The sequence below is a fragment of the Pristiophorus japonicus genome, chromosome 22, assembly GCF_044704955.1.
Source record: "Pristiophorus japonicus isolate sPriJap1 chromosome 22, sPriJap1.hap1, whole genome shotgun sequence".
Taxonomy (NCBI): domain Eukaryota; kingdom Metazoa; phylum Chordata; class Chondrichthyes; family Pristiophoridae; genus Pristiophorus; species Pristiophorus japonicus.
The window spans coordinates 64,225,401-64,294,896 of NC_091998.1; the positions used below are offsets into that span (position 1 = coordinate 64,225,401).

General features: G+C 46.8%; 2 protein-coding genes and 1 pseudogene across 15 annotated transcripts in view; 1 reads left to right on the forward strand and 2 right to left on the reverse strand.

Moving 5' to 3' along the window:
• Positions 1 to 17,538, reverse strand: part of LOC139235111 (synaptobrevin homolog YKT6) — a 54,534-nt gene extending 36,996 nt beyond the window's left edge. For 2 of the 5 annotated variants that reach the window (XR_011588420.1, XR_011588419.1), the window contains exons 1-8: positions 16,095 to 17,057; positions 12,430 to 12,564; positions 11,040 to 11,122; positions 8,041 to 8,141; positions 6,425 to 6,529; positions 5,565 to 5,630; positions 2,714 to 2,815; positions 1,208 to 1,289 (exon numbers count right to left, since the gene is read on the reverse strand). Coding sequence is in view for 3 of the 5 variants with exons in the window: in XM_070866281.1 (XP_070722382.1) it covers positions 1,254 to 1,289; positions 2,714 to 2,815; positions 5,565 to 5,630; positions 6,425 to 6,529; positions 8,041 to 8,141; positions 11,040 to 11,122; positions 12,430 to 12,564; positions 16,095 to 16,126 (660 nt within the window). In the remaining 2 variants the exon portion in view is untranslated. Of the gene's footprint in view, positions 1,290 to 2,713; positions 2,816 to 5,564; positions 5,631 to 6,424; positions 6,530 to 8,040; positions 8,142 to 11,039; positions 11,123 to 12,429; positions 12,565 to 14,450; positions 16,075 to 16,094; positions 17,058 to 17,397 lie in introns of those variants that run through there. The other 3 variants (XM_070866283.1, XM_070866281.1, XM_070866282.1) reach the window with 3 other exon arrangements.
• A 2,434-nt stretch (positions 17,539 to 19,972) lies between these two features.
• On the forward strand, positions 19,973 to 55,067 carry LOC139235112 (LIM domain-binding protein 1-like). Of its 10 annotated transcripts, none has more exons than XM_070866284.1 (11): positions 19,973 to 20,011; positions 23,023 to 23,114; positions 25,407 to 25,451; positions 26,016 to 26,091; positions 28,611 to 28,713; positions 29,095 to 29,267; positions 30,369 to 30,491; positions 32,134 to 32,217; positions 36,404 to 36,527; positions 41,557 to 41,708; positions 48,401 to 55,067. In XM_070866284.1, exons 2-11 carry the CDS (start codon positions 23,095 to 23,097, stop codon positions 48,620 to 48,622), a joined length of 1,122 nt encoding a protein of 373 aa, XP_070722385.1. In that variant the 5' UTR covers positions 19,973 to 20,011; positions 23,023 to 23,094; the 3' UTR covers positions 48,623 to 55,067. The 10 variants fall into 10 exon arrangements, with proteins under 10 accessions (XP_070722385.1, XP_070722390.1, XP_070722391.1 ...); XM_070866289.1 differs by having other exon boundaries at positions 52,022 to 55,067; XM_070866290.1 differs by having other exon boundaries at positions 53,643 to 55,067.
• Positions 55,068 to 57,324: 2,257 nt separating this feature from the next.
• LOC139235230 (U2 spliceosomal RNA) lies at positions 57,325 to 57,503 on the reverse strand (annotated as a pseudogene).
• Positions 57,504 to 69,496: the final 11,993 nt, after the last annotated feature.

Consider the following 69,496-nt stretch of genomic DNA (forward strand, 5'->3'; position numbering starts at 1 on the left):
TGGCCGCCCAAGCTCACTGGGGGAGGGCGGGGGAAGTGACCAACACGGAGAGACGATAGAGCTTGTGGGAAGGGACAGTAATGGGAAGAGTTCACTGCTGGAGATTGCTCCCTCTCCCCCCCCACCCCTCCCCAAAATAAATTCGGATCCAATCAGAGCTGAATCTAGTTATAACTGATGGCTGCCACACAATATCTGCGCTCCTCAGGTTAAGTGCCACATGCTTCTGCACAATGCAACGGTTGGCTCAATCAACGCTAGCTCCCATATACCAACACACTGCACAACCTAGATCAGTGCACGTCTAAACAAAAAGGGAATGCTAGAGACTTCAAGACCATTACTCCGTTCCATTATTTTGTCTGGTTGGCTTTACACACTATTATTGTTCAGTCTCTCTCCAAATCAGGACTTCCTGATGGCTTAGGAGGCAAGTTGCAGACCCTGACGCACACAGAAAAGGAAGGGTCATTGGCGAGGTCACCAATCGGAGCTAAGGCAGCAGTGGGTGGCCAAATGGTCGGAGCACACCTGGGTCAGAGGTGAGAAGTGGACCAAGGTTCCTGCCGCTGATCAACAGACAGCACACCCTGACCATAATACAATATTGGAAGGGTACAGTATTAAGCTGCAATGGATTCAATATCCAGGCTTCCACGTGAAGGCCATGGAGGACCACTGCCCATAGAGTGTACAACAAGCACAAATTGCCAGTTTATGGACGGGGGGTAAAGGGGGGAAAAGAAAGAAAAATCAGCTCAATCGCTGCTCTTCTAAAACGGTTGTTCGGTGGGTTCAACAGCAATGTTCAAGTTCCCCAGAGCTACACACAACTTTCTGGATCAGGTCACAATCATTCATTTTAACGAGAGACATCAACGCCGGCGGAGCCAGACGCTGTGCCATTCGTCAAAAATAAAACCATCAGTAACTACGGGAAACGCAACTCCTTCAGGGATTCAGGGCAAGCTGGCGATAGTTAGCTGCACTCTCGCCCACAGTCAAACAGAAAATGAAAAGGCTGCCTTTACCCCGAACCATTGAGATAGCCGCAAGCCATGGTAATCGTCAACTGGCCTCAAATCGGGGGGGGGGGGGGGGGGGGGGGGGGAAATGTTCCACAGTGCACGGCACAACCATCCAGGAAACACTGCTGAGAGAGTTGCTGTTTGCCCCACACGCTGAAAATTTTATTTATTTTACAAACCGAATGTTATTGAAGGCAGAGGATCGAGGGGGTCCCGGTCCACAAATCACATGATCTCGCAGCAGGAATTCTGTTTCCGAGCCTGGAGGAAGAAAAACAAACATCCTAAATTTGCCTTTAAACTAGTTTGAACTTGTGGCACCTTGTCCTATTCTCGTAATTATTCTCCCAATTGACCTTTCCCATACCATTTACTAGCTAATTTCTCCGCAGTAAATGACCTCCTTTCTCAGCTGTAAAGCCCACTTTTCTCCAGTCTTCCGTCGTCTTACAGATCAGAGTTGTGAGGGAGCAGCTTTCAGGCTCCTAGCACTGCCTCCAATGCTCGAAGCTCTGTCTCCCTGTATGGCCCGACCAGAGCATTAAACAGAGCTTGTTTGTACCCCTCAGTTTTTGCTGTGTGGTTCAACGTTCTGTTGGCTTTGTGGATTACTGCTCTACATTGGTCGGACATGTTGAGCAGAGTCGAAAAACAGTCCTGGATCCTTTTAACTTCATCCTTAGAATTTGAGCCCCATTGCGGTGATGTTACTGGACTATTTTTCCTTCCGATACAATGTACCTGATTTACACTTGTCTGTATTAGATTTATTTTGCCTTTAGAGTGAGATACAGGCTGGAATCTAAAAAAGAATGGGTTAGTTTAGATATAGAACCCCAAGACTGAGTTTTATATCACTTTATTACATCAATATTGAAAGTTATAATCGAAATTTCCTATGTAAACAGGTCCTGGTAACACTCGCTGCAAATTTGTAACTCAAACATACTCTGTACCAGCTGGCGCACTTTTTAAAACAAAATACATTCACAGGGCGTCACTGGCAAGAGCCAGCAATTATTGCCCATCCCTAATCTCCTTCGATTAGGTGGTGGCGTATAACTGAGCGGCTTGCCATTTCAGAATCAACATTGCTGTGGGTCTGCAGTCATAGTCCAGACTGGGTAAGGGCAGTAGTGTTCCTTCCCTAAAGACATTAGTGAACCAGATGGGTTTTTTACAACAATCAGTCACCATTACTGATACTAGCTTTTTAATTCCAGATTTATTTAATTAACTGAATTTAAATTCCCCAGCTGCCGTGGTGGGATTTGAACTCATGTCTCGGGATCATTAGTCCAGTAACATAACCGCTATGTTATCGTAGCCAGTGAGGAACAGCACGGGAACTCCGCCAGTATGTTGGAACTATGGAAGTCGGGCAGGAGTTAAAAGCTGGAATCTAAGTGAGACACATCGGATGGCTTACATCCACAACAGATACAGGGGCAAGGCATCAGCTCTGACCTGATTAAGTAGTGGAGAACATTATCCCAATAACTAGTCTGACATTTGGATGTTTAGGTAAATCATATCACAATAAAATGATTCTCATCAAATGCACAGCGGTAACATATTTTAGCACAGGGCACGAGCGGATTCCCTCAGCCTTGTGCCATCTGTGGATATAGGACATTTTGTTAATTATTTGCAGGTTCCATTGGATGGGCAACGCATGCACTTACAGTTTTGTAGAAAGCTTTAGATTGTGTGCCCAGAACTTCGGATTTTGACACCAGATCATCGAGCTTCTCCCCACGATCCAGCAGGGACTCCATCGTGTTATGCTGTAAAGACAAGCATCATAGCTGTAAGTCTCCTCAACTTATAGGTTGCAGGTCTATGATACTCAAACACACCAGCACATTAGAAATTATAGTTTGCAGCACAGAAGGGGACCATTCGGCCCATCGTGTGTCGGCTGAAAAAAGAGCTACCCAGCCTAATCCCACTTTCGAGCTCTTGGTCCGTAGCCCTGCAGGTTACGGCACTTCCATCATAGGCAGTCCCTCAAACGAGGAGGACTTGCTTTCATGCGAGTTCACGGATGTCTCGTCTCAATGGAGGACCCGATATTCTAGTCCTGAACTCCAAGTTGAGGGGGTGGAAGATGCCTGTGCGTGGATTTTTTTAACGTGGGGTGGCCGTTGCACACCAGCCACCACACGGGCTTGACAGAGCTAGGCCTTTATCCAGTTGCAAGGGTTAACCAAGACAACTGGAGACCAGCTCTGCTGCAAGTGTATATCCAAGTACTTTTTAAAATATAAGGGTTTCTGCCTCTACCATCCTTTGAGGCAGTGAGTTCCAGACCCCTCACCACCCTCTGGGTGAAATAAGTTCTCAACTTCCCTCTAATCAGTGTCTGGAAACATTTGAAGAATATAAAAAGTTATATAAAAGAACTCTGAATTTTGCACACTTCCTACATACAAAAGGTGTGTTTTAAATTCTGCAATCTAGTTTAAGAACCTAGATCCATAGTACAGGACACTACCCAGGTTTAATAAGAGGAGCGGAGAAGACAAAGTAGTGATTGGAGGACAGTAAGCTTACACAGGATATACGGCCCAGAAACAGGCCATTCGGCCCAACCAGTCCATGCCGGCTTTTGTGCCCCACTCGAGCCTCCTCCCGTCTTTCCTCATCTAACTCTATCAGCATAACCCTCTATTCCCTTCTCCCCCATATGCTTGTCCAGCCTCCCCTTAAATGCATCGATACTATTCGCCTCAACCCCTCCCTGTGGCAGCGAGTTCCACATTCTCACCGCTCTCTGGGTAAAGAAGTTTCTTCTGAATTCCCGATTGGATATCTCGGTGACTATCTTATATTGATGGCCTCTAGTTATGCTCCTCCCCACAAGTTGAAACATTCTCTCTGTATCCACTCTATCAAAACCTTTCATAATTTAAAGACCCCTATTAGGTCACCCCTCAGCCTTTCTCTCCCCCCCCCCCTCCTCCAAGAGACAAAAGCCTGTTCATCAATTCTATCTCTAGCAATAAACAGTGGTGCTTGGTTAGCTTTTTTTAAAAAATGGACTGGTTAACCTGTATCACTACTTTTAGTGATGTGTATTTGTACTCGGATCCCTTTGTTCCTCTACCCCACCCTCCAAGTAATAAGTGACCTCCCTATTTTTCTTACCAAAATGTAGCACCTCACATTTTTCTGTTTTGAAATTCATTTGCCAATGTGTCCATTCAGCAAATTTATTAATGTCCTTCTGTAAGTTGTTGCAGTCCTCCTCAGTATTGATATCCCACCCCACCCAATTTGGTGTCATCCACATATTTAGAAATTGTGTTCTTGATTCAAATGGTCGAAATCATTAGTATAAATTGTGAACAGCAGTGATCCCAGCACTGATCCTTGTGGAACACTACCCACCTTCTGCCAAGCTACCCGTTCCTCCTACACTCTACTTCCTGTCTTGAAGCCAGCTAGCTATCTATTCTGCTACCTGTCCCCCAATTATGCATTCTCTGACGTTGGGTTTTAAAAGACTAAGCAGGCTAGGAGGAACTTCGAGGTCCTGGGAACGAGCGAGGCAAGAGTAAACACTGCGGAGATTTGCAATTTCAACCCAGAGAGTGTGGAGAAGGAACACTGTGCAAGATGGTATATTTGGTGCTAGACAGTGATTTTGAGCAGTGCTATCCAATATATTTAGCCACAAGTATGGCTACAGCAACACCACTGCAGGCTGTGAGCACTGAAGGTGATACAATCTGGAAGAAGCTGATGAACCAGACTGGAATCAGAGTGAAACATGTTTCACTAAGTGGGAGAGGTCAATGATATGAAGAGGGAAGAGTGGAAGAGAGCACAGACTTGGGAACACCTTAGTTACTGGAAGCAAAAAAAAGGAGGAACCATTAATCGCAGTGCAGGTAGAGTAATTTGAGAGAAAATGAAAAAAAACATTATAGCACCTTTCACGACCACTGGATGTTCCAAAGCACTTTACAGCCAATGAAGTCCTTTTGAAGTGTGGGCAATGTTGTAATTAGGAAACGCAGCAGCCAATTTGCACACAGCAAGCTCCCACAAACAGCAATGTGATAATGACCAGATAATCTGCTTTTTGTTACGTTGATTGAGGGATAAATATTGGCCAGGACACTGGGGATAACTTCCCTGCTCTTCAAAATAGTGCCATGGGATCTTTTACGTCCACCTGCGAGCAGACGAGATCTCTTTTACATCTCATCCAAAAGACAGTGCAGCACTCCCTCAACACTGCACTGGAGTGTCAGTCTAGGTTTGTGTGTTCAGGACTTGAACCCACAACCTTCTGACTCAGAGGCAAGAGTGCTGCCCACTAAGCCACAGCTGACACAACTGGATAAAATGATCATAGGAGAGACACTATATAATGGTAACTAGTTTAGAAGTGTATGGTGCCAGACCTTGAAGATATACAAGATTACACCTGTCCTGTATAACTAGCACGTGTCAGTATCACTCAGTATTTGCTAGCGTGTATAGAGGATTATAACAATGTCAGCAATCATCCACTCTGACTCTTACCAGGATTACTTTGGTTTCATCCAGTTCTGCTTGTACTTTACACATAGGGTCAGCTTCTCGAGGATTCTGCAAAAAGACACAGACAAATTTAGAGAGTGTAACAGTGATGTTTTGAAATAATCATGTACAATATGTACAGAGGGCAGGGATTCAAGGTAATTGGCAAAAGAACCCAAAGCGAGGGGTGTTAATTTTTTGTTGGGCTCTGGAGCGGGCTGCCTGAAAGGGCGGTGGAAGCAGATTCAATAGTAACTTTCAAACCAGGAATTGGATAAATACTTGAAAAGGAAAACTTGCAGGGCTGTGGGAAAAGGGCAGGGGAGTGGGACTAATTGGATCGTTCTTTCAAAGAGCCTGCACAGGCACGATGGGCCGAGTGGCCTCCTCCTGTGCTATGATTATACAGGTCTCAGCCCTGCTGACACCTTCGCACCGTACAAAAGACGTTATTTCAAAAGAGATAGCCTTTAGCACAGCCACTGGGACCAGCTCAGGAGAAAGGGTGACCATGCTTTGACCACCAGTGATTCAAAGCCCACGGTGTACGGAGTTTCTCAGCCAGCCACTCTACAGTTCTCCAAAGGCGGCTCAATAGGAGACACACAATGCACCTCCAACCAACGCTCCTGTTAAGTTGTGCGGTGCGGAGCTCCCTCGCAGGCAGCTTCTCAATGGAAAAACCGTTCACGTACAGAAATTTGATTGGGCCACGCACCCAAAAAAAAAATTGAGGGAGCGTAGTGATTATGTTACTGGACTACTAATCCAGAGCCTCCAACCCTTGCTGCAATGGGGACTGACAAGCACTGTTTTCTGAAAATATCCACCAATTGTACAGTTCTGGAAGGGCAGCACAATACCTGGTAGCGGGCAAGTTGAGCGTCCAGTCCTGTGTAGTGGATTGAGGTCGGAGAACCCGAGGGCCAATCTATACAGTCCACATATTTGGAGAAATCATCTAATACCTAAACACAAAAAGAAAGTGCATCACACCACTCATCTGCACAGTATTCACATTTGCTCCATAGCTATTGGGGAATGGTAGCATAGTGGTTATGTTACTGGACTACTAATCCAGAGCCTGAGCTAATGATCCGGAGAGACAAGTTCAAATCCCACCACGGCAGCTGCGGCATTTTCATTAAATAAATCTGGGATTAAAAGCTGGTATCAGTCAGTAATGGTGACCATGAAACTGTCTGATTGCCCTAAAAACCTCTCTAGTTCACGAATGTCTCTTTAGGGAAGGAAATCTGCAGTCCTTACCCGGTCTGGGCCTATATGTGACTCCAGACCCACAGCAATGTGCCAGCTCTTAACTACCGTCTGAAATGGCCCGGTGAGACACAGTTGTCGAAGGCGGCTCACCACCACCCTCTCGAAGGTAACTAGGGATGGGCAATAAATGCTGGCCTAGCCCAAATCTCATGAACGAATAAAAATAAAAATCACTGTACTTCAAAAGAATTTATTTTTTTGAAGTGCTTTTGATGTTTGAAAGGCATGATGAGACACTATATATACACATTCCAGCCTTCTCATGAGCCATCCCCCAGATTTTAACATTCCTACTAGTTAAAGTTACAAAGTTAGAGATTTGCAGGGTGGGAACTGAAGTAAAAAATAAACAGAAAACAGCATCGAGTGTCACTGTGCATGGGGTGGGGCAGAACTTTGTACTCGAGGACCATTTCCCCCAAAGGTGAGCAATCTACTAGAGTTGGGAGGTTAGTAATGCAAAGTCAAGATCTGGGTAATGGAGGGATCCAGGAGGGACCCAAGTATATTTGAAGGATGACCAAAGAGGTCAGTAAGGAAAGGGTGAACACCATAGAATCAGAGACATTTACAGCACAGAAGGAGGCCATTCAGCCCATCGTGTCCACGCCAGCCGACAAAGAGCTACCCAGCCTAATCCCACTTTCCAGCTCTTAGTCCATAGCCCTGTGGGTTACGACACTTCAAGTGCATATCCAAGTACTTTTTTAAATGTGGTGAGGGTTTCTGCCTCTACCACCCTTTCAGGCAGTGAGTTCCAGACCCCCACCACCCTCTGGGTGAAGAAATTTCCTGTCAAATGCCCTCTAAACCTCCTATCAATTAATTTAAATCTGTGCATCCTGGTTGTTGACCCCTTTGCTAAGGGAAATAGGTCTTTCCTATCCATTATCTAGACCCCTCAATTTTATACACTTCAATAAGGTCTCCCCCTCAGCCTCCTCTGTTCCAAAGGAAACAAACCCAGCCTATCCAATCTTTCTTCATAGTTAAAATTCTCCAGTCCAGGCAACATCCTGGTAAATCTCCTCTGCAGCCTCTCCAGTGCAATCACATCTTTCCTGTAATGTGATGACCAGAACTGCACGCAGTACTCCAGCTGTGGCCTAACTAGTGTTTTATACAGTTCAAGCATAACCAGGATCCTCCAAGTCTCTGGGGAGTGTTCAGGCCACGTGACAGCAACATTGTGTCGTACCTTATCAAGCAACGTGAAGCAGACCCTCGATGGATATTCACTGTCTGCAATAACTACCCCTGCCAGGGAATCATTCCGGACGCAGAGATGACAAATGTAATCTGGGGAGAACAAAGAACGGGCTTTAGGTCAGTGACAACTGCAAGTTCAGTGTGACATTGCATAACCCAATTCATTGATGGGAGCACTTCAGAGCAATTACCAATGATTCCAATAATACATGTGAGTAACACCAAAAACAGTTCAGTGTCATTACAGTGAAGGATGTTAATGGTACTTAGCAAGAACAGAAAAAAATAAATCACTTAAAAAGTTCAGCTCTTTTTCTCAGGATAAACACGCTTAACTAACTTGATTTGAGTTTTTTTGATGAGGTAACAGAGAAGGTTGATGAGGGCTATGCAGTTGATGTGATGTACATGGATTTCCAAAAAGGCGTTTGATAAAGTGCCACATAATAGGCTTGTCAGCAAAGTTGAAGCCCATGGAATAAAAAGGGAGAGTGGCAGCATGGATAGGAATTTGCTTGAGTGGCAGGAGGCAGAGAGTAGCGGTGAACAGTTGTTTTTCAGGTGTACAGTTGGAGTTAGGACCTCTGGTTTTCTTGATATATATTAATGATGTGGACTTAGTTGTACAGAGCACTATTTCAAAAGATGACACAAAACTTGGAAGTATAGTGAGCAGCGAGGTGGATAGGGATAGACTTTAAAGGAGGATATAGACAGGCTGGTGGAATGGGCAGACAAGTAGCAGATGAAATTTGACACAGAAAAGTGCAAAATGATACATTTTGGTAGGAAGAACAAGGAGGTGCAATATACACTGAAGGGTACAATTCTAAAGGGGAAGCAAACAGAGACACGGGTGGTATATGGGCACAAATCGTTGAAGGTGGCAGGGCAGGTTGAGAAAGCGGTTAAAAAAGCTTACGGGATCCCGGGCTTCATAAATAGAGGCAGAGCACAAAAGCAAGCAAGTTATGAAGAATATTTATAAAACACTGGTTCAGCCACAACTGGATTCAGTGCCCAATTCTGGGCACTGCACTTTAGGAAGGATGTGAAGGCCTTGGAGAGGGTGCAGAAAAGATTTGCAAGAATGGTTACGTGGATAGACTGGAGAGGCTGGGGCTGTTCACTTCAGAGCAGAGGAGATTTGATAGAGGCGTTCAAAATCATGAGGGGTCCAGACAGAGGAGATAGAGAAACTGTTCCCATTGGTGGAAGGGTTGAGAACCAGAGGACACAGATTAAAGCTGATTGGCCAAAAGCGACATGAGGAAAAACTCTCTTTACGCAGCGAGTGGTTAGGATCTGGAATGCACGGCCTGAAAGGGTGGTGGAGGCAGATTCAATCGTGGCTTTCAAAAGGGAATTGGATAAGTACCTGAAGGAAAAAAAATTGCAGGTCTACAGGCAAAGGGCAGGGGAGTGGGACTAGCTGAAGTGCTCTTGCAGAGAGCCGGCACGGGTTCGAGAGGCTGAATGGCCTCCTATTGTACTGTAACGATCCTATGATTCGAACAATTATTTGCTCCCCATCATATCCCTTAATCCATTCTCAGAAACACATCCAACTGTCTCCTAAACCCATTCATAAAGGTCTGCTTCCCTTCTTATCCTAACCATCTCATTTTTAACTTGTGCCCCCCAGAATTTGATCAATATTGTTCAAATTATTCCATGTTAATCACCAAAGACTTCAAATGAGATCATCTCACGGTCTCAAGCCCAACTTCCTGTTTTTTTTTTACTCATTTCATCATCATCATCAACGGTGGTCCTTCAAAACGAGGATGATTTGCTTCCACGCCAAAAAGGGATGAATTCACAGGTGTTTCAATAAAGGACCTAATATTCCAGATCCCGAACTACATCTTGAACGATGGAAGATGCCTGAGCGTGGATTTTTTTAAAAAATGTGTGGTAGCTATTGCACACCAGCCGCCACACGGGCTTGACAGAGCTTGCAGGCCGAGACCACGCCGATTTCTGGGGCAGGCTGCCACATGCTGCTCCCGCCAATGGCCCCGGCCAGGCTGGGGCTTGGAAGGAGCAACATGCGGTGGACCGGCCTGGAAATCGGCACAGTCCCGGCCTGCAAGACTATCAGCAGGCCGGGGCCATTGGAGGGAGCAGCGTGCGGTGGTATACCACTGCAGGGAGCAGCGCGTGCTGCTGCAGGAGAGCGACGGCTACAAAGCCAGGTCGCTGATTGCAGTGTGGGGCAGGCACAGCAGGAGGGGGAGAAGGAGCAGCACGAGTCCGTAGAGGGAAGTGACCGGAGCCCAGGAGAGGCCTGAATCTGGGGCCCAGAAGAGGCGAGGGCCCAGGGGCTGCACAGGCCCAGCCCACACTGTGATATATATGTGCGCGCTCGGTCTGTGCAGCGGAGCAGGTTTCCAGTTAGTCTTGGGTAATCCTTGCCACTGGACCAAGACCTAGCTCTGTCAAGCCCGTGTGGTGGCTCATGTGCAACGGCCACCATACGTTAAAAAACCCAAGCACAGGCATCTTCCACCCTTCAGGATTTAGTTCAGGATCTGGAATATTAGGCCCTTCATTGAAACACCTGTGAACTCATCCCTTTTTGGCGTGGAAGCAAGTCATCCTCGCTTCGAGGGACCGCCTATGATGATGATGATGATGATGATGGACAGAGCTAGGTCTTGCTCCAGTAGCAAGGATTACCCAAGATGACTGGAGACCATTTCATTTCAGGCTTTCAATGTCAGCATCAAGACACTCCCGGATCAGATTAACTTTTTAATCAACATTATCACTGGAGACGGTGCTTGAATCCAACGTAAGCAGTTGGAGTCAGCTTTTGACGAGGGTAGTGGAGGTAGAAACCTCAAAAGTCTCTGATATGATGGAGAACTGTCGGTTATTCTGGATGGATAAGGTGGCAAAGGATGACAGGAATCTATTTGGAATTAGAAATGAAGCGATTATTTCGATTGCAGTTGTTAAAACCGCTCCCAGGCTCTTACTTACCTTGCTCTTTCACCGCAGCTCGGCTTCCGATCTGTGAGCGCTCCACAATCAGCTGACTCGTGAAAGTCATAAACTCCTGGACACTGCAGGTTAGAAGCAAGGGGTTTGAAATCAAACACACTTTTTGCACACAGGTCAGAACATAACAAAAATTAGGAGCAGGAGTCGGCCATTCGGTCCCTCGAGCCTGCTGTGTCGTTCAACGAGATCACGGCTGATTTATCGACCGCAATTCCTTTCCCGTGGAACATGGAATCACAGCACAGCATTCAGAAAGGAAGGTATCCCGTTCCCAAGACACTCACCAGGTGGAAGCTGCCAATAACCCATCGGCAAGGTCCCTGCAAGGGAGAGCTGTCAGCAATCGGTTACTGTGGCATAAGCACCCTCAGAGTCATTCCCTCTGTCCCCTCCATTAACCGAACAGGATGTCAGATAGCTTAGAGAATATGCCGTCACTCCCTTAATCCTTTTACAATCATTACAGAAGCGGGAATGGGCATCAGTGCAACCCCAGACTGACATTCGACAGTCCCAAACGTAGCTCATTGGCTCAGAGAGTTGGGGCTACACAATTGGGTGTAATGCAACGTCCCCTCTGTCGGTTCTGTGCAGCGAAACTGACTTTTCCAAGGTGAAATTTCACAAATGCGCAAAACTATAATGGCTCTCATGCATTGGTGAGGGAGGGGCGGGGTTCCTGACCAAAGCCAAGTTGCCTTAGGAAAGTGCGGAGCGGAGGATAGATTTCAGCCGCAGCTCTTTCTCAGCAGCGCGCACCCAAAATAAAATAACGGGGAACATCGGTATGATGTGCATTTCCTCTGTACCCATTTGACCAAAGGATTGTAAATAACCTTTTCTTTACGTCACAGTGGCACTAACCACACACATTCCAGATCAAAACGTTCACAGGAGTTAGGAGACATCTTTATTTAAAAGAAAAAAGGTTCAGGTGGCCACACGTAAATGCCACAGGGCAATGACACAAATCACTTGGTGAGATCTCCAACAATTCCCTTCCTCAGTCCAACCTGTAAACCATCAAGGTGCAAGAAAGCTGCCAAGAAGATCTATCCTCAGCTCCACACTTTCCTGGGGCAACCTGACTAAGATCAGGAACTCACCCTCCCTCACCGAGGCCCCTCTGCAGGAGCCGCCAGTAATCCTCAATTGTAATTTCCTCAGTCGTTTACTCATATGCAGTGTAAAATTTTCATGAATCACTTAGGATGTCAGAAGACAGGAGAATACGTGGCTGCTACTTTAACCCACTTGCAGTTTTAACATGGGAGGGGAAAGCCATCTTAACCCTCCCGCCTGCTCCTTTCAATCAGTGCTCAATTTCCCATCCCCCACATACAAGCTGTCGGCTGGAATTCTACTGTACCTGGATCTCTGGAAGAAACTGAAGGACGAAAGATCGTAAGCAGCTTTCAGAAGGTTAACGCTTGTAGCTCCTTTGTATAACACACTCAGGCTGTACAACTTCATATCTGCAACCTTGCACACCTTCCAACAACCTCTACAAGACAAACAAAGTCAAATGTGGTGCCAGGTTCACACAACTGAACAATTGCTATTACCAGTAATCAAGTCGGACTATTTTATTTAGGTACATATTGTTGTGTGTCAGCTGTGGCTTAGTGGGCAGCACTCTCGTCTCCGAGTCAGAAGGATGTGGGTTCAAGTTCCACTACAGACTTGAGCACAAAAATCTAGGCTAACACTCCAGTGCAGTGCTGAGAGAGTGTTCCACTGTAGGAGGGGCAGTCTTTTAGATGAAACATTAATCCAGGCCCCGTCTGCTCTTTCAGGTGGATGTAAAAGATCCCATGGCACTATTTCGAGGAAAAGCTTGGGAGTTATCCCCGGTGTCCTAGCAGGAGAGTTATCTCCCGTGTTATCCCTCAATCGACATCACTAAAACAGATTATCTGGTCGTTAATAAACATTGTGGGAGTTTGCTGTGTGCAAATTGGTTGCTACCTTTCCTACATTACAACAGTGATTACTTAATTGGTTGTAAAGTACTTTTGGACATTGAGGTCATGAAAGGCACCATATAAATGCAAGTCTTTCATTATATGCCCCGACAGTCACAAGAAACAGAGTGAAACGTGTCCACTACCACACCTTATTGATAAGTTCTGCTGCAAGTCATTTAAGAAACATTAGAAAGAACTTGCATGTAAATAGCATTTTCTTGCACCTCAGGACATCCCAAACCCCTTCACAGCCGGCCAATGAATGACTCGAGTGTCACCCCTGTTGGAATGTGGGGAAATGTGGGGAAATGTGGCAGCCAATTTGCGCACAGGAAGTTCCCAATGACCAATCAAACTCTTATTTTTAAAGTGGTGCTGGTTGAAGAGGTAAATGTCGGCCAGGGTACTGGGAGAACTCCCCTGGTCGTCTTCGAATATTGCCATGGGAGCTTTCACATCCACTTGAGCGTGCAGACAGGGCCTCAGTTTAATGTTTCATCTCACAGACAGCACCTCCAACAGTGCAGCACTTCCTCAGTACTACACAATGCATCAGCCAAGAATGTGCGCTCAAATCCTGGAGTGGGGTTTGAACCAACAACCTTCTGACTCAGGCGAGTGCTACCCACTGAGCCAAGGGTTTATACACACATTATCCGTCAGCTGTTTAGTCACAGGAACTGCTGCACTGTAAACTGACAGGACAAACCACCTCGAACAATATTCTTGCAGGGGTTCTCCTAAGGCATACCTCCTTTATAGTACAAAGGTTGGGAATCACACAAGAAACACGTACTGAATGTTCTGTTAATGATTGCGTCATGAAGAATTTAAATGGATCAGAGGTTGATTAATAACCATCTTGAGAAAAATTATTACTGCACATGGAAAAGTTGAAATGCACTGACTGGGACCTGGAATGGGAGAGAAAATTAACAGCCATTTCAGTAGATAATTAGATTAAATTCCCTCACTGACCTAGGAGAGAAAGGCAACAGCCAGGGCCCATGGCTCAGTGAGTAGCACTCTATCACCCGAGTCAGCAGGTTGTGGCTTCACACAAGAGACTTCAGCACAAAAATCCAGGCTGACACTCCAGTGCAGTGCTGAGGGAGTGCTGCACTGTCAGAGGTGTGCCTTTCGGATGAGGCGTTAATCTGAAGCCCTGTCTGCCCTCCAAGGTGGATTCTTTTAACGAGCAGGGGAGTTATCTCTGGTGTGAGGGCCAGTATTTATCCCTCAATCAACATCACTAAAACAGATTATCTGGTCATCATCACATTGCTGTTTGTGGGAGCTTGCTGTGTGAAAATTGGCTGCCGCGTTTTCCACATTACAACAGCGACTACACTCCAAAAGCACTTCATTGGCTGTAAATTGCTTTGGGACACTTTAATTTGGTGGATGCCGATTCCCTACTCACCTTCAAGAGGGAGCTGAACCGGGTCTTGGCTGGGGCAGAGATCGCATCGTACAATGATATGGCCACAGCGCAGGAGTCCATTCGGCCCATCGTGCCTGTGCCGGCTCTGATAGAGCAGGGGAGTGGGACTGATTGGATCGCTCTTTATCGCCTTGTAAACATTTTCCTTTGCAAGTATTTATCCAAATTTCCTTTTGAAAGTTACTATTGAATCTGCTTCCACCGCCCTTTCAGGCAGCGCGTTCCCGATCACAACAACTCGCTGCATAACGATTTCCCCCTCATGTCGCCGCTGGTTATTGTTACCTTAAATCTGTGTCCTCTGATTATTGATCCTTCTGCCACTAGAAACAGTCTCTCTCTGCTTACTCTATCAAAACCACATAATTTTGAATACCTCTATCAAAATCATCTTTTAACCTTCTCTGCTCCAAGGAGAACAACCCCAGCTTCTCCATGTAACTAAGTCCCTCTTCCCTGGAACCATTCTAGTAAATCTCTACTGCACCCTCTTCAAGGCCTTCACATCGTTCCTATTGTGTGGGGCCCAGAATTGAACAATACTTCAGTTGAGGAATCAGTGTTTTATAAAGGTTTAGTATAACTTATTTGCCTTTGTACTCCATGCCTCTATTAATAAAGACAAAGATCCCAAATGCTTTAACAGCCTTCTCAACCTGTCCTGCCACTTTAAAGATGTGTGCATACACCCCCAGGTCTCTATTCCTGCACTCCCTTTAAAATTGTACCATTTAGTTCACATTGCCAAAATGAATATTGCAAACTTGACCTGCCACCTGCAGAGACTGCATTTATATAGCACCTTTTACGACCTCAGGATATCCCAAAGTTTTTCAGTCAATTAACTACTTTTGAGTGTAGTCACTGTTGCAACATTGGCTCTCGGTTATAAAATTCTCATCCTCGTTTTCAAATCCTTCTATGGACTCCCCCCTCCCTATCTCTGGAACCTCCTCCAACCCAACAACCCTCTGAGATTACTGCACGCTTCCAATTCTGGCCTCTATGCATCCCTCCACCATTGGTGCCCTTGCCTTCAGCTGCCGAGGCCCTAAGCTCTGGAATGCCTTCCCTAAATCCCTTCTTCTTCTGCTCTCTCTCCTCCTTTAAGAAGCTCCTTAAAATCCAACTTTGGCCATTTGTCCCAATACCTCCTTATGTGGCCTGGAATCAAAGTGTGTTTGATTAGGCTCCTGTGAAGTGGGACTTTTACCACGTTAAAAGGTGCTATACAAATGCTAGTTGTTATACTGCCTCTCCTACTACTACCAAAATGAATCACTTCACACTTCTCTACATTAAATCTCATCTGCCATTTGTCTGCTCATTTTACCTCAGTCCTTGTGTCTTCCTGAAGTCCGTTACTAGCCTCCTCACTGTTTGCTCCATTTCTGAGTCTCATGTCATCTACAAACTTTGAAATGATGTCCTGTATACTCAAGTCCAGTAACCCCCAACATCGACCCCTGGGAGACACCACTGCACACTTCCCTCCAGTCTGAAAACCATTTGTTCACCACTACTCTCTGCTTTCTGCCCCTTAGCAGATTTAATATCAACTGTCCCTTTATTGCTATGGGCTGCAATTTTGCCAAGTCTATTATGTGGTAATTTGTCAAACACCTTTTAAAAGTACACCACACGATCCTCTCCATTGCTTGTATAGAAGGAAAGTCCTTTCACAGGTAGTTAATGTATGGTCAATGTGATCTCCTGGACTAGTTTAAGTTTCTTTTTTAAAATTTCCTCATTAGCCCTGGGTTTTGTTGCACCTCGCAGGGCTACCGGCTGGGGTTTAGGAAGTTTCCAGTCAGGATGCTCCAGGCATGCAAGGAGACTCTTGGTGTCAGCCGTGGCTCAGTGGGTAGCACACCTCTGAATCATGAAGGTTATGAGCACAGACACGCGAACACAAAAATCTCCAGTGCAGTGCTGAGCGAGTGCCGCACTGAGGTGACGTCTTACAGAGGAGCCGTTAAACCGAGGCCCCATCTGCTCTCTCGGGTGGAGGTAAAAGATCGCATAGCACTACTTCAAAGAGGAGCAGGGGAATTATCCCCGGTGAGTAATATTTATCCCTTAACCAACATCACTTAAAACAGATTATCTGGTCATTAAGGAGAGGCTGGCCAAGCATATGAGGGAAAACATAGAAAATAGGTGCAGGAGTAAACCATTCGGCCCTTCGAGCCTGCGCCACCATTCAATGAGATCATGGCTGAACATGCAACTTCAGTACCCCCTTCCTGCTTTCTCACCGTGCCCCTCGATCCCCCGAGTAGTAAGGACTACAAAGGGAGAAGGTAATAGAGGGTTTAATGCAGATAAGATTTAGATGAGGGAAGACGGGAGGAGGCTCGAGTACGGACTGGCTGGGCCGAATGGCCTGCCTCTGTGCCGTATAACCGAAGCAATTATCAGGTTGCTGTTTGTGGGAGCTTGCTGTGCGTAAATTTCCTGCCACGTTTCCCACATTACAGCAGTGACTTCAAACAGTGCTGTGGGCCGCCCGGTGGTGGTGAAAGGCGCTATAGAAATGTAAGTCTTCCACACTTTGGGGCATCCTGAGGGAGTGAAAGGCGCTATGGGAATGCAGCATTGGCTCCCTGCTCCTGCGCTGGCCATGACTGGGCCCGGGGCCCGGGGCCCGGGTTGTGAGGAGCGGGCCCGGGGCCCGGGTTGTGAGGAGCGGGCCCGGGGCCCGGGTTGCGAGGAGCGGGCCCGGGGCCCGGGTTGCGAGGAGCGGGCCCGGGGCCCGGGTTGCGAGGAGCGGGCCCGGGGCCCGGGTTGCGAGGAGCGGGCCCGGGGCCCAGCCTTCAACCCGGGCCCACTCCCCACACGGCCCTCGGGTACGGGCCTGGAGCCCGAGTGTCGCAGCCCGAGGTAGCGGCCTGGCCTCGCCTCCCTCCCCGGCCCCCGCACTCACCGCCCGCCGCCGCTTCTCGCCGCTCCGGCCCCGACGACCGAACACGTCACTCCCGGATGCCGGTCCGTCGGACAAAGCGCTCCCCCGGAACCAAAAAAAAACCCCCCGCAGCTGCCCCGCTCGCTCTCGCACTCTCTCTCTCTGCTGCCAGCACTGCGCAGGCGCCGCTCCCTTTAACCTTTACCCCTTGCCCCGCCCTGTCCAGGGGCCACGCTCTGTTCCCACCCCCAGCGCCCCTTTCAGGCCGTGACTAATATCGCAAAGTAACACAGAGGGCAACACCTTGCATTTATATAGCGCCTTTAACCGAGTCAAACACCCAAGGCGCTTCGCAGGGGCGTTATCAAATAAAGAAAGACTTGCATTTATATAGCGCCCTTTCACGACCACCGCACGTCCTAAGGCGCTTTACAGCCAATGAAGTACTTTTGGAGTGTAGTCGCTGTTGCAACTGTTGGGAAACGCGGCAGCCAATTTGCGCACAGCAAGCTCCCACACACAGCAATGTGATAATGACCAGATAATCTGTTTTGGTCATGTTGATTGAGGGATAAATATTGGCCCCAGGTCACCAGGGAGGACTCCCCTCCTCTTCCTCGAAATAGTGCCATGGGATCTACCTGAGAGAGCAGACAGGGCCAGGTTTAACGTCTCACCCAAAAGGCAGCACATCCGACTATGCAGCACTCCCTCAGCACCGCACTGGAGTGTCAGCTAGATTTATGCGCTCAGGTCTCTGGAGTGGGACTTGAACCCACAACCCTCTGACTCAAAGACAAGGTGTTACCCACTGAGCCACGGCTGACATGGGCCGAATATGGCCCAATTCGGGTGGCCAACCCCCCAGGATTGGCCTGTGATCGCCAAGGATTGAAGACTAGTCTCCAGGATACTGTTGCAGCATCCCTAGGGAACAAAAATCATCGGGGCGTTAAAAAGTGTTTTTGTTTTTATTTTCTTTGCATGTTGCAGTTTATTAGTTACAAAAATCAGAGATGGAGAAAAATGGCTGAGTGTCAAGCATCATCCAATTGAGTAAGGAAGTGTCTTTTTGGTTTCCAATTGGTGGGTGCAGGCAAGGTGCCATGAGGATAGACATGATGGGAGACCAATGGCGGGAGCCTGGGGGTGGGGCAATTGTACACTTACGGTCATGTGATGAAACCTCCAGGAATATATTCAACCCCAGGTTCAATTAAATTAAAAGAAGCTCAGTATAAACAAAGAGCACCTTGCCAACTAAATCAAAATGATGTTCTCAGTGTCTATAACGCTATACCCAGTGGTGCCCAACGGTCACTTGTGCTTTGACAAAGGCTCCACATTTGAAATGTAAATCACCATCATCATCACAGGCAGTCCCTCGGAATCGAGGAAGACTTGCTTCCACGTTTAACATGAGTTCTTAGGTGGCTGAACAGTTCAATACAAGAGCCACAGTCCCTGTCACAGGTGGGACAGACAGTGGTTGAGGGAAGGGGAGGGTGGGACAGGTTTGCCGCACGCTCTTTCCGCTGCCTTGATTTCCGTATGCTCTCGGCGACGAGACTCGAGGTGCTCAGTGCCCTCCCGGATGCACTTCCTCCACTTAGAGCGGTCTTTGGCCAGGGACTCCCAGGTGTCAGTGGGGATGTTGCACTTTATCAGGGAGGCTTTGAGGGTGTCCCTGTAATGTTTCCTCTGCCCACATTGGCTTTGTGTGGCCTGGCTGCATTGGGACTCCTTATCACACTGCCTAGTTGCATTGGGAATGCTGAAAACTCAATCTTGCTGCATTGGGGCTCTTGCTCACTCAGCCAGGCTGCATTGGGACTGCTGATCGGCCAGGCTGGTTGCATTGGGGCTGCAGCTCATTCAGACCAGCTGCATTGAAGCTCACACTCACTCAAACCGGTTACATTCAGACTGCTGCCTTCTTCAGCCCAGCACAAGCCCCTGCTTACTCAGACAGGCTACATTTGATCATCTGATCACTCAACCCTGCTGCATTGGGGCTCCTGCTAACTCAGCCCGACTGCTTTGCAGGTCCTGCTTACTCTGCCTGGCTGCACTGGGGCCCCTGATCACTCAGCCTGACTGCATTAGGAGTACTTATCAGTTTGCCTGGCTGCATTGGGGCTTCTGATGACTCAGCCTGGCTTCATTGGGGCTCCTGAGCTCTCTGCCCATCTACATGGGGCTCTTCTTAATTCATCTGGGCTGCATTGGTGCTGCTGCTCTCAGTTAGGCTGCATTGGGGCTCCTGCTCTCTCAGCCCTGGTGCATGAGACCCCTGCTCATTCGGCCTGGCTGCATTGTGGCACCTGCTCAATCATCTGACTGCATTGAGGCTACTGCTCATGCAGCCAGGCTGCATTGGGGCTCCTGATCACTCAGCCTGTGTGCAACGGGAGCGCCGATCACTCAATCTTGCTGCATTGGTGCTGCTGCTCGCACCGCCGGGCTGCATTGGTGCTGCTGCTCGCACCGCCGGGCTGCATTGGTGCTGCTGCTCGCACCGCCGGGCTGCACCGGGAGTGCTGCAGATTGAGGCGCGCGACACAGGGATGCGCGTGCGCGGGCTCCTGACTTCCGGCGGAAACTGGCCTGGCGTCGAGTTCGGGAAAAGCGAGCGGTGAGTGAGGAAAACCGGGAATAGCGCCGGGCAACCGGGAATGGGACTGGGAATCACTGAGGGAGAGACTGGGAATCATTGAGGGAGAGACTGGGAATCATTGAGGGAGAGACTGGGAATCACTGAGGGAGGGACTGGGAATCATTGAGGGAGAGTCTGGGAATCACCTGAGGGAGAGACTGGGAATCAGGGAGGGACTGGGAATCATTGAGGGAGAGACTGGGAATCATTGAGGGAGGGTCTGGGAATCACTGAGGGAGAGACTGGGAATCATTGAGGGAGAGACTGGGAATCACTGAGGGAGAGACTGGGAATCATTGAGGGAGAGATTGGGAATCACTGAGGGAGGGACTGGGAATCATTGAGGGAGAGACTGGGAATCATTGAGGGAGAGACTGGGAATCACTGAGGGAGGGACTGGGAATCATTGAGGGAGAGTCTGGGAATCACCTGAGGGAGAGACTGGGAATCATTGAGGGAGGGTCTGGGAATCACTGAGGGAGAGACTGGGAATCATTGAGGGAGGGTCTGGGAATTACTGAGGGAGGGACTGGGAATCACCTGGGGGAACAGGAGATGTTGATGGAGAGATAACAGGTCAGGTGGGAGAAGGACCTGAGGGAACAGTGGGAGTGATTCTAGGAATAATCCCAGGAAATAGCCGTGAGCATGAGAGAGGGAGCAGGGGCAGATAGAGGAAGGACTAGCGATAATCTGAGGGGGGCAGTGACGGGAGAAAATGGGAATCAAGGAGAGGAGGAAACCTGTGGGAAGAGTTGGGATTGACGGGAAGAACACCATGTTAAATGTGTGAACGGGACAAACTGGTCGAGAGGAGACTGGCTCAGTGGATAGCACTCTCGATCTGAGTCCGCAGGTTGTGGGCTCAAGTTCCACTACAGAGACTTGAACACAAAAATTTAGCCTGGCACCCCAGTGCAGTGCTGAGAGAGTGCTGCACTGCCGGAGGAGCCATTTATCAGATGCGACGTTAATCCGAAGCCCCGTCTGCCCTCTCGGGTGGATGTAAATGATCCCACGACACTATTTCGAAGAAGAGCAGGGAAGTTCTCCCCGGTGTCCTGACCAATATCATCACTAAAAACACATTATCTGGTCATTATCACAAGTTGGTGGAGTATAGCTAAACTACCTGTGGCGAAACAACCGTGACAAGACTAGGGACTGGAGTACCTCTCCCAGCTCACCCCAGGGTCTGAGGGTCAGTGTTGCTACACTCCAGAGAGGTGTCCCCCCATTTCCCCCCCACGGGCTTTGTACTCAAGCCTCTGAGCATTGTTGCTCTGCTGTGACGGTGCTCAGTTTGGTGAGGTAAGCCATGCCATTGGCAAAGTACTGGGATCCAACTCCTGGCTGGTCAAGGAATAATAGTGAAAACATAGGTACCTACCGAAGGGAGGGAGTAAATATCATTCTGTGGATCAGTGGGATTCTTGTTATCCAAAGGGTTAATAACTTGTGGTCACTTGTGATTACTTTCCACTCACCAATAACCTTGGTAACATTAATTTTGGATTCCACCTGAACCACTTGGCTCCAGACCAAGAGACAGCCTTGTGACACTAGAATGATGCTAGAACTGAGTGGCTATACCTGTCAGGAAAGATTGAACGGGCTGGGGCTCATTTCTCTAGAAAAGAGAAGACTGAGGGATGACCTACCAGGTTATTCTTTAAGATTATGAAATGGTTCGATAGGGTGGATGTAGAGAAGATGTTTCCACTTGCAGACAAGACCAAGATGAAGAGCCATAAATATAAGACCATCACTAATAAATCAAATAGGAAATTCAGGAGAAACTTCTTTACCCAGAGAGCGGTGAGAATGTGGAACTCGCTGCCACAGTGGGTGGTTGAGGCGAATAATATCGATGGATTTAAGGGAAAGCTGGATAAACACATGAGGGAGAAAGGAATAGAAGGATATGTTGATGGGGTGAGATGAAGTCGGGGTGGGAGGAGGTTGGTGTGGAGCATAAACACCGGCACGGAGCATGACAGGAACCAGATGCCCTGCAGTGAGTGACTCCTTAAAGCCTCTTTGCCATCTACAAGGCTCAAGACAACAATGTGATGGAGTACTCGCTCAATGTTTTCGTGCAGCTACAACAACACTCAAGAAACTTGATATCATTCAGGACAGAGCATTCTGCATGATTGGTGCCCGTGCCACTAAACACCATATCCATCCCATCACGACAACTATCGCATGGCTGCAATATGTACTGTCAACTGGATACAACTCACCAAGCTTACTTCAACAGCGGCTCCCAGCCCCCTGACCTCTACCACCAAGGAGGACAAGAGCAGCAAGATCCTGGAAAAGTCACTTCCAAGTCACACAACATCCTGACTTGCACATTGTCACGGGGTCAAAATCCCCAAATTCTCTTATTTAACACCATTGAGAGAGCATCGTCAGCAGAAGGACTGCTACATTCAGTGGCCTGACCAAGAACTGAAAAACTTAGGCATTTGAGACAAGCATGTGACACATGAATAACCCTGGGTCTTCAACTTAGCTGTGTTTGCCTCCCAGCAGACTGTGTGATGGGAGGAAGTTGATGATGTGGAGTGCACTATGTCTCAATGGGATAGGCTTAATGTACCAGTTGGTCTCTTCCTCTTTGTGACTGAGTGTGAGATAGGCACTGTGGGATGTCGGTAAGGGATAGAGAATGATGCTTATCTGAAAGTCTAAGATGGGGAGTACTAGTTCCTGTGGGATGTACAGAGGTTGGGATTATTGTTTCCCGCTGATCGTACAGAGGTTGGAAATTGGGAATGATATGGGAGAGCAAGGGATAGAGATTGGGAATACTGTTGTCGTGGCAGTATACAGGTCAGAAGTTGAGTGCAGCATTTCTGTTGGTGCAACTTTTGAAATCCTATTGCCTTGTCAGATAGAAGTTAGAGAATATGCCTGATGGTTGGATCAGTGAGTGCATTGTTGCAGTTTGCCTAATGGTTTAAGTCTCTGTCTTGTTACAGATCACCCAGTCAAGGTATCCAGACTGAAAGTATTATTCCAACCTGAAGTGTATTCCTGAGACTGAGGGAGCCATGCTGGACCGAGACCTCGGGTGGGTATACTGCTCGTGAAGTGACGCATTCCATTGCTGCATTGTAATCGAGTTTCCTTCTCCCTATTTACTGGCAGCTAAGCTCCCTGAGATGAAGTGTTTTCCAGAAGAATACTATATAGCTTCTAACGAGAGCTAGCGATACTTAGCTAGAAACTGAGCTATGTGATTGCCAGTCAAGATTGGGATTGAAAGCCAGGATCTTTAGATGATCAGCAGTTCTGGCTGGAGTTGCTCAGTCCCCTGAGTGGGTTGTGTTGGCCAGACATAAAAAGCGATGAGTGCCCTGGGTTACGGTGTATTTATGGAGTAATATCAGAACTGAGCGGTTATACAGATCAGGAAACACTGAACAGGCTGGGGCTCTTAAGTCAACCCTCAGCCTTCTCTTTTCTTAATAGAGGTCTTTAAAATAATCAAGCAGTTTGATAGGTTAGACGTAGAGAAAAGATTTGTACTTGTGAGGGAAAACAAAACTAAGGTCCATAAATATAAGATGGTAATAAATCCATTCGGGAATTCAGGAGAAACTTCTTTACCCAGAGAGTGGTGAGAATGTGGAGCTTGCTAACAGAATGGGTAGTTGAGGCGAATAGCAGAAATGTATTTAAGCAGAAGCTGGACAAACACATGAGGGAGAAAGGAATAGGAGGTACTGTTGACAGGGTGAGTTAAAGAGGGGTGGGAGAAGGCACATGTGGAGCGTTAACACCAGCAATGGATCAGTTGGACCCAATGGCTTGTTTCCGTGCTGTAAATTCGATGTAATTCTATGTAATATATTGTTATACCGTGTTACCCAGAGATGCTTGTTGAACAATGTTCAGTTGTTGTACAAACACATCCTCTTTTCGAAGTGAGATTGTAAGTCATAGGTGTAAAATCAAGGATCTGAATGCAACGAACATTTACTGTGTTGCTTCTTCGAGGGGCTGGATGGCCGACTCCTCATGTTCCTGTGTTTAAGCACAGGGAGGGTAGTCCATCTTGGAGAAGTGTGAATAAATGTTTTATGTTTCCCTGATTTGAGTCGCTGAGTTTGGTGCGAGGCTGTGATGGGGAGTGGCGGTGCAGGGAAGGCCTCTTTTCAAATAGCTGCCGCTGTGTTCTTGTTGCATGTTCGTGTGAATCAGGTCTGTTGAGCAGGACAAGTCTGTCATATCAGGCTGGAGTGAGTGTTGCACTTAGCAGATTTGTGTGGCATGGACTTAATTTGTGTTGTGATCAGCTAATGCTGTATGTGGGACTCTAATTGGTTTGTGCCCTTATGGTTGAATGATGTGATTGCAACGCGTGTCGAATTCAGTTAAAGACGAGACATTGAGCAGCAGGCTTTAGTACTGGAAACCTACAGTATCTAAAACTTGTGTAATATGCTGTGACTTGGGACAGGGCACTTTTTTATGCTTGGCAATCACTGTATTCACATCAGGTATGACATTTACCCTGGTGTTTATTATAGATTCATCGTTAAAACTCCATTATGGTTTGTGTGCGGTTTGGACTTGTGCTGAATACTGAATTGGATGAATTGGTGCACTGGAAGGAATCCAAGCCCAGGGTTACTTAGCAACTTAATAGCGACAGCAAAATATTTGGATTCTGTTTGGAGGGTCTGGAATACGTGCTGTGAACGAGCTTTGAATTCGAGCCCACTCCTAACATTTGGTTCTCGGATTAGTGCTGCACCTGGGAGAGGAAAATCCAGACACCTTCCTTCGCTCGACTTGAGAAATTTGAGTTGGAACATCAGTGCATAGATTGCAACTGTGGGCCACCACTAGCAGGCAGTGAATGAATATAAAAGATTTTTAATTCATAAACAAAGATGAAAAAGTGTTTAATTACTGTTGAATTTTTGATGGCCAGTATAAATGATTTGCCCCCTTATAGTGCGTCCTTCACGGCCCTTGATCACTGTTTCTTCTTTACACTGAAAGTTGGAATAAAAAGCATTGTGAGAGTGGCTTAGAGCACTGGGGTGCCAGTGTGCGGAACATTCGGTCATAGATTTGCACCTTTAATCTACCAAACGATGAAGTTGCAGATGACCGTGGGGAAGTGTCCATGAGGAAGCCATGTCCTTTCCCTTCGTCATCCCTGAGGTGTCCCGAATGACCAATACAGAGCAGGACAGTCACAGCTCTTCAGAGAAGGTTGCCCAACTGATCTCAGTGTTGCATGGCCCAGGGAGAGCAGAGAATGTTAGCTTTAAATGAAAAATATACTGTACAGAAGATTGATACTGAGCGTAGCAGAAATTAACTTCACCGCTTTCATCTTCATTTGTAGTCCGACCCCGTCTTATCCTCCCACGTATCCGGAGCCCACTATTGGGTAAGGACTTTTTGGTTCTGTTGTTTTTATTGTATCTCCTGTAGAAGGGAACTTTCAATTAGTTACATGCTGCCCATATTGCAGGCCTCAGCAATCACCTTTTTCTGATAATTAAAAAAATGTAACAATCGATGCTTTTGCTTCTACCAGTAAAATATTTCAAACACAGTTCTGGGAGGACAGTAGATGATTGCCAGAGAAAGCTGATCCCTTTGCTGGTGAACTCGGTGATGGTCAAGGCCAGCTCTGTAGTGTCTGTCTAAGCATGTCAGCTGTGTATTCACTGTAAATAATGCGCATCATGGCGTATTGGTGATACTAATGTAAAAATCGTACCATTGGTTTCCAGGTCTCACAATAATGCCAGATGCACAGTTGATTTTACAGTAGATTATAATATTGCTGTATTATTATCAGGCTGTTGTTGTAGTTCTATAATTGCAAGTGATCCTAGGATGTTCCATGCCAGATATGTTTCTGTAGTGAATGTCACGTATTCTGGGGATGTCACAGATCCGATTGCCCCATTTAATTTTAATTACTAATTCGTTCCTGCAATTTCAGAAGACACACGCCTTATATGTCGCAGCCTGAGTACAGGATCTATGAGCTCAACAAACGTCTTCAGAACTGGACCGAGGTGAGTAATTTCAGGCCGCGTAATCAGCAGAGTCTCATGTATGCAAAGTTTCAGAACTTTACTCCGATAGTAATCACTAGCTTAGAGCCGGAACATTGTTTTCTGCTAAATGCAATGTTGTAAATATCAGAGGGAACATCTGGAGAGGAGGGATACTGAAATTGTTGAGATTGCATCATTTAACCAGTATCCTCTGCCTGGCAACCAACACCATAGGAGCAGAGGAAACTCGCCACGCAGCCACCCTTCCTGCACAACAGGTGGGGCGCGGCAGGAGGGGGATGGCCAGCTGGCTGCAGGAGTTTTTCCCCCATTGCCAATTTCCTGTGGCCTCTCCTGGCGGCATGAGCTTTTTACTGGGGCATAGATCCACAGTGGCCATGTTTCCCTCCTCCAGTACCTTACCCAAGTGGCCTTTATTCAGAGGCGAGCTTTGTCAATTAGTGTCTCCAGGCGGTGAGGTTCCCAAACCCGTGCAACGTTCACAAGTGCACACTTGGAACAGGGATCACTGAGCAGTGATCAAGATTTTGAAACCCTGACTGGCAAAGGGATGGCATTCGCCGCTGAAACATAGAAACATAGAAATTTACAGCGCGGAAGTAGGCCATTTCGGCCCATCGTGTCCGCACCGGCCGATAAAGAGCCGCTCAGCCCTCGGTCAGCAGCCCTGAAGGTTACATATAAACCTATGAACAATGGTGGAAAGGTAAAGAGCACCTAGTCCACCCCACACAACTGCGACACCCCTTATACTGAAACATTCTACACTCCACCCCACATGGAGTCATGTGATCTCCTGGGAGAGGCAAAAACCAGATAAAAACTCAGGCCAATTGAGGGGAAGAAATCTGGGAAAATTCCTCTCCGACCCATCCAGGCAATCGAAACTAGTCCAGGAGATCACCCTGGCCGTATTCAATTCCGTGCAGTACTTACCGTTATATCTGCGCCGGCCAACAAGAGGTCATCCAGTCTAATCCCAATTACCAGCTCTAGGTCCGTAACCCTGCAGGTTACGGCACTTTAAGTGCTCAGCCAATCATCTCTTAAAAGTTGACCTCGACAAAAGCTGCCCATGGAGATTTAGCGGGTTCGAGAGCGTAGATTTCCTCATTTCTGACGTCAATTTCAATTTGGCTCCATCTGCAGGGGATCTGTGGCGACCAGCACCAGGGCAGGCAGGTTGATCAGCCAATCAGATTGAAGAATTCTTACAGACAGCAAAACAGGAAGTTAAAAAGAAGGGAATATAAATCACATTTGAATCATTGTATTGAAAGCAAAATAAAGATTGGGACATAAGAGAATATATTTTAGAAATCTGCAATTTTTAAATGTTCTTCCGAGGGAATGAAACTCCACACTTGTAAAATTAGTTTTTCAGGCCCAGAGAGGTTGTTCAGTAGTAATTTTGACTTAGTACGCTGCTAAAAACTCAGTCAATTCTGATTGAATAAGGTTTAACATTTTCATTGTTTTTTACAGCGAGAATATTGTGTAAAATCACAACAAATCAGTGATTCCTAATGATTCCATCTGCGCTGACAGCCTTGCCGTTATTACTTCCGCAAATTCTGGGCTTTTCCCTGAGCTTTAAACCCAGGAGCTGAAGCGCGTGTGTCATCAGATGAGCTCACTCCGCACAGACCTTTGGTAGGGCATCCCAGCTACTCGTTCCAAACCTGCTGAGCCAATGGGAAAGCTGGCTGCTTACAGTTTATGGACGTGGTGGCATTTATTGGTTCAGCTACAATTTTTTTTTTTTGTTCAATATTCTCCCCCTCGCCTCTTTTCTCGAAGGTGCGATTCCTTAACACCAGTCACCGTCTGCTACCTTGCCCTAGTGGCCTTATTCGTTTGCCAGCCTAGACAATAAGCGGAGGCATCACGAACGGTGCCTGATTGTGCCCTTATCTGACATCCACAGTCACACACTCACAGGCTGCCCACTCCCACTCCCCAAATACTGAAGCCAATTGGGGTAACATCGTTACTGCTACTCTGGCAGCTTGTACGGCGAGGGGTCGTTTGGGAGTTAGATTCCGTAACTTGAGGATTACCAATGTAAGGGCAGGATAGGATGGGATAGTTGAACATTGTTTGTTATACGCGCACAGTACAACGTCTGCTGTACAAAATGCATCGTGACAGTGTAAGATTATCTTTAGAACCAAGACAACACTCCAATGGAGATAGATGCCTTCAGAATTGAACTGATTCTGACATTTGTGCAATGTTCTCGTAACTGCACATGAGCGAGAAATTGAATGGGCAGTGCAGCCAGTTAAAGGGCCATGCGCATTCAAAAATTCTTTATAGGGAACAGAGCTGTCATTGTAGATGAGGTGAAAACACCCCCCATGCCTCACTGACTCCCTGTTTCTTTATTGTAGTTTACTTTATCAGATGAAGATTAACTTTTATTATTAGGCTCCTTAGTTCAGCCGCTGTTGAGGGTTCTATTCTCTGGCGAGTACACTATCTACCACTCTTTGTCAATGTGATTTTTCTCTCAGGAGTGTGACAATCTTTGGTGGGATGCTTTCACCACTGAATTTTTTGAAGACGACGCAGTGTTAACTGTGGCCTGCTGCCTGGAAGATGGACCAAAGAGATACAGTGAGTTGCTCCTGTTCCTCATTACAGTCTGCGCACATTTCAGGCCAACTGCAGCACACGTATATCAGTTTGCAAACGTGTGCTGAAGGCTCTGCCATTATTTGAAGCGACAAAAAATAATAACAAAAAGCAATAAACTGTGCCGGGTAACGTGGAGAAATAGTGTCGTACTCAGTATGTTACAATTTGGTACCTCAATAAACTGTACATAGTAACACAGTAAAGCTGTATTCTAAGTCAGAGCAGTAATGTTACTGCTTTGTCAGTTGGAGAAGTGACCCACACTTTACAAACTGTTTAAATGTATAAAGTTCAAATGTATTATAAAATCCTTGTCAAAGTTTTGAAATTTGAAGTTGTTTCCCTCTTATTTCCACAAAGCAATCGGCCGGACCCTAATCCCTCGGTATTTTCGTAGTATCTTCGATGGTGGAGCCACGGATCTTTATTTTAACCTGAAACACTCAAAGGAATCGTTCCACGGCAATCTGGTGATACTGGACTGTGACCTGTGCAACATGGTCACACTGCATAGCAAACCCATCTTCACCAAGGTAGGACACGTCCTGCAGTGCTGCTTGTAAATAGGATGTGGACACTTTGATTCCCTGCTATTTCTGTCAGCTAGCGGTTAAACTGTGAACCTGTAGGGAAGGCATTTCTCTTGCTTTTTTTTCTCTCATGAATGTTCATTCTGGCCCTCGGTGGGAAATGCAGAGTGGACCCTAAGGAGGTTCCAACGTCAAGGTTGGAGAATTGAGGAATTTGACCTGAATCACTTGGTGCACACTCAGAGAATTAGTTTAAAAACATAGAAACATAGAAAATAGGAGCAGTAGTAGGCTATTCGGCCCTTCGAGTCTGCACCGTCATTCAATATGATCATGGCTTATCCTCTATCTCAACACCATATTCCCGCTTTCTCCCCATACCCCTTGATACCTTTTGTTTCTAGAAATCTATCTATCTCCCTCTTAATATATTCAGTGACGTGACCTCCACAGCCTTCTGTGGTAGAGAATTCCACAGGTTCACCACCCTCTGAGTGAAAACATTTCTCCTCATCTCGGTCCTAAATTTCCTACCCCGTATCCTGAGACTGTGACCCCTTGTTGTAGACTTCCCAGCCCCGGGGAAACATCCTCCCCACATCCAGTCTATCCAACCCAGTCAGAATTTTATACGTTTCAATGAGATCCCCTCTCATTCTTCTAAACTCGAGTGAATACAGGCCTAGTCGACCCAATCTCTCCTCATATGGCATTCTGCCATCCCAGGAATCAGTCTGGTGAACCTTCGTTGCACTCCCTCTATGGCAAGTATATCCTTTCTTAGGTAAGGAGACCAAAACTGCACACAATACTCCAGGTGCTGGCAGAGTTTAGTGGTTCGGTTTAGACTTTGTTTTTGTACCGAGAAATCCAGTTGAAGGGCCAAGCTCCACGGTATAATGGATTGCAGGATGATGGAAAGACAGAGTGTCCTGATTTTCACACAGCGAGGATATCGGGTGGCAGCTCAGTTTGTGAATGGCGTCTTTGCAATTTAGGAGGCAGAAGAGAGAAAATTCGGAGAAACACCATGGCATCAGTAAAAAAGAAAAGACAGGCGGCGCGAGAGAGATTATTCAGCTTGTTCTTTGTCTGTTGTCTCAGGTATGTACAGAAGGCCGCCTCTACCTGGAATTCACCTTCGATGATTTGATGCGTATAAAGAATTGGCATTTTAATATCCGACAGAATCGCGAGCTGCTCTCGCGCAGTATCCTTGCAACACATGTGAGTATCTGATTTTTCTTTAAAAGTGATTTCAACCGATTAATCTTCCTCATATAGATGCATAAACTGATGCCCAAAATGCTGCCCTTGAAGGGTTTGCTGACTGGCCAGCAAGGGTATGACTTTCAGTCCCCACCGCCCTCGCTGCATAAAAGGCCTGATTCTGCTATCATGGCATGGTTTGTTCTTTTGTCATCGGCTGCCGTTGACTTTCTGGGCACCAGGGGGAAAAAAATTCCCTAAATATGCAGAACTGGATTTTCCTCTTTGATGTTTTCGGGGCGGTAATGGTGGCGGGGCGGGAAAGTTTGCGCCTGGGAACAGTTTGCGCCTCAGTCAGTAACATTGGGCAGCTGGGCCCTGTGTCAGGGAGCCCTGAGTCAGGGGGCGCAGCGCTAAGGGAGGGCGTTGTACCCCTCTCTTGGGCACTGGGGTGGGAAACTCCCGAGCTAAAGAGCCAGGCTGGGAGCGCTCCCAGAGTCGCCGGGGGTGGGGGGGTGAAAAAAACGAGAACAAAAATCACAAAAATATTCCCAAAACATTGCCCACGCCACCACAACACAACTCGTAAAAAAAATTAAAAGTCAAAACCATCGCCCTTACCTCAGGAGCCCATTACTCACGTCCCCGCTGTCGGGATGGTGGGACCGCTCTGATTTCCCGGGCGGTCACTGCGGGGCGCGCTTTCCGGCGGACGGGTCGGGCTCAAGTTCAAACTCGTGCTGGTGTCGTAACCAGGAGCGTTGCACATCAGGCGCTGCTGCGCCGTACCGCTAAACTGGACCCGAGGATCGCTGCGGGGCACTGGAGGCTGACTGCCCGGCCACAACGCCTCATTGCCGCCGCTCCGGGGCGAAAAACAGAGCGCAGAAGACCCAAAAACCCAGCCCGCAAGTTCTATTTCATTTGTGTTCTTTGTAAGTTTCAAAAGCTTATGCATCTTATTCTTCATGTTTTTCACGGTGAGATTTTGCTATTTTGTCGAGTGAAATACATCATTGGATCAATTGCCAATTAGCTAGTTGGGAGCCAGCAACCAAAATAAGGGCTTGTTCGATTCGCGCGATGGTTGGCGGGTGCTCAGAGATCATGGAACGATACAGCTCAGAAGGAGGCCATTCAGCTCATTGTGCCTCTGCCGGTAGAATTGCGAGAGTGTGAGAGGTGGTTCCAACACTTTGGGATATCGGAGTGTGGGCTGGGTGCTGTGTACCGAGGCACTAGACTACGGGCTGAGGTTGAGCAGCCATTGAAGTACACGGGCTCCCACATACAAATCCAACTCTTGGAGTGTGTGGTAGGAAAGTAAAAAATGATCTGTTGTTACAGTCTGATCATTCTGATCGCCCTGTACAATATTGTTGTCTGCGAAAGGTAAACAAATTCATCTTCACGTGCTTGAACAGAGCATAACAAGTATATTTAATACAAACATAACAGACTGGGACATTGCTTGTACAGCTGTAATGACAAAAGTTGGCCAGTTTTGTGAAAGATTTGCTGTGATTATTGAGGAATAAAAGTTGGAATGTAACTAGTGTTTATTTGCAGTACTGAGTTGCGCAGTTAATGATTCTATGTCTCTACAAAAGCCCGTTCCTTTGCACTTTTTACTGCCATGTCACAATATATTTTATTTTAGGCTCAAGATCCACCAATGTTGGAGCAGTTATCCAACAGTATCACCCGCTCTGGTCTCACAAACTTCACCCTTAACTACCTCAGAGTAAGTATGATGCCTAAGCAGGAAACCCAAGTCTAAATAAAGAGGAATCTACTTAGTTGATCAATTTTCTCTTTTTTTTAAAGAATGTATTGAGTTGCTAAGGACCCTGGCTCCAAATTGATAATATTGTGTGGCTTTGAGGACAGCTAGTAATCTTTTGAGGGTCAATGAGAAGGCAGTTTTTCCCTGCATCTAACATCATCATCATAGGCAGTCCTTCGGAATCGAGGAAGACTTGCTTCCACTACTAAAGTGAGTTCTTTGGTGGATGAACAATCCAACACGAGAGCCACAGACTCTTGTCACAGGTGGGACAGACATTCGTCGGGGGAAAGGGGGGGAGGGGTGGGACTGATTTGCCGCACGCTCCTTCCGCTGCCTGCGCCTGATCTCTTCGCTCGCAGTGTTGAGATTCAAAGAGCTCAGCGCCCTCCCAGATGCACTTTCTCCATCTAGGGCGGTCTTCAGCCAGGGTCTCCCAGGTGTCAGTGGTGATGCCGCACTTTACCAGGGAGGCTTTGAGGGTGTCCTTGTAACGTTTCCGCTGCCCACCTTTGGCTCGGTTGCCATGAAGTAGCTCCGCGAAGAGCAATTGCTTCGGGAGTCTCGTGTAACAGTACTTATAGTGTCATCTAACAGTACTTATAGTGTCAGCTGTAACACAGTTGGTATGACCCTCACCTCTGAGTCAGAAGGTTGTGAGTTGAAGTCCCACTCCAGCGACATGAACACGAAAATCTAGGCTGACACTCTCAGTGCAGTGCTGAGGGAGTGCTGCACTGTCGAAGGTGCCGTCTTTCAGATGAGACGTATTCCCTCTCGAGTGGACGTAAAAGATCACATTGTAGTATTTCGAAGAAGAGCAGGTGATCAGGAGTTCTGGCCAATATTTCATTATCATCATAGGCGGTCCCTCGGACAAGAATGAGAATGCTTCCACGTGAGATCTCCGATGTTTCAATGAAGGATCCCATATTCCAGTCCTGAACTCCAATTGAGGGGATCCCTCGATCAACATCACTAAAAATATTATCTGGTCATTATCACATTGCTGTTTATGGGAGCTTGCTGTATGCAAATTATCTGTGCTTTTCCTACATTACAACAGTGACTATACTTCAAACAGTACTTCATTGGCTGTAAAGTGCTTTGGGACGTCCAGTGGTCGTGAAAGGCACTATATAAATGCGAGTCTTTTTTCTTTTTACTGGAGAGGGTGCAGAGAAGATTTACAAGGATGCTACCAGAAATATGAGAGTATACATATCAGGAAAGGATGAACAGGCTGGGTCTCTTTTCTCTTGAAAAAAGAAGGCTGAGGGGTGATCTAATAGAGGTCTTTAAAATTATGAAAGGTTTTGACAGAGTGGATACAGAGAGAGTGTTTCCACTTGTAGAGAAGAGCATAACTAGAGGCCATCAATATAAGATCGTCACCAAGAAATCCAATAGGGAATTCAGGAGAAACTTATTTACCCAGAGACTGGTGAGAATTTGGAACTCACTGCCACAGGGAGTGGTTGAAGTGAATAGTATCGATGCATTTAAAGGGAGGCTAGACAAGTATATGGGGGAGAAAGGAGTAGAGGGCTTTGCTGATAGATTTAGATGACGAAAGACAGGAGGAGGCTCGAGTGGAGCATAAACGCCGGCATGGACTGGTTGGGCTGAATGGCCTGTTTCTGTGCCGTATATCCTGTGTAATCCTGCCTAACCTGATGCTGAATGTGAGCTTTACCCTCCGTCTAACTGCTGTTCCTAATCTGGCAGTGCTTGAAACCGACTTGTCGGTTCTTCAACTGGCATAAAGTCATTCTTTGGTGCGCTCGTGGGAGGCCGTCTGTTGCCTAGTTCAGACTTGTCGGTCAATACCAGCAAACAGTTCAGTTGCCTGTCTGTTGTCTGATTACAGAATGACCCATAGTTGGGGAGTGAAGTAAAGAAAGTAAACGGGAAGTTAGAGAAGGGAGCATTGGGGTTGGGTGGTGCAGTTTGTTCCAGCACCTCATCTTTCTATAGGCATTATACAGCCTTCCGGACTCAACATTGAGGTCAACAATTTCAGATCATAATATTTGCCCTCATTTTTTCGGAAGGCAGCTGTTGCTGGTGATTCTGATAGTCCCATTTACACCTCCTCTAAACCCATCTTCTGTTTCTTTAAAACCCCCTTAAACACTCTTCCCCCCCCCCCCCCTTTCCCAGGGCAGCTCGTGATGACTCCGCCATTCACACCCTATCTAGACTCATCTTTTGTTTCTTAACTTGTGCCATTACCATCTCATTTTTTGCCCTTTTGTCTCTCAAATCTCTCCTGCCTCCCGCCCTATCACAGACCTTCCCTTTTGTTCTTTCCTCCTCTTCCTCTTTCCCTGCCCCTGCACTTCCTTAAGAATCTGTTGCATCTCAAACTTTTCCAGTTCTGATAAAGGGTCATCGACCTGAAACGTTAACTCTGTTGCTCAACACAGATGCTGCCTGACCCGCTGAGATTTCCAGCATTTTCTGTTTTTATTTTGTTTCTTTACTTGTCCCTGTACCATCTCCCTTTTGCCTCGCACCTTCATTCCTTTTGTCATTTAATCTCTCCTGCCTTCCACCCTGTCACAGACCTTCCCCTTTGTTCTTTCCTCCCCTCCCCCCCCCTTTCCCTGCTTTTGTACTTGCTTAAAACCTGTTACATCTCTTAACTTTTTCCAGTTCTGACGAAAGGTCAACCGACCTGAAACGTTAACTCTGCTTCTCTCTCCACAGATGCTGCCTGACCCGCTGAGATTTCCAGCATTTTCTGTTGATATTTTAGATGTCCAGCGTCTGCAGTAACCTGCTTTTGTATCACTGCTTTTGGGGCTCCATTAGTGGCAATAAAGTACCTGGAAGAGAATAGTTTCCTTCGATTAAAAAGGGGAGTACAAATAAAAAGTGTTGCATATTCAAGAGGGAGTTAGATAATTTTTTGGCAGTAGATTTGAGTGAGGGAGAGAAGAGTATTGGATGGATCTTTCAAACCTTGGGGGTCACCCAGATAGATTATAATAATCTTTCCAACCTATCATAGAAAAAAGAAAGACTTGGATTTATATAGCACCATTCACGACCACTGGACCTCTCAAAGCGCTTTATAGCCAATGAAGTACTTTTGGAGTGTCATCATCATAGGCAGTCCCTCGAAACGAGGATGACTTGCTTCCACGCCGAAAGCAGATCAGTTCACAGGTTTTTCAATGATATTCCGGATCCCGAACTGTATCCTGAAGGTGCCTGTGTGTGGATTTTTTTAACGTGGGGTGGCCGTTGCACATCAGCCACCACACAGGCTTGACAGAGCGAGGTCTTGGCCCAGTGGCAAGGGTTAACCAAGACGACTGGAGATCAGCTCTGCTGCACGGACCGAGTGTGCACACATATCGCAGTGCGGGCTGGCCCGTGCTGCCCCTGGGCCCTCGCCTCTTCTGGGCCCCAGAACTCTCGCTCCTGGGCCCCGGTCACATCCCTCTACGAACTCTCGCCGCTCCTTCCCCCGACCTGGCTGCTCCTGCTGTGCCTGCCCGCACTGCAGTCAGCCGTCGCTCTCCTGCAGCAGCACCCGCTGCTCCCTGCAGTGGTATGCCACCACACGCTGCTCCCTCCAATGGCCCCGGCCTGCTGATGGTCTTGCAGGCCGGGACTGTGCCGATTTCTGGGCTGGGCCGCCGCACGCTGCTCCCTCTGATGGCCCCTGTTCTCTGTACTTTGCCGGCGGCGGCAGTGCTGTAGCTTAAGAGCGTTGTTCAGTACCACTCTGTGAACATCAGCTGCCAAAACACCCAGTGCTGCTGTGGACTCGCCTGGTGCTAATCTTTGCAGGTCAGGCAGCATCTGCCACACACGGTCCTGCAGCACGTCCACTGTAAGCCTGTGTGTCAATAAAGTTGCTTGTGTTGAAAAGGCTGCCGACGGAGGCCTTGGAGTGTAGTCACTTTTGTAATAGAATCATATCACATGTGGGAAAACCACTTCCCTTAGCGTTTGCCTAACACAGGTGTGGTATATAATGAAAGTGCAGGGAAAGCTTCAGCAAGGGATTATTTAGGGCACATTTCTGAGCTCAAGGGTCAGACAGGTAAACCGTTAAACACTTGGACCTAAATATCAGAATGTGGGGCTGATTTGTGTGCTTTGTTTTTTTTCCTTTTCCTCACAATAGCTTTGTGTCATTTTGGAGCCAATGCAGGAACTAATGTCAAGACACAAAACCTATAACATGAGCCCTCGCGACTGTCTGAAGACCTGCCTGTTTCAGAAGTGGCAGCGGATGGTGGCACCTCCAGGTAAGAGGGTCCGGGGGAGACCTGTCACGTGCTGCTGGCTGGCAGGAACATCTGCAACGAGAACCTTTTATTCTTCTGAAGTGCCGAGGATATTTCCAACCACATCACAGCAGAAAGCATAGTCGGGTCCATACTTGAAAACCATACTGTGTCCCACAACATGGGCCACAGTCATTGTTGCATTACACACTACAACACGAGCCCAGAGTCAGTATTACATTACACGCTACAACACGGGCCCGGAGTCAGTGTTATATTACACGCTACAACACGGGCCCAGAGTCAGTGTTATATTACACGCTACAACACGGGCCAGAGTCAGTGTTACATTACATGCTACAACACGGGCCCAGAGTCAGTGTTACATTACACGCTACAACACGGGCCAGAGTCAGTGTTACATTACACGCTACAACACGGGCCCAGAGTCAGTGTTACATTGCACGCTACAACACGGGCCCAGAGTCAGTGTTACATTACACACTACAACACGGGCTCAGAGTCAGTGTTACATTACACGTTACAACACGGGCCCAGAGTCAGTGTTACATTACATGCTACAACACGGGCCAGAGTCAGTGTTACATTACATGCTACAACACGGGCCAGAGTCAGTGTTACATTACATGCTACAACACGGGCCCAGAGTCAGTGTTACATTACACACTACAACACGGGCTCAGAGTCAGTGTTACATTACACGTTACAACACGGGCCCAGAGTCAGTGTTACATTACATGCTACAACACGGGCCAGAGTCAGTGTTACATTACATGCTACAACACGGGCCAGAGTCAGTGTTACATTACATGCTACAACACGGGCCCAGAGTCAGTGTTACATTACACGCTACAACATGGGCCAGAGTCAATATTACATTACATGCTACAACACGGGCCCAGAGTCAGTGTTACATTACACACTACAACACGGGCCCAGAGTCAGTGTTACATTACATGCTACAACACGGGCCCAAAGTCAGTGTTACATTACACGCTACAACACGGGCCCAGAGTCAGTGTTACATTACACGCTACAACACGGGCCAGAGTCAGTGTTACATTACACGCTAAACACGGGCCAGAGTCAGTATTACATTACATGCTACAACACGGGCCCAGAGTCAGTGTTACATTACACACTACAACACGGGCCCAGAGTCAGTGTTACATTACATGCTACAACACGGGCCCAGAGTCAGTGTTACATTACACGTTACAACACGGGCCCAGAGTCAGTGTTACATTACACGTTACAACATGGGCCCAGAGTCAGTGTTACATTACACGCTACAACACGGGCCAGAGTCAGTATTACATTACATGCTACAACACGGGCCCAGAGTCAGTGTTACATTACACGCTACAATACGGGCCCAGAGTCAGTGTTACATTACACGCTAAACACGGGCCAGAGTCAGTGTTACATTACACACTACAACACGGGCCAGAGTCATTGTTACATTACACGCTACAACACGGGCCCAGAGTCAGTGTTATATTGCACGCTACAACACGGGCCAGAGTCAGTGTTACATTACATGCTACAACACGGGCCCAGAGTCAGTGTTACATTACACGCTACAACACGGGCCAGAGTCAGTGTTACATTACACGCTACAACACGGGCCCAGAGTCAGTGTTACATTACACGCTACAACACGGGCCAGAGTCAATGTTACATTACATGCTACAACACGGGCCCAGAGTCAGTGTTACATTACACGCTACAACACGGGCCCAGAGTCAGTGTTACATTACACACTACAACACGGGCTCAGAGTCAGTGTTACATTACACGCTACAACACGGGCCCAGAGTCAGTGTTACATTACATGCTACAACACGGGCCAGAGTCAGTGTTACATTACATGCTACAACACGGGCCAGAGTCAGTGTTACATTACACGCTACAACACGGGCCCAGAGTCAGTGTTACATTACACGCTACAACACGGGCCAGAGTCAGTATTACATTACATGCTACAACACGGGCCCAGAGTCAGTGTTACATTACACACTACAACACGGGCCCAGAGTCAGTGTTACATTACACACTACAACACGGGCTCAGAGTCAGTGTTACATTACACGCTACAACACGGGCCCAGAGTCAGTGTTACATTACATGCTACAACACGGGCCAGAGTCAGTGTTACATTACATGCTACAACACGGGCCCAGAGTCAGTGTTACATTACACGCTACAACATGGGCCAGAGTCAATGTTACACTACATGTAACAACACGGGCTCAGAGTCAGTGTTAAATTACACGCTACAACACGGGCCCAGAGTCAGTGTTACATTACACGCTAAACACGGGCTCAGAGTCAGTGTTACATTACACGTTACCACACAGACCAGAGTCAGTGTTACATTACACGTTACAACACGGTCCCAGAGTCAGTGTTACATTACACGCTACAACACGGGCCAGAGTCAGTATTACATTACATGCTACAACACGGGCCCAGAGTCAGTGTTACATTACACGCTACAACACGGGCCCGGAGTCAGTGTTACATTACACGCTACAACACGGGCCAGAGTCAGTGTTACATTACACACTACAACACGGGCCAGAGTCATTGTTACATTACACGCTACAACACGGGCCCAGAGTCAGTGTTATATTACACGCTACAACACGGGCCAGAGTCAGTGTTACATTACATGCTACAACACGGGCCCAGAGTCAGTGTTACATTACACGCTACAACACGGGCCAGAGTCAGTGTTACATTACACGCTACAACACGGGCCCAGAGTCAGTGTTACATTACACGCTACAACACGGGCCAGAGTCAATGTTACATTACATGCTACAACACGGGCTCAGAGTCAGTGTTACATTACACGCTACAACACGGGCCCAGAGTCAGTGTTACATTACACACTACAACACGGGCCAGAGTCAGTATTACATTACATGCTACAACACGGGCCCAGAGTCAGTGTTACATTACACACTACAACACGGGCCCAGAGTCAGTGTTACATTACACACTACAACACGGGCTCAGAGTCAGTGTTACATTACACGCTACAACACGGGCCCAGAGTCAGTGTTACATTACATGCTACAACACGGGCCAGAGTCAGTGTTACATTACACGCTACAACACGGGTCAGAGTCAGTGTTACATTACACGCTACAACACGGGCCCAGAGTCAGTGTTACATTACACGCTACAACACGGGCCAGAGTCAGTATTACATTACATGCTACAACACGGGCCCAGAGTCAGTGTTACATTACACACTACAACACGGGCCCAGAGTCAGTGTTACATTACACTCTACAACACGGGCCCAGAGTCAGTGTTACATTACACGTTACAACATGGGCCCAGAGTCAGTGTTACATTACACACTACAACACGGGCTCAGAGTCAGTGTTACATTACACGCTACAACACGGGCCCAGAGTCAGTGTTACATTACATGCTACAACACGGGCCAGAGTCAGTGTTACATTACATGCTACAACACGGGCCCAGAGTCAGTGTTACATTACACGCTACAACACGGGCCAGAGTCAATGTTACACTACATGTAACAACACGGGCTCAGAGTCAGTGTTAAATTACACGCTACAACACGGGCCCAGAGTCAGTGTTACATTACACGCTAAACACGGGCTCAGAGTCAGTGTTACATTACATGCTACAACACGGGCCCAGAGTCAGTGTTACATTACACACTACAACACGGGCCCAGAGTCAGTGTTACATTACACTCTACAACACGGGCCCAGAGTCAGTGTTACATTACACGTTACAACATGGGCCCAGAGTCAGTGTTACATTACACGCTACAACACGGGCCCAGAGTCAGTGTTACATTACACGCTACAACACGGGCCAGAGTCAGTGTTACATTACACGCTACAACACGGGCCCGGAGTCAGTGTTACATTACACGCTACAACACGGGCCAGAGTCAGTGTTACATTACATGCTACAATACGGGCCCAGAGTCAGTGTTACATTACACGCTAAACACGGGCTCAGAGTCAGTGTTACATTACACGTTACCACACAGGCCAGAGTCAGTGTTACATTACACGTTACAACACGGGCCCAGAGTCAGTGTTACATTACACGCTACAACACGGGCCCAGAGTCAGTGTTACATTACACGCTAAACACGGGCTCAGAGTCCGTGTTACATTACACGTTACCACACGGGCCAGAGTCAGTGTTACATTACACGCTAAACACGGGCTCAGAGTCAGTGTTACATTACACGTTACCACACGGGCCAGAGTCAGTGTTACATTACACGCTAAACACGGGCCCAGAGTCAGTGTTACATTACACGCTACAACACGGGCTCAGAGTCAGTGTTACATTACACGTTACCACACGGGCCAGAGTCAGTGTTACATTACACGCTAAACACGGGCCCAGAGTCAGTGTTACATTACACGCTAAACACGGGCTCAGAGTCAGTGTTACATTACACGCTAAACACGGGCTCAGAGTCAGTGTTACATTACACGTTACCACACGGGCCAGAGCCAGCTCTGTATGACTCAATATAACACGGGCCTTACATGGAGCAGTCGCCAGACAAGGTGACACCTGCTGGGACTGGGGAGGGTTTTTACTTTGGATCGTCTCTGACCCATTTGCTAAAAGTGGACCTGTATGAACACCAGAGTTTGAAATTTCCATTAACAAAAAGAAGGGAGAATGTCTGTTCATCGCTAATTCATGACCTACTAACCAAATAGCATTGTTAGAAATCGTGCTTCAAAACTGTTCCCGTAATTTCATTAACGATGAAGGAAAGTGAGCATTCTCCCATGGTTGTTGAGAACATTGCCCCCAGGTGAGAGCAGAGTCAGTCTCTCCTGATTTTTCAGCTCACACCGGAAGACCACCCGTCTAGACATAAAGTTGGAACATATTTGGGTGGCGTGCTACCATATTTAATGAAAACACAGTGGGACCGATGTATGTTGCAATTTACCGTCTCTAAAACTTTTGGTCAACTTTACGTTTTTTTCTTCTTTTCACGTAGCCGAACCCGTTAGACCTCCAACAGCCAAGCGGCGAAAGAGGAAACAGTCTGGGGGCACCACGTCCAGTGCAGGGCCAGCCAGCAACAGCAGTGGGGGCAGTAAGAAAAAGAGTAACCCAGCCACAGGCTTCAGTCTGTCCACTCAGGTACCTGTAAGCATCCTTCTCTATATTGATTTAATCACGTGTCTTTGACTGTCACTAACATTGCGAAACCAGCTGGCCTCTTTACACAGACTTTGGGAGAGCCTGGAGTTCCTGATCGGGCCAGTCACCAAGTCACACATACATTGGATCATAGGAATGGCATTCAGCCACACTGGAGGTTATCTAATGCTTTCTGCCTTTGGCTAGATTGAGCCAGTTGCCGCTCTTGTTTTCTGTTGATGGTGATAAGGCAGTGCATGTCCAACGGACAAGCTTTATCCCCAGTTATTGTGGGATAAAAATGGTCCTGCTACGCCACGAACTCCGATTGACACGTCTCCCAGGTTAGAAGAGCTGAGATGCCAGAAGGAAGTCCTGATGGATGGCAGCATCCACAACAGGAATAGTGGCTGCTGACTGCCCATGACAGCTGGGACTAGAAAACAGAATGATCCATTCCTTAACACTGACTGCTGCCAGCATCTCTCTGATGATGCTGCTACACAGTAGTAAAAGCTGACTGGCCCGATCGATCCAGATGTATTTAATGGGCAGCAGCACTTGCTTTGGACAGTTGGGGCTTAAGAGATGTTATGCCTGTAATGCTGCTCCATGCATAAATATTACCTCAGCAATCTGCAGCCTCCTCTCGGGCACATTTGATCTAAAAACATTGGTACCAATACCATTTTGAGAACCTCACGACATGGTTGTAAATGGATGTCTGAGCAGGGTAACCAGCTGCTATTTCTATCGCACTCCTCAAGTACAGACGACACAGAGCACCGAAAGTGCAATAATGAAAGGGGGGGGGGGGAGGGGAAAAAGAGGTCTTTGGGGTGTGAAAGTACAGTCAAAAACTTTTTTTGAGGGCAGAGACAAGATGAAGGTGGCGGGCCTAGTGGCTGTAGGATGAACCATCGATTGTGCAGCAGAGGGAGTGAGGAATAAGCTGGTGTCGCAGGAGGGGACGGGCGAGTGAGAGGTGGAGTTAGGGAGAGATCGTTGAAATAGGGATGGAGCTTGGCCATGGAGTGATTTATTGTTTTGAAGTGAAGTCGAGGATCCTGATTAATTTCCTAGGGCCGTGGAGCTCAGCGTGGGTGGATGTGTGAATTACACCCTGGTGCTTTACACGAGCTTGTAGAGACTGGAAGGGCAGCAAAGAATATGCTGAAGAAAGCATCGAGACGAACCACAGTGATAAAACATCTGGATGAGCAGAGTCTCTCTTTATTTTCCCTTTAAATGGTTCTGTAACCTTGAACCTTTTCCTTAGAAATCTGGCCCTGACTTAGCAACCGAGTCCCTTGGGAAAATAACTAACGAAACTGAACATTTTTGGAGTTGAGTTCAAAAGCAGGAACATAAGAAGTAGGCGCAGGCCCCTCGAGCCTGCTCCGCCATTCAGTAAGATCATGGCTGATCATCGACCTCAACTCCACTTTCCCCGAGTGATGTAAATATAGTGCAAGTGCTGTGTAAACGGGTCCGCTGGGTTCATGTGTGGGGCTGCGTTTGAGCTCTTTGCTTACATTCCCATTTTCAGATGGAAGAATGGGGAAGCTAACCGGCCAATAGACTATCCAGAAAATACTTTTGACACCTGTAGACGCTTCCTGACGGCCATTATATTCAGCAAGTGGCTTCCTGTGCTCTGGATGTGCTTTGGATGTAGTTGTCATCTTTGAGTACGTCAAGCTGTCCTGCTGAGGCTGCCAATGAGCACTTGTAGCACTCTTTACCTTTCATTCTAACGCTTTCCTCTCTGTGATGCAGTTGATTTGACTGGTTCTAACCCTGACTGTTTTAGGGTGTGGGGAGTAGGGTTTGTGGAGGTGTCTGTTTTCAATGCAGTACTGACCTGCTGTGTTCTTTACCCCTTGAGATTCGTGAGTTATGATGCGCACATCAGCATTACTGAAATCTCAAGTACTCTCTGAGATTTCCCTTAAAGCAGTGCTGAACCACCACTTCATATTGCCATATTGAACCTCAGTCGCAGTTTCCCTCTTAAATCTGGATTATCCCAGTGATATTTTTTCCTGTCTTGAAGCTCAGACCCATGTTGGTGATTTATTTCTATATCCAGGTGTATTTGAGGTGTTGTTGGAGGTGTTAACTCAAGTTTGGAATTGTTTGTGGGCCCCATTTTGTGAATGAATTTGATGGAATGAGCCAGTGTGAGGGTGATGAGCAGTGGCTGCGGTCTCATTGGTGGAAGCTCAGCTTGGAGGCAAGTTAGTGAGTCCCAGAGTCTGATCTGGGTGGCCATGCTGCTCAAACACTCAGCTTGCAGTGAGGTTAATGCATCGTTGACTGGTCACTGGTATGGATTAAGATGGCAACTTTCCACGTCAGATGGGAGAAGAATTTCCGCCCACTCCCTCTTCCAAAACCTGATGAGAAAAGAACACGCTTGGAACTAAAATCTAGGCTGACACTCCAGTGCAGTGCGAGGGAGCACTACACTGTCGGAGCGGCTGTCTTTCCGAAGAGATGTTAAACTTGAGATCTGCTCTCTCAGGTGGAAGTAAAAGATCCCGTGGCACTATTTTAAAGAGCAGGGGAGTTATTCCAGGTTCCCTGGCCAATATTTATCTCTCAATCAACATCACTAAAACACAGAATATCTGGTCATTATCACATTGCTGTGTGTGGGAGCTTGCTGTGCGCAAATTGGCTGCCGCGTTTCCCACATTACAACAGTGACTACACTCCAAAAGTACTTCATTGGCTGTAAAGCGATTTGGGGTGCCCGGTGGCCGTGAAAGGCACTATAGAAAGCTTCGATAAATTTGACTCCCAATAAATCGTGATTTGATCAATGTTGGCCTTTCCTGAGAAAGAATTAGTTCTTGAAGTAATGGTAATGTTGCTGCCTCCACTCTGGATCAGTAGCACACTGCAGCTCAGTCTTGAGTAATTAATGCTTACTCTTTGGTACTGAGGTTGATATGGTAGTAATGAGTAACTGTTCAGTGTACCGTGCATTGGAGACCAAGTTGTATTGAATAAGGCCCCTCTATATTGGTTCTGCATCCTGTGGAGTGTTGGCCACAATGCTTTTGAATTGATGGAGATGTGGTCATGCTTAGGAAAGGTAGCTGATTACACCGAGGCTCTGCTAAAGAACACAGCAGGTTTCTGCATTTTTTTTTGTTAGATCTGATATGACATTTAAAAAAAAAAAAAATTCTTAAAAAAATTCCAAAAACAAAACCTCTGCTGAAGATTTGCATGTGGCGAGTAAGTGGAGAATGAGTTTGGCAAGACGAACTTTTGATTAAGAGTGCCCTCTTCTCTTGCAGGTTCAACCTGAGAGTAACTTGCTGGGCTAAAAGGGTTTGGGATTGTAACCCTGCCCCCACACCCTGTCTAGGCCAAAGTAGAACGTTATTAGACAATAAGTGGGTCTCGGCAGCTGGGGAGGAGGCGGACTGCTTTGAAAACTCAGAAGATTGGTTTTCGTCTAATCCTCCGTGTCTTAGATATCGAGGGGCTTAAACGTGGTTAAAAGAAACAACATATTAATACTATTAGGATTTTCCAGAATCTAATCTGATGAGTTAAATTCCTTGAATCAAACCAGCCTTTGATTCTATCCCTGCCTGGTTTGGTAATGGGACAGAAAGATTTTGAAGAACAATGTAAGCGGCCTGAAAAACCCACCAACTTTTAACTCTGCACTTTGAAGATCAGACTTTTAATGCTTAATGTTCTTTTCTTTTGTAATAAACCCCTTTAAAATTGCAAAATGTTATAATTGGTTGTTCAGTAGTAATTTTGAGGCCTGGGTTATTCTAACATCAGATCGTGTCTTGTCGGATTTCAACAATAAACTGTACTAGCTCAGGTTATGTAGTGTTTCAAAAGATGTTAGTAATTAGGGCAAGGAAAGAAACCTTGTACTCTATAAATTTTGTACAAGATTCAGGCCATATAGTTTTTAAGTCATATTTGGACTAGTAATTAGTGCAGTTTTTAAACAGTAAAGCTTTGACTTTTTAAAAAAACTTTTTACTTCACAATGGACAATCATCAAACATTATGTACAGTGTGGCTTTTTACAGCCGTTGAGCTTTATACCTGTCAACTTTAAATAGTATAATCAGGAGAAACTTCCGCCCCTGTGAGCATAGGTAGCTGCACAACCCTCCCCCAGAGGAAAACCAGCTACAGGAGTACAAACCAATCCCTCGCATTACCTTACCCAAAGGAAGCAGAGTTTGAGGTTTATAGAAGAGCGCTGTCAGATCGGGATAATGTCAGATCACAGACACCGCCCACCCAAAGAAGACAGTTCCCCCCACCCCTCCACAAATTAACATAACAAATGCACAATGAACAGTATTGAGAGTAAAGAAGATGGCCAAGTTGGAGAGAAATTACCAGCACGTTGCTATGATGGGCGTAAGATGCTAACCTCACAAGCCTGCCCCCGCCCCCCCCTCCCCACCACACCCTAAACAGACATCCAGAAAAAGTTGCTGCAGTGTGGGGCGAGGAGTTGTCCATCATTTGGCAAGTTTATTCAAGTTTCGCCTGTTGATCGGGGCCACTTTGTGTATACCAGCATCCCAAATTGAGTCGTAATATCTGATGGGTAGTTTTGTTGAGAGATTTGAAACTTTTATCCTGTCCTCAACAAGGAAGGGTCAATCAGAAATATTGATGGACCGAAAGGGTTATAGCAACACACAGTGATACAGATCAGCAACTGCAGTAAATGTGGGGTACTAATAATCAGTAGGAAAGAAAGCTTGGCTGCAGTTAGGATCCATTTACAGATCTGAGCCGGTCCTTATTAGAAAAGGCATTTGAATAACAGCAGTCCTCTTCTATGTTGAAGAGCTGCAGGTCCTCAAACAAGAGTAATCTGGGTCTGACTCCCTGAAATTAGCCTGTGTAATTGACTGGGGAGAATTTGCAAAACAGAATACTAACTCTGCTGAGCAAATGACAACGACAGCATCATCTTTTGGGCCATATCCTTTTTTAAATGTTCAATTGAATGGGGAAGGAAGATATTTTGGTTTAACCAAGGAGTGTTAGCGCGAGAAACTTGGGATCCCAGTTGCTTAAAGCCAATATATTGCCCCCGTCAGCAAATAGTTTTTAAGTTTGGGGAGCAATGTGCCTGAGCTACCTTATACCTTGGCAAAACACTGCACTACTCAGTATCTGCCACAGCATGGAAGTCACAATTGGATCTGACAAGTGGTTGTGGAGCATTGTTGTCCATTCCACCTTATGGTGGTAAAGCCCAGCATATGCACTAAGATTCAGTTACCAAAGGAACAAAAGAGGACGCTAGGGCCACCTCTTGGTCTCTGTAAGGGTAAAAATCACCAGATGCCTCCCCATTTGTAAGCGCTGAGGGGCAATGCAGCTGGTGTCGAGGGAATGGACCAAAATCATGCCCATCGCACGTTCTTGTCTGCTGCAGGTGATACGGACAGCAATTGTGCCCACTCTGAGCTCTTGTCTGCTTATAGGCAGCAGCAAGAGGGACCTTGTCCCACTACCCAATCTTGCCATAGACGGGATAGACAGAAATTATACCCACTGCATACTCTTGCCTACAGTAGGCTGCGTGGACAGGAATCATGGCCACTTTTGCAGTTGTGGCCAGTGCAGAGCAGGCCTGTGTCCAACTCACGATCTTGCTGCCTGTAGATGGCATGGCCTGTAATCTCGCCCACCGTATGCTCAGGCCTATCGCAGGCAGTGTGGATTGCAATCGTGTCTGCCTCCCACTCTTACCTGCTGTGAATATTCATTCATTTTGTAAACTGGGTTTTAACTTCAAAAACCAAGTTCTCCTCTCCGTAAACCAGTTCCTAAATGTCTGAGTGCCTCTGACGGTATAACGTTGTCACTTCACCAGTATGAATGCAAAGTTAAGGACATTGACAAAGAGATGGAAACGTTGGCAGTTTATTACACTGGCCACTGGCAGAATCATTTTTACATTTCACGCCATATTCTTTGAATTTCTTCTCCTGTCGGGTTTCCCATTGCTCAAGCTCAGTGCCATGCTGACTCTGTCAGCAAAGCACGTGGGGTATATGATTGGAAAATGATTTGCCCTTCCTCCCTAGCAGAGCTGTTGTCAGCGTGAATTACTCTATTCACAGCCCCGTTGTAAGCCTGTCTGTGGAGAGGAGAGTGCGATTGTCGCTCACACCTGTGATGTAGACTATGACCTTCTGCCAAGGGTCTGCTGATCATCTGCTCGAGCTGCTTGGCCGACCACAGGATAACTCCTCACAGTACTTTCCCTTCAAACCACACGAGGGTAGAGGTAAATTTAAATTGCAGTTGGTACAAATTAAACCGTCGTAAGCCCTTTACAGGGTTAGTTAACTCAGGCACTGAAAACACTATGGAATAGCTGATTGGTACATTTAAATACTGCAAGCTACTAATTTTAGACATTCAACTGAACTAAAACCAGTCCAGCTACACAAATATTTTGGGGGATCTTCAATTGGTCCCTGTAGCACGAGAACCGAACTGGGGCAGAAATTCTGGCCCTGCTGCTCCCATTCCAGCCAGACGCACAGAATCACTGGGTTATATTCAAGGAAAATGCATTAACCGGTGCTGAGTTGAAGTGTGAGGAAACGGGAAAAAAAAGAATTCTTTTCTGCTGTCTTTGCTGTGGTTTAATCGATGCGACCTACTCATTGTAGGATGTTATGGTTGTGGGTGAGCCAGCACTAATGGGTGGGGAGTTCGGTGACGAGGATGAGCGCCTAATCACGCGGTTAGAGAACGGCCAGTATGATGCAGCCAATGGTATCGATGAGGAGGACGACTTCCGTAACTTGCCAGCCTTGGGGAATAGCAGTCCTTGGAACAGTAAACCGCCATCGAGCCAGGAGAGCAAGTCTGATAACCCTACGTCTCAGTAACGGTACTGGGAGCTTTCATAACAATTTAACAATTGCAGGGACTGACGCACTCGGAGGTTTAACCCTCCCGTGGCACAAACAGGTATTCAGTCGTGAACAAAATGCTTCTTGAACAGTGATCCCAGGGCAAAAAATAAGTGTATTAGCTTTTTTTTTTAAATGAAACTGCAGCCTATTAGAGGGTAAATGTGGCGCTGAACCGTACAGAGGATCACCAGGCCGAGGTTCAGACCCCAGTCTATACTGACTTCGCCTCTGCTTCTGTGGGCTAAGGAGGCGGTGAGCAGGCAGGGTTCCTGCTCCTGATTGCTATCTAGTGGCTCCTGCTGGAAAGTGCATGTGGGTGAATATTGCATGAGATGTAGGCTTGTGGTTGAACAGCGCGCTGGAAGTCACTAGCCAGGCTCCCACGTGAAGAATCCCACTTGGCTGAAGAATCAGACGGGGGCCCAATGTCCGTGGAACTGCACCTCTGCAAAAGTCAGTGCTATTGAGAGAAAAGGGAGAAAATTAGAAGGAAAATGGGCAACCCAGTCACTCTGTCGATGGCATGTTGGCCTCTTTAGCAGGAGCATTGCAGCCTCCCTGATGGTTTCACGAGAGCTCATTCAGGGATCTCTGCCAGCTGTTTAAAAGGGGAGCTTCGCTTAACTGTCCAGCCCTGAATGGAGCTGAGCTCAAGGGGCTGAATAAATGGGCTTTTCTCAATCGAAAATGCTGGGAACACTCAGCAGGTTAAGGCAGCATCTGTGGAGAGAGAAAGGTGACAAAAGGTCACCGACCTGAAACGTTAACTCTGTTTCTCTCCCCACAGATGCTGCCTGACCAGCTGAGTGTTTGCAGCATTCTCTGTTTATAGTTCAGATTTGTTTTGGCTTTTATCATTCCTTCCACTTTCCCAGATACCACATACACCTTTACAGGCTGGCAGTGGCACTGACTGTGCACTTGGCACTTTCAGATGCAGAAACTTTTATAAAAAATTAAAAAAAAATCTTTTAAGAACATAAGAACATAAGAATTAGGAACAGGAGTAGGCCATCTAGCCCATCGAGCCTGCTCCGCCATTCAACAAGATCATGGCTGATCTGGCCGTGGACTCAGCTCCACTTACCCGCCCGCTCCCCATAACCCTTAATTCCCAAAAATCTATCTATCTGTGATTTGAATACATTTAATGAGCTAGCCTCAACTGCTTCCTTGGGCAGAGAATTCCACAGATTCACAACCCTCTGGGAGAAGAAATTCCTTCTCAACTCGGTTTTAAATTGGCTCCCCCGTATTTTGAGGCTGTGCCCCCTAGTTCTAGTCTCCCCGACCAGTGGAAACAACCTCTGTGCCTCTATCTTGTCTATTCCTTTCATTATTTTAAATGTTTCTATAAGATCACCCCTCATCCTTCTGAACTCCAACGAGTAAAGACCCAGTCTACTCAATCTATCATCATAAGGTAACCCCCTCATCTCCGGAATCAACCTAGTGAATCGTCTCTGTACCCCCTCCAAAGCTAGTATATCCTTCCTTTAGTAAGGTGACCAAAACTGCACGCAGTACTCCAGGTGCGGCCTCACCAATACCCTATACAGTTGCAGCAGGACCTCCCTGCTTTTGTACTCCATCCCTCTCGCAATGAAGGCCAACATTCCATTTGCCTTCCTGATTACCTGCTGCACCTGCAAACTAACTTTTTGGGATTCATGCACAAGGACCCCCAGGTCCCTCTGCACCTCAGCATGACGTAATTTCTCCCCATTCAAATAATATTCCCTTTTACTGTTTTTTTTCCCAAGGTGGATGACCTCACATTTTCCAACATTGTATTCCATCTGCCAAACCTTAGTCCATTCGCTTAACCTATCCAAATCTCTTTGCAGCCTCTCTGTGTCCTCTACATAACCCGCTTTCCCACTAATCTTTGTGTCATCTTCAAATTTTGTTACACTACACTCCGTCCCCTCTTCCAGGTCATCGATGTATATTGTAAACAGTTGTGGTCCCAGCACCGATCTCTGTGGCACACCACTAACCACCGATTTCCAACCCGAAAAGGACCTATTTATCCCGACTCTCTGCTTTCTGTTAGCTAGCCAATTCTCTATCCATGCTAATACATTTCCTCTGACTCCGCGTACCTTTATCCTCCAGTAACCTTTTGTGTGACACCTTATTGAATGCCTTTTGGAAATCTAAATATACCACATCCATCGGTACACCTCTATCCACCATGCTCGTTATATCCTCAAAGAATTCCAGTAAATTAGTTAAACATGATTTCCCCTTCATGAATCCATGTTGCGTCTGCTTGATTGCACTATTCCTATCTAGATGACCCGCTATTTCTTCCTTAATGATAGCTTCAAGCATTTTCCCCACTACAGATGTTAAACTAGTGGCTGCACGAAGTTATAAAAACTGTTAGAATTGATATTTTTTGTATATACAAAACTCCAATTTTTATCGAATGCGCATTAATGATATAACCAGTCATGGGAAAACAAATAACATTGCTATATTAATAATGGATTTGAATTTTTTTTTCAAAATGTGAAAGCACCAATCTTATATCCCCACCTCTTTGTAACAGCTAATAAGGGGCCACAAGCTCCTGCTTAAACTGCATGGTCCAAAGGGGCTATCAGATCCAACGCTCCTTCCCTCATGAAGATCTAAAATATAAAGATTTTCTTCTCCGAGAGTTTAAAGTTAAAAGGCCCTCTGTGTTTTCCTGACTGCATTTAACCCAATAAAGTAGGCTTGAATCAGGGAATACTCTATCCAGTATGCTGCAGCTTCCAGTGGGACCAGGCCAAGTTTATAACAGTCGGAGTGGGGTTTGGTTTTAGTCTGCCTGCAGTTCTGATTTAATGCACTTATTTTTGCCCTGCTATCAACTGATATTTCTGTTCTGTGGTGATGTGCGACACTGTAAATGTGAAGTGGTGATGAATTGGTTTTTATTGCATTGCACAGGTTGATTTTTGCGTTGTGCAGTTTATTTGAATTGAAATTTTTTTTTTTTTCTCCCCATTGTCAAACATTGGAAAAACCTGGAATTAATAACTTGCTTCTTAAATTTCCGGCAGGTTTGTAAAACAGCTGGAAACACACTGTGCGGCGGAACATTGTCTGCCAAGCAGACCGTTCCGGCAGTCACTTTGTTCTGCCCGGAAAACAAATTTGGGCTCTAGATTTGTCACGATGGAAGGCTCCCACCCTTCCAGTGGGACCTGTGCTACTTCGCTCCCGCCCACCACCCCGGCAGGTATGGAAGTTCTGGGATTTGATGGGATTTTCAGGAATTCCAGAACTTGCCGAAATGCTGAGCTACGAATTGAAAGGCGTGATTAGTTCATGGTCAGTTTTTTCTTTTGTAATTTTTTATTTCTCCCGTCTGTTTAGATGCTCCATGCCATGCACCATTCTTAGGCTGAGAGGACAGATCCCTGACCCCAGGCCTCCGTCAATGTCGCTGTTGACCCGGCAGCTCCGAGGTGTGTGAGAACGGTTCAGGGTAATCCAAAATGGCTGCCACTCACCGTCTCCCTGGCACTGCTAGGCTGAGATCCGGAACTCGCTACATGGAGGATTGTGGATGCTGAACTGTATCCGGTCAGTCCGCAGCATGGTGTCTTGGGAGTGCTAGCACACTGCACAACTCCAACAGCCATTTTGTCCTGTTTCCTGTCATGCAGGTTGTGATTGGAGATCAGGGCAACAAAAAACAAATTCATTCATTGAAAGAATAATTAAAAAGCATCTGATTACAAGAGAAATGGGAAAAGTAAATGATTTCAAGCTGAGAAGGGAACGGAGGGAGTGTCTGTCCAGTTGTTAACATGTCACTAACTGAACCAGGTACACTAAGTGACGGAATGGATGGTGTGTTGGGTTATATAGTGCTGACTGTACAGTGTTGTGTTGTTGAGCTGTGCAGAAGGTTCCTGTCCCTATGCTGAGGAACAAAGTTTGGGACCAGCGGCTCGCCTGCTTCTGTTAATTTTCCTGAAATTGGACACCATTCTTTCTGTAAAACAAAATCAGAGAATGCTGGGACCACAGAGTCAGCCGGCAGCTGCGGAGGGAGCCGGCAAATTAACATTCTTCAGAATTCTGTTTCTGTGCCGAAGCTCTGTTGCGCTGTTTCCTCTGAGTCTGCTTGAAGGAAGGCAGGGAAAAAACCCGAAGAGAAAATATCGGCACGTGGGTTTCAAACGTTCCGACAGTGGCGGTGCCCCATCAAATCAGTCGGCCAGCGTGGAGCCAGGTTGGAATTTTCAAACCTTCTGCACATCCCACACCTGAGCCGTGTTATTACTGGAGCTTTTCCTGTGTCGCGGGAGATGGGAAACGGTGTGGAGCAGCTTCTCTCCGCACATGGTGGCAGCGACGAGATTCCCTCTACACCCTTTCTTGTGTTTTTCTTTGATTGATTGTCGATGACTTAATTGGCGCTAGCCTTTATAGTTTGGGATCAGATGTGACGCCCCCGCGTGTAAACACGTTAATTGTGCAGCTTCGAATGAACTCTCAGATTCATTGTATCGTTTGATGTGGGCGCTGTCATGATTGTATTTGCTGTCGTCCCTTAAATGTACTCGGATGTTTTTGACAAAGACAGGTCCCATTTTCTGGACGGGAGGGTATTCCCAGCCTCTGTTCAGCATGTTGCCAGTCAGACTGATCTATCTGGGGCCACAGTGAGCGGTAGCACCTCGTGTCCTGTTCAGCGTATCGAATTACCTTCAGCACGCTAGTCGCTGTGCCCACAGTCTCGTCAGCAAGTGTTGTCAGGATGTGTTGGTTTAGATTGATAGCCCCCAGGATGACATCTTTGTGTCGTGTTAGGAAATGTTGAGAGTGAGTCTCAGTGTGAAGATAAATAGTACTTTCTCTTTTTAAACAAATTAAGGTGTATAGCTTTTAGGTGTTGGAAGAGAACTATTAGAACGCAGATTAAGTATGTGGTGTAGTTTATATGCTTCTGTGTCTTACAGTCTGAGATTTATTCCTTATTTCACAGCCTTTTGTCAATGAGACATGCAGGTGAAAGCATTCTAGTGCTACAGGGCCCACATTTCCCCCGTTTATCTGTAGGAAGCAGATTAATGAATTGGATGAGCCGAGATTATCCAATGTCCAGAGCAAGGAGTGAGAGAACTTGGAGCAACATTAACAGTTGGCTCGACCATTGCAAGACAACTGAATAACTTCAACTGCCAAACTACCTTTTCCCTCTGAAGTCACACTGCATTTTCTTAATTGCCAGAATTGATCATTTTGTTTATGCTGGGTATGGCACTGCCAAATATCTACCAGGGTGGATCCCGTCAGTATAGTGAGTTTCAGTAAGATTGGTGGGCAACAGAGCAGATTAAAATACAGTACACTCAGCAATTCATGTGCAATTGTGTCCAGTGCTAGACACTTCAGTCTAATTTTTCAGTTCAGTTGTGTCTGCGTTAGTGATAGAAGCTAGTGTGTTTACGTATTGGTAGAAAACCTATAACCATCTGGCATTCACACTTAACATGACTGCCTCCTACACCTGCAACCATTGGTTACTGTCAGCACAGTGTACTGTCTGGTAAAGCCCTGCTTAATACTGTTGGGCAAGAATTGTGCTTCTAAATCAGCAAGATACATTATGGTTTACACAAGTACAGTGCTTTCCACTAACTGCACATGGTTACTGCTACGGTAGTACAGTGCTGTCTACTAAACTGCTCTCTGATTGGAGGGTCATTTTTAACCCTTTGACCCGTGATGTTGCCCTCGCTGAAAGGTGGTGAGTGGCTGGGTGTAGCTATGTTTCTGAATATGCTGTAGCGTGGCGGGCGCCCAGGTACGGCAGTGTTTCAGGCCTCATTGAGGGTGATGGGTGCACAGGTTTAGGTTATGTTTCAGTCCTGCCCTTAGGTTTAGCATTTCCCATAGCAGTGGGGGTGGAGAGAAGGCATGTTCTCCTTTCACACAGTCAACGTGTTGGAACTTTACCAGGTCTTGCACTTTGAACCCAAGGACAAGGCTGCCCTCAGTCATAATTCTGATCACACTTTAGATAGGGTGCTGACGAAGAGATAATAGCTGTCATGAAAATGAAGTCCAGGATTAAAGAAAGCCCCTTGGTCCCAGCTTTACTGTCTCTTGTTTGTTTAAATTGTGATCGGTAATGTGTACATTTTTCATCATTTTTTTTAATAAGCTGTGAAATCCTGGGTGACTTTTGACCTGTAAGCACTTGCATAAGTGGCAGGAGTTTGTAAAGTTGTTTTTATGCTGGGCAAGAGATGAAGGTGATGATATTGGCCTACTTATACTTTTCTGAACGTGTAAAGAAATGTTACATCCTTTTGTACCAGATCACTATAGACTAAAACCTTCGGTTCCTGTTGGTTTGACCCATTACAAATTGTTAAGCTATTTGAATAAAAACTTTTCTCAGCGATATGTGTCTGATAATTTTTTGTTTATATCTGTTTGCCTCTATTTAACCCCTTTAGGTCGTTACTACTGTCTCCTGTAGCGTGGGCTACTTGTACGTTCAGACCTGTGGCAGAAGGTCAGCTATGGTGTATTCTGGTGTAGACCTCTGTTGCCATTCTAAGAACATAAGAAATAGGAGCAGGAGTAAGCCATAAGGCCCCTCGAGCCTGCTCTGCCATTCAATAAGATCATGGCTGATCTGATCATGGACTCAGCTCCACTTCCCCACCTGCTCCCCATAACCCTTTATTCCTTTATTGCTCAAAAATCTGTCTATCTCCACCTTAAATATATTCAATGACCCAGCCTCCACAGCTCTCTGGGGCAGAGAATTCCACAGATTTACAACCCTCTGAGAGAAGAAATTCCTCCTCATCTCAGTTTTAAATGGGCAATCCCTTATTCTGAGACTATGCCCCTAGTTTTAATTTCCCCGATGAGTGAAAATATCCTCTCTGCATCCACCTTGTCGAGCTCCCTCATTATCTTATAAGTTTCAATAAGATCACCTCTCATTCTTCTGAACTCCAATGTGTATAGGTCCAACCTACTCAACCTATCCTCATAAGTCAACCCCCTCATCTCCGGAATCAACCTAGTGAACCTTCTCTGAACAACCTCCAATGCAAGTATATCCTTCCTTAAATACGGAGACCAAAACTGCACACAATACTCTAGGTGTGGTCTCACCAATACCCTGTACAGTTGTAGCAGGAATTCTCTGTTTTTATACTGCATCCCCCTTGCAATAAAGGCCAACATTTCATTTGCCTTCCTGATCACTTGCTGTACCTGCATACTAACTGTTTGTGTTTCATGCACAAGGACCCCCAGGTCCCTCTGTACTGTAGCACTTTGACATTTTTCTCCATTTAAATTATAATTTGCTTTTCTGTTATTTCTGCCAAAGTGGATAACCTCACATTTTCCCACATTATACTCCATCTGCCACTCACTTAGCCTGTCTTTATCCCTTTGCAGATTTTTTGTGTCTTTAATCAGGAGACTGGTGAAAAGGGGCATAGTCCCACAGACATTTACAGCACAGAAGGAGGCCATTCAGCCCATCATATCTGTTCTAGCTCTTTGGTGGAGGAATGCAAGACAAGTGCGACTAAACTGCTCTGTGCCCATAGTTCTGTACTCAGATGTTTATCCGCCTTTTCTTTTAAACTCACTGGTTCCCGTTCCCTCCTCTCTTCCCAGCTCAGTGTTCTGCTCCCCCTTCGCTTATCCACCATTGTGCCCAGTCCTCCTTTATGGCTGCCGCAGATAGTCTTCACAACCTCTCCCAACCTTGCTCATCGTTGCATCTTTGCTACACCGTGCTCATTGTGGCTTGTCCTGCCTTCTCCCTCCCTCATGGCCTCTAACTCTTTCTCCTGGCTTCCAACCCTGCTATACCTATTGCCCCAACCAGGCATAGCACTCCACTATCGATCTTTCCTTCCCAGCCTCTAACCTTGTCGACCTCCACCCTTCCTGCCTTTAACCCCACTCTACCTTCCCTCTCGGTTTTCTACTGATCTCCAGCGTTACAGACTTCCTTTTGCCCTGGTCCATTTATACCCTGCCCTCTCAGTGCCATGGAAGATTGACCAGTTGGCATCTGTATGTACGTTGGTGTATACATAAAATCCTTGATTTGGACGCACTAACAGTAGTCGTACTACATACGAACAATGACGGACAGGTAAAGACCCTCTGGCCCATTGAACCTGTCCCACACAATTGCGATGCCTTGTGTATCACGACATATACACTCCGCCCCACCCCGAAACCATGGGATCTCCCGGGAGAGGCAAAAAACATAAAATTCCTAGGCCAATTCGACAAAAAAATCTGGGAAATTCCTCTCCGACTAATCTAGGCGATTGAAACTAGTCCAGGAGATTACTAGTCAGGAGATTACTAGTCAGGAGACTACTAGTCCAGGAATTCCCTGCAGTGCCTACCTAGTGTAAGAGGCGATCTCCGCCGCAGCCAGAAACACCCAGCTTTCGTTTGAAGGAACTCGGCGAGTGTGCATCCACCACATGAAAGGGCAGCTTGTTCCAGAGGTCGATTATTCTCTGGGAAAAGAGCCACCTCCTGACGTCTAACCTCGATCTAACCCTATTTTTTAATTTTTTTTTAATCCAATTTCATTCCAGATCAACTCTAACGCCAAAGATCACTTTGCGCCAATGTGTTTGATCTTAGGCCAGAAGGCCGAGAGGCGAAGTTGCATCGTTCCTGGAAATATTGCAATACCAGGTCGGTGCATGGAGAGGACGGGGCAAGCCCCTGATCCAGCTCCCTGTCCAAAAATCAATTCAATATCATGTCCCCATAGGGGATATTAAACTGATAAGAACAGATACTACACTTGATCTTAGCCAAAAGGCCGAGAATCGATCTAACCCTATACACAACTTAAATTTGTAATACTGTTGGCTATTCGTGCCTTCACCACAGAATGTCACTGTAACCTCACAAACCTAATATAACCGGTTAGTCATGCTGGTCCCATGGCACTGCAACCTCTCTCTTGTCTGTTGAAACAAAACTAGCCCACAGACTAGTCCGATTAAACTGTTTTGTGCCCACAGGTATTCTTTCTCGTCAGATACTTAGCTACTTTTTTTTACCAGATGCAGTGGTCTCAGCCCCTGACTGAGGAAGGCCACACGAGACGCACGTGTTTGTGTGTTTTTTTTAATTCGTTCACGGGATGTGGGCGTCACTGGCAAGGCCGGCATTTATTACCCATCCCTAACTGCCCCTTGAGAAGGTGGTGGCGAGCTGCCTTCTTGAACCGCTGCAGTCCGTGTGGTGAAGGTGCTCCCACAGTGCTGTTAGGGAGGGAGTTCCAGGATCTTGACCCAGCGACGATGAAAGAACGGCCGATATATTTCCAAGTCAGAGTGGTGTGTGTGACTTGGAGGGGAACTTGCAGGTGAAGGTGTTCCCATGCGTCTGCTGCCCTTGCCCTTCTATGTAGAGGTCACAGGTATGGGAGGTACTGTTTATGTTTGGCCGTGTGTGTGTGCATGCATACCATATAGATGTTTATCCGAATAACGCTAGTGACCCCAATGCTTTTGTTTCCTTTCACTCAACCAGGTTTGTATTCACACTGTTACATTTCTTCAAATACCATATATCTGAAAAAATTGGAATGAGTTTCCTGTGAGACAGATGAAATTCCATGAACAGCCATTAAAAAAAAATGTCTATTAAAGGCAAGTCATACACAAAGTTAACTCTGGAATTATAGGTTATAAGAGAATGCTAACAAATGACTTGGACTATAATGCATTTCCAGATTTATCCTCCCAGTTGAACATTATTGTTAAAGCACTAAACATTATTTCACAGCATCCAGGCAAAACAAAATAATTTGCTGCTCTGATGAATTCCAGCAGCATAAAAGAAGCTATTCAGTAGGACACCACCTTTCTATATTGCTCATTGTGTACGAAATATGTCTTGATACTCCACAGGGCAATGACTAGAACCAAAATGGGCATCATGCAGAAGGGAAAGAGCTGGAGAGTGAAGAAACAGTTGATGAAAAGTGTCTTTGGTAAACTCTCGGGAGGGAAGGCAGGTGCCAAGTCGAAGGAGGAAGTGCTCAAGGTCATTGCCTAAAAGAATAGTTGTGTGCGGAGGAGTTTGCTGAGGTCGGGTGGAGTGTTAGGCATGAATGGATCCGAACAAAATGAAAACGATTAGCATTTATCTGGCGTAGGGTGGCGTGGAATTTGGCGAGAAAGCAAACTCTTGGGCCCGGAATTTGCGGTTAGAAGTGAAGGCGTCCGCCGCTGGCCCCGAAGTACGCTTCGCACAAGGGTCTCGCCATCCCTGTGTCGAGAACTTCGGGTCTTCCGACCTTCAAATGTGGCTCAGTGGGCAGCACACTCGCCTCTGAGTCAGAAGGTTGTGGGTTCAAGTCCCACTCCAGAGACTTGAGCACAAAAGTCTAGGCTGACACTCCCAGTGCAGTACTGAGGGAGTGCTGCACTGTCGGAGGTGCCATCTTTCGGATGAGATGTTAAACCGAGGTCCCATGTGCTCTCTCAGGTGGACGTAAAAGATCCCATGGCACTAGTTCAGAGAGCAGGGGAGTTATCCCTGGTGCCCTGGCCAATATTTATCCCTCAATTAGCAGTACAAAAACAGATTATCTAGTCATTATCACATTGCTGTTTGTGGGAGCTTGCTGTGTGCAAATTGGCTGCTGCATTTCCCACATTACACTCCAAAAATACTTCATTGGTTGTAAAGCGCTTTGAGACATCCGGTGGTCATGAAAGACGCTATAGAAATGCAAGTCTTTCAATTCACTGTAGTGGGGATTCCTTAGTACGACCTGCTGTAATGTGAATAAGCTGACTAAACAGCCAATCAAAATGTAGAATTCTCACACATCGAACAAGGAAGTGGGTAAGCTCTTAAAATTCTATAATGTTAGAGAGAGCAAAACAGTGACTGGGACTCTCACATGAGGAAAAGGCAAAGCTGAAATAAAGATGGACAAACTTTTTTAAAAAAAATTTTTTACAAACGTTTTTATTAAAATGGACAAATTCTACACTGCACAAAATTAAAATTAGCTTTCCAGGCCCTTAACATTTGTTTAGCAATAATAACACCGTCAAAACCCCAGTGACACCTAATCCCTTTGGGTCTAACTTTTAGCGGGGAATTTAACAACATACTGACTATGGAAGCGCCGAAATTTTCATCAGTTGCAATGATTTAGATGGTTACATAGATTGTCGGCCGTGTGTGTGTGTGTGTGTGTGTGTGGGGGGGGGGGGGGGGGGAGGCGGGGGGGCACAGCCTAGCCTGTTCCGCAGCTGTCACTGACGGACAGCATCGTCAGGATTTCCACACGCGGCAAATCCCGATGTTGCGGACCATGTCGGAATCGGATTGCCGGTGAGCAAATTCCGGGAGGTCACGAATTCTGGAGGAGTTGTTTCTGGAAGGTAGCAGTGGGAAAACTAGCCCGGCGAATGTTGGAGAAATGAAGTGTCTCCAGTGAATAATGGCCGGGATTGGGTTTTGACAACGGAGTGCTGGGATGGACACAGGCAACGCTTCTTCCCTAATTATTTCTGCTCACACTCCTCGTGCAGATAGATGGGCAGTTATTTATTGGGTCAAATTGCAGGGTCTTGTTTCTGGGACTTTACATCTCCATTGATGAAGTGACAGGGTTGATGAAGTAAGTGCAGGAAATGTATCTCTGCCCATATTTTATTCCCTTTCCTGTTTTTTTATAACCCCCTCATCTTATGTATTTTCTCTCTCTGTTTCCCGTGGCAGCTGGTAATTATTCCGCCATTCACATCCTCTCTAGACTCATCTTTTTTCTAACTTCTGCCATTACCATCTCAAATCAGCCCATTATCCCTTTAGTCTCTCAAATCTCTCCTGCCTTCCACCCTATCCCTTTTGTTCTTTCCTCTCCTCCCCCTTTCAGTACTCCTTCAGAATCCGTTCATTTCGAACTTTTGATGAAGGGACATCGACCTGAAAACGTTAACTCTTGTTTCCCTCTCCACAGATGCTGCCTGACCCGCTGAGATTTCCAGCATTTTCTGTTTTTATTTCAGATTCCAGCATCCGCAGTGTTTTGCTGTAGCGTTGTTGCAGTAGGTGTAGACATGGGCTTTCGAAAGGCATGTGATAAAGTACCACGTAACGGACTTTATTCGGACAATAAAAGAACAAGGGAGGTGGTAACTTGGGTGCGAAATGGGCTAAGGGATAGGAGGCAGAGCGTCGTAGTGACCGGATGTTTTCTGACAGGAGAGAAGTTGCAGTGGGGTTCCACAGGTGTTGGTTTTGGGACCAATGTTGCGTCTAAACTGCGTGGCTGCGCAGTAATGGCAAAGGTCCTGCGCAGGCCGCTCACCGCGCATGCGCAGACATTTAAAGGAACCGTGTGATAAAAGAAACCAGCTGTGCAGAACAAAGTGCAGCTTACAGGGGACATCGACTAGGACCATTGCCTTTCTCGTTTTATATATATAAGCTTGATGACAGTTTTGAGAGCCTGGTCTTCAAACACTCTTTGTCACCAAGTTCATGGTCTACAGGGCCGTAGTAATACCCGCCCTCCTGTATGGATCAGAGACATGGACCATGTACAGTAGACACCTCAAGTCGCTGGAGAAATACCACCAACGCTGCCTACGCAAGATCCTGCAAATCCCCTGGGAGGACAAACGTGCCAACGTTAGCGTCCTCGACCAGGCCAACATCCCCAGCGTTGAAGCACTGATCACACTTGATCAGCTCCGCTTGGCAGGCCACATTGTTCGCATGCCTGACACGAGACTCCCAAAGCAAGCGCTCTACTTGGAACTCATCCACGGCAAACGAGCCAAAGGTGGGCAGCGGAAACGTTACAAGGACACCCTCAAAGCCTCCCTGATAAAGTGCAACATCCCCACTGACACCTGGGAGTCCCTGGCTAAAGACCGCCCTAAGTGGAGGAGGTGCATCTGGGAGGGCGCTGAGCACCTCGAGTCTCATCGCCGAGAGCGTGCAGAAATCAAACGCAGGCCAAGGAAGAAGCGTGCGGCAAACCAGTCCCACCCACCCTTTCCTTCAACCACTCTCTGTCCCACCTGTGACAGTCTGTGGTTCTCATATTGGACTGTTCAGCTACCTAAGGAGTCATGCTAAGAGTGGAAGCAAGTATTCCTCGATTCCGAGGGACTGCCTATGATGGAGATATATATATATATATATATAAATAAATTGCCTGGCCTCGGGTATGCAGGGCAAAATTTCAAAGTTTGCAGATGGCACAAAACTCAGAAATATCGTAAACAGTGAGGAGGATAGTAACAGACTCCAGTAGGACATAGACAGGCTGGCGAAAGGGCGGACACGTAGCAGACGGAAGTTAATGCAGAGAAGTGTGAAGTGAGGCACTTCAAGAGAAACGACATGGAGAGGCGGTATAATTTAAATGGTATTGTTGCGAGGAGGTGCATGAACAGAGGGACCTGGGCTGCATATCCACAAATCTTTGAAAGTGGCAGCATAAGTTGATAATGTGGTTAAGGATGCGTATTGGAGACTTGGCTTTGTAAATGCAAAAATAAAAGAAGTTGTGCCAAGCCTTTACAAATGTCTGGTTCGGCCTCAGCTGGAGTGTTGAGTACAATTCTGGGCGCCGTACTTTAAGAAGGATGTCAAGGCCCAGATGAGGGTACAGAGGAGGTTTACCAGGATGATACCGGGGACTTCAGATATGCAGAGAGATTGGAGAAGCTGGGATTGTTCTCCTTTGAGCGGAGAAGGTTAAGGGGAGACCTAATAGAGGTACTTAACATTAAGAGGGGTTTTGATAGAGCACGTTGGGAGAAACTGTTTCCTCTGGCGAGAGGGTCAGTAACTACAGGCCACAGATTTAAAATAATTGGCAAAAGAGCTAGAGGGGAAATGGGAAATTTGTTCACACAGAGGGTTGTTAAGATCTGGCATGCACTACCTGAAAGGGTGGTGGATTAGGATTCCATAAGAATTTTTAAGGGGTAGTTGGACATGTACCTGAAGAGGACTAATTTGCAGGGTTTTGGGGGGGAAAGCTGGGGTGTGGGACTAATGGGATCGCTCTTTCAAAGAGCCGGGACAAGCATGACGGGCCAAATGGCCTCCATCTGTGTGGTAGCATTCTACGATAAGCCCATGATCTCTGCCAGTCTGCTCTGTGTAAGGCCTAACTCTGCATTGGCATTATTGCTTTTTTCCTTCCATTACGAGTGCTACAGTTCTACTGTTTCATACCAGGAGACGGTTCAACCAGCTTCGCCCCCCCAGCCCGCCCCATTTAATGACTGGTCTTTTGATTAAGGTGCAGGCTGTGTCTGCTCCCTCCCACCCCCGCCTTTAGCTCTGTGCTGGTTGCTGCGACTAATTAGATTAAAGCTACTCATCTCGCTCCAGGGCTTTCCAGCACTGTATCCCTCAGGGCTGTGGTCGGCACTCTGCAGACTGATCCAAGCTCTGCTCCACGCTCGGAGAGGCAATGTGCTAGGAGAGAATGTTACAGAACTTTGTGATATAGAAAGACGTTGGTAAAAGCTGGACCTCCCCAACTATACGAAATATTATTGGAGGGATTAGGTGTGTAAACCAGGATTATCACATCAAAGTAAAGCAGGAATGTAAGACATAGAAATTACTGAAAAGTCATCGTCATCATAGGCAGTCCCTCGGAATCGAGAAAGACTTGCTTCCACTCTTGAAATGAGTCCTTAGGTGGCTGAACAGTCCAATACGTCCAATACCGCAACATTGCACACCAGACACCACACGGGCTTGACAGAGCTAGGTCTTGGTCCAGTGGCAAGGGTTACTCAGGACGACTGGAGACCTGCTCTGCTGCACGGACCTAGTGTGCTCACATATCGCAGTGTGGGCTGGGCCTGTGCTGCCCCTGGGCCCTCGCCTCTTCTGGCCCTGAACTCGCGCCTCTCCTAGGCTCACATCGCTCCCCGACCTCGCCGCTCCTGCTCTACCTGCCCACGCTCCAATCGAGTCGCCCTCTTCCCAGCCGTCGCTCTCCAGCACGTGCTGTACCTTGAAGGCCCCGACCTGGGCCATTGCTATTGGGGTCAGTGAACATGGGTACTTCCGTTGCTGTTGGTGAGCAGGCAGACTCCCTGCTGCAGTCTGATACGCGATTGTACATGAGCCATCTGTGAAATATTGACTGACGTGTCTGCTCTGGCTCAGTGGGCAGCGCTCTCAATTGAATCAGAAGGTTGTGGGTTCTAGTCCCACTCCAGAGACTTGAGCACATAAATCTAGGCCAACACTCCAATGCAGTGCTGAGGGAGCACCGCACTGTCAGAGGTGCCGTCTTTCAAATCAGATGTTAAACCGTCTGCCTGCTCAAGTGGACGTGAAGGATTCCACGACAGTATTTGAAGAAGAGCAGGGGAGTTCTCCTTGGTGTCCTGGCCAATATTTGTCTCTCAACCAGCACCTAAGAAAACAGATTATCTGGCCATTATCTCATTGCTGTTTGTGGGAGCTTGCTGTGCGCTTCCAACATTACAACAGCAACTACACTGCAAAAGTACTTCATTAGCTGTAAAGCGATTTGGGATGTCCTGAGGTCGTGAAAGGCGCTATATAGAGGCAAGTTTTTTTCTTCTTGGAAGTTTTAGCTCAGCTAGGTGGCTCTACAGATGAACAATCCTGCAAAGTCACAGCTTTCTCTTCTGACACCGTAAACTACCACTTCAAACCTATCTAAATCAGGTGTTGATTGTGTCCCTGGGTCCTCTTGACTTTCGCAAAGAGGAACGATCAAGAGAGAGGTTTGGATGAAGAGGTGGCCCTCCAGGCTACTCCCATCTAATGGTTCCAGAATACCTGGCCGACTGTCTTGCCCTGCAGTATCTACTTGATAAATGAGCCCAGTGTGCTGGCTCAGGCCACCCTTCCCGACAGTTCCACCTGCTGGTTGCCACGTGTAAGGAATACTTCTTGCCACCTGCCCTAAATTGGCACTTTCAAACCTTGCACCTGTACACTCGAGTCCCGCTGCTGTGGTGTTCCTGTAAGTATTGTCACAGGCTTACTTTATCTTCAATACATCTATACGTTCCCCTCTGATATGTTTCCTCTTAGCAAGTCATTCATCATAGCTCTTCCCTTTTAATTCTTCTTCTCTGCTGTGCCTCTAGGGCCTAAATGACTCCTTTGTGCTGTGGTGACTAAAACAATAGGCACTACTTAAGCCATTGTTTTCGGTCCCCGCCACAAACTGCATTCCCCAGCCACTGACTCCATCCCTCTCCCTAGCATCTGTCTGAGGCTGAACCAAACCCTTCGCAACCTTGGTGTCATATTTGATGCTGAAATGAGTTTTCGGTCACATGCCCGCGGCATAACTAAGGCCGCCTATTTTCACCTCCGTAACATCGCCCGTCTCCGCCCCTGCCTCAGCTCTTCGGCTGCTGAAACCCTCATCCATGCCTTTGTTACGTCTAGACTTGACTATTCCAACGCACTCCTGGCTGGCCTCCCACATTCTACCCTACGTAAACTTGAGGTCATACAAAACTCAGCTGCCCCGTGTCCGAAGTCGCACCAAATCCCGCTCACCCATCACCCCCTGTGCTCGCTGACCTACATTGACTCCCGGTTAAGCAGTGCCTTGATTTCAAAATTCTCATCCTCATTTACAAGTCACTCCATGGCCCTCGCCCCTCCCTATCTCTGTAATCTCCTTCAGCCCCACAAACCCCCGAGATGTCTGCATTCCTCAAATTCTGCCCTCCTGACCATCCCTGATTATAATCGCTCCACCATTGGTGGCCGTGCCTTCTGTTGCCTGGGCCCCAAGCTCTGGAACTCCCTCCCTAAACCTCTCCGCCTCTCTACCTCTCCATCCTCCTTTAAGACGCTTCTTAAAACCGACATCTTTAGTCAAATGCCGTAATTTCTTCTAATGTGGCTCAGTGTCAAATTTATTTGTTTCATCTTACAACACCCCCTGTGAAGCGCCTTGGGACGTTTTAGTACATTAAAGGCGCTATATAAATACAAGTCTGTGGAGGATTTTGTCACAACAGTTTTACATGCCAAAAATTTCTTTCCAACATAATTTACTTCACTGGAAGTTATTTATAAACAAGTGATAAACTACGGTTTGCCACTACTTTTTGACGTAGTGGATGCTCCTTTAGCATTAACATATTACTGTAATTAACATTAAGCGCTGAATCAATTAACTGTAAATTGTGCAGAACTGCTCCAAAGGTTGCAGCAGTGTCTCGGTGCTGAAAGTGTGTTGAATGTTGTGACTAGGCCTTACTTGAGGCCTGACCTTGCCAGCTCCAAACCACCGCTCCCCATTTCCCAAAAGCCAAGCTTCTTTGCCGGGCAGGCAAGATGAGCGGAAGAGCGAGCGAGCGGCGTTTCTTGTGGCGTGACTATGACTGACTGATGAATTAATTTACTTCATGGGTTCATTGCTTAAGAATTCATAGCAACACATTGCTATTAAGAAAGGTTTAACAATCGCACTACACATTACCAGTTCATCCACGAGGCTCACAACCGCATACCTCATCGTGGATGACCTCGACCCAACTGGCTGGAGTTTTATTGAGCCTTGTGAACATCACGTGACTGGCTAAGCCACTCATAATGCAACAGCTCTACAACTATTTTGTTGTAATTTGTTAAAACTTAAATCATTAACTCAAATGCCCCCTGATTAAAACAGAAACTTTCAAACAAGTGCCCCCTTGTAGTTTTTTGGGTTTTTATGAGGGTACCAACACACAAATTATACAAGTGCACCCTGGCTAAAAGGTGGGGGGGGGGGTGGGGGCTACTAAAACTGGCACAATAAACCAATTAAACTTTAGACAAAACACATCAAATTAAAATTTGGTTGCCGGGGGTGATGATGCACTCCAGTCCCTCTGGCGCCCACCTCTCGCGGAAGGCCGCGAGCGTACCAGTGGACACCGCGTGCTCCATCTCCAGGGACACCCTGGCTCGTCAACAGCTCTACAACTATTTTGTTGTGAAACAAATTAAACAATTAATTCAAGTGCCCCCTGATTAAAGGGAGGGGACACTCCAAACATTTTTCAAGAGCCCCCTTTTTTTTTTAGGGCACTCAAAGCACACAAATGTATACAAGTTCTCCCTGGCTAAAAGGGGAGGGGGACACTAAAACCCAGCACAATAAACCAATTAAACTTAAAACATATAAAATCAAATTAAAATTTGGTTGCCGGGGGTGATGATGCACTCCAGTCCCTCCGGCGCCCACCTCTCGCGGAAGGCCGCGAGCGTACCGGTGGACACCGCGTGCTCCATCTCCAGGGACACCCAAACCTGTGAGCATATTCACAGGTGCGTGCATTACTCAGCCTAATCATGGTATCGTACAGTTTTATTTTAGCATTCATTCTCGGGATGTGGGCATCGCTGGCAAGGCCGTCATTTTCCCACAGTACAGCAGTGACTACGTTTCAAACGTACTTCATTGGTGTAAGGTTGCAAAGTTCGTGGGAACCCCCCCCCCCCCCAGTGTTTGGACTCATTGAAAAGGAAATTCGATTTGCAACTATCAACCAGAAAGTTTGGGATCCTAAAATGCATATTGGGTCCGTGTGAAAAGGGCTGCAAAACTAAGGGATAACTAGCCTCGAAAGAAGCCAGTCTTTGGGTATTGAAACCGTCTGGGGTATTGAAGCTAAACAAATCGTCTGGAGAATTGTGTAAACTCGAAAACCCAGGAGACATTAACATAGCAACAATCGACCCAGAGATAGCCAGCCATAGCTCTAAGCAGGAAATCCATCCAGCGCATGCGTAATGTTAATGGACCCATCCAGCCCGCATGGAAAACCCAGGCCTAGGCAGACAGCACAAATACCAAAACTAATTTTCCTGACCGAAAAAATGAATTCGACAGATTGGCACATCCGAGACGAGTTATTATTAATGAGCCCGCCAAAATATGACAAAGAAATAACGAGCCCGACAAAATTTAGACGAAGAATCGGGGCTGATTGGGCGCGCAGATTAGAACGACTCCCAAAGTATAACTGGGGCCCTGTTTTACGGGTTGAAGAGCAGCCTTAATGAACCGTCCAGAGAGCTTGCTACACAGCCTTCCACCCAACCTTCTGAACATCAATATCTTCAGCCTCGACGAAACCGCTGGGCTACACTGCTCTGCTACCGAAGAAGAAGGAAGAACACCACCAAGGCAGAGAAAAGCAGTTCCCAGTTACTTCGGACATGACCATCGCGGCAGCAACTGACCACAGCCAACGTGGTAACCTTGAAACCACCGCGATCGACAAATTCTAAGAACAGAACTCCTCAAGAAACCGAAGACTCGAAAGATTCCACTCTACAATCTGTTCCTAGCTCCCAACAGATGAAACATTACCTAAAAGAACTTTAAAACCTACTGCTGATGGAAGAAAGTGAGTACTCACCCCATAAAATCCAATACACACCGCACCGCATCAGCGGACACCACCCAACTAAAGACTACGCAGTAAGAAATCTTCCACGGCATTCGGGGTACGGCAAGCAGAACCTACAGAGTCCAGTGAATCCCGAAACCGCGAGCCACCGCTAATTGACTGTGAGAGGATTGGTGAGCATTATCCCTGTTTGCCCTAGAGTTCAACCTAGTCAGAGTTAGGCATTGGCAGGTGGGAGATGTATTATTTCCTGTAACCCCTTTTGGACGTGTGATAAAGTGTTCTTTATTCTAATATTTATAAGTTTTGACATTGTATTTTCTTTCCTGAATAAAATCGATGTTTCTTGCACCAAAACCAATTGTCTCTTGCACTTTGTCACATCCCCAAATAAATCCAAAGTCTAGAATCCAGGGAGTGGGAGCGATTCGAACTGCTCAGAAGGTCAGAGTGAACCTGACCTCGAGACCACCCCCTACAGTGGCTGTAAAATGCTTTGAGATGTCCAGTGGTTGTGAAAGGCACAATATAAATGCAAGTCTTTATTGCCAAACCATAGAAACTAAATGACTTGTTAGTTTCTTCAAAGGACAGGTAAGAGTTACCCCACACTGGTGTAGGACTGGAGTCACATGTAGGCCCAGATCAGGTAAGGGCCGCAGGTTTCCTTCCCTGAAGGACATTAGTGACCGAGTTGGGTTGTTACGACAATCCAACAGCTTCATGGCTTTTTCCAGTTTTACGTAAAATTTAATTCAGATTTGCAAAGTGCCTTGGTGCGATTTGAACTATTAGTCCCCATTAGCATAGCCATAAAGCTGGAGCAAGCCTTTGGCTTAGCAGTAGCCGTTCCTGCCTGAGTCAGAAGGTGCAGAGTTCAAACCTCACTCCAGACAATCCCAACGAGGGGTGGGCTGAGTCCCGGCTCTGAATTCTGGAAAGCCAACCAGCATGATCCTCGTGACCGATGGGTGTGGGCAACACGCCCAAGCCCTCCACATCGTACTGGTTCTGGGAGCCCATAAACCCCTCCTGCCGTACAGGACTAACCTCCCCCCCCCCACCCTCTATCAGCTGCTATAAAGATGGTTATGACTGTTGTATATGCAGACTATAGATATACTCTCTGTGTAGTCACTGTGTGGTTGCATAAGATGAAGACTTGTTTACCTGATGTACTATCAATAAGGTTTACACTGTGTACATACATGCTGGCACCACTAGAGGGTGCAACTGGTGGAGACCGGGGGTTTCCTGCCCTGGTGGCAGGACCCAGTATAAAAGGCTGCCCACCATGCTGTGCCTCACTCTGGAGTTTGGAATAAAGGACCAAGGTCACTACAGTTTGAATACAACACACTGCCTCGTGTTACGACATAATAATGGCCATGGAAGAGGCATTCACATAGTG

Bases quoted from the DNA above. Each gene is read 5' to 3' on its own strand.
- LOC139235112 (XM_070866284.1), top strand. From the start codon at position 23,095: ATGCTGGACCGAGACCTCGG. The intron at 26,092-28,610 runs GTGAGTAATTTC...TTTTTCTCTCAG, and splicing joins GTCTTCAGAACTGGACCGAG to GAGTGTGACAATCTTTGGTG. The intron at 29,268-30,368 runs GTAGGACACGTC...CTGTTGTCTCAG, and splicing joins GCAAACCCATCTTCACCAAG to GTATGTACAGAAGGCCGCCT.